Source organism: Medicago truncatula, chromosome 8 (assembly GCF_003473485.1).
Source record: "Medicago truncatula cultivar Jemalong A17 chromosome 8, MtrunA17r5.0-ANR, whole genome shotgun sequence".
Lineage (NCBI taxonomy): Eukaryota > Viridiplantae > Streptophyta > Magnoliopsida > Fabales > Fabaceae > Medicago > Medicago truncatula.
This window is the reverse complement of record NC_053049.1, coordinates 15738886-15797801: the sequence shown is the minus strand read 5'-3', so window position 1 is coordinate 15797801 and position 58916 is coordinate 15738886. Positions and strand designations below refer to the sequence as shown.

General features: G+C 33.2%; 3 protein-coding genes and 1 pseudogene across 3 annotated transcripts; 2 read left to right on the top strand and 2 right to left on the bottom strand.

The window, feature by feature from the left end:
• Nucleotides 1-13287: 13287 nt before the first annotated feature.
• LOC112417334 (uncharacterized) lies at nt 13288-15649 on the bottom strand (annotated as a pseudogene).
• Nucleotides 15650-22545: 6896 nt separating this feature from the next.
• Nucleotides 22546-25262, top strand: LOC11421318 (probable choline kinase 2). Its single transcript, XM_024772907.2, has 8 exons — nt 22546-22956; nt 23623-23744; nt 23861-24056; nt 24160-24277; nt 24363-24410; nt 24636-24736; nt 24864-24993; nt 25116-25262. Exons 1-8 carry the CDS (start codon nt 22546-22548, stop codon nt 25223-25225), a joined length of 1236 nt encoding a protein of 411 aa, XP_024628675.1. The 3' UTR covers nt 25226-25262.
• Nucleotides 25263-50511: 25249 nt separating this feature from the next.
• On the top strand, nt 50512-51735 carry LOC11423103 (putative F-box protein At3g16210). The gene has a single exon (XM_003627954.1). The coding sequence runs from the start codon at nt 50512-50514 to the stop codon at nt 51733-51735; it is 1224 nt and encodes a 407-aa protein (XP_003628002.1).
• A 3605-nt stretch (nt 51736-55340) lies between these two features.
• On the bottom strand, nt 55341-56779 carry LOC120577749 (uncharacterized). Its single transcript, XM_039829664.1, has 4 exons — nt 56640-56779; nt 56394-56495; nt 55871-56164; nt 55341-55562 (listed from the first exon to the last, which is right to left on the bottom strand). The coding sequence occupies exons 1-4, from the start codon at nt 56736-56738 to the stop codon at nt 55494-55496; spliced, it is 564 nt and encodes a 187-aa protein (XP_039685598.1). The 5' UTR covers nt 56739-56779; the 3' UTR covers nt 55341-55493.
• Between the last annotated feature and the right edge of the window lie 2137 nt (nt 56780-58916).

Below are 58916 nucleotides of genomic sequence, written 5' to 3'. Positions count from 1 at the left end.
AAACATACGTTTCATGGGAGTAGAAATGGATTCCTTCTCTTCTTTTTTTTCCCCTTTGTCATTCTACCAAAAAAAAATTAATGTACTATTATTTATTTGATCTTAACCCTTTAATATTTTTTTGGTCATAACCCTTCAATTGTAAGAGGATGAGAACCATGAAAATTCAATGTATGACGGAAAAATAAGTAAATTTTGATTAAGTATTGTTTTACTCATAATTCAAACTCGGATATATTAATATATTATTTGCACTAACACAAAGTAATATTTTCATAAATTATTAATTTTGCTTTACTTTACTTTTTCTGATAATATGTTAATGATAAAAACCTTTTTTGCATACATGTAGCGTATATACTATATATTTGGTAATCACATTAACCAATTATGGTGTGATAGTTATTACTTATTAGGATCATAGAAATTAACTAAATAATATTATAGACATATGTTTTTACAGGGTTGTTCAATTTGTAACGATAACAAATACAGCCAAGATAGTTTTCAGTGCTAATGATAATGGAAATTTAGTGGCGTCTACTACATAATTTGATTGACGTAAGGTTCTGATTTTGTGGCACTTTAAAGAATTTGTTGAACAAAGTGTCTCTTCTTACGTAGTAGGAGTTCGAACCCAAAATGACTAACAAAACCTAAACCTACTACGTAGTAGTAGTCACTATTGTTCATGGCATGTGAAATTACCATTTTTTCTTTAAATTTTAAAGGGACTTTTAAGGGATTCATATTTAGATCTCTTCATGGCATTACGTGTAAAAAGATCATTCTTCTTTTTTCAATTTGCTTTTACAGGTTTAGGAGTTTGATGCGTGAGTTAATTGTGTGCAAGCAAGCACTAGCCAATTAATGAGAAAGAATTATAGGATTTGACTTCCTTATACATATGTTTTAGCTTTGTTTTATTTTTATACAAATCAAGATATATTGATACTTGTATTCGCAGTGAGTACAATATTAAAAAAAGATAATAGTATTTTACCTCATGTAATATAGACAATTTTTGGTTTTCCACCTTATAATTTGTTTTTGTTTTCGTTCTTGTAATTTGAAGATTTTTGGTTTTAGACCTTCATGAAATTTAACAGTACAAAATCGATAATATGACAGAGTGTAAACCGAAATTTGGTCAAATTATCAGGGGGTAAACCAAATTTTTCTCAAATTATAGGGGGGAAAACTGAAATTTTTTCAAATTACAGGGGGCAAAATTTGCCATGAAGGTCCAAAACAAAAAAAAAAATTACAAGGACGAAAACCAATTTTTGTTTTACAGGGTGGAAAATCGGAAATAGCTTATATTACAGAGGTAAATCACTATTAACCCTATTAGAAACTATAGTTTAATATGTTTTCGTAATGCCCTGAGAGTGATCCCATGAGTGGTATTTATAGCCCTTGTGGGCTGGTTACGGCGTAACTTAAGTCTCAAGCAAGCTGAGATTTAGGTCTTTTTACCTGCTTCTAGAAACTTGCTAAGGCGGCGCTTAGTCCTCAGGAGCCCTTCTGGAGAGCGCCTTAGCCTTTCTAAAAGGCTTTCAGACCCTTAAAAATATATTGACGGTCCAATACGAATTTTCAAAAAAAAAATCAAGAAATTGATATAGGCAAGTCTATATAAAAAAAAAAATGAAAAACGTAATATAAAAACGGACAAATGTAGTTATTAAATAATGTTTGAGAGTTGAGTTTTGAAGGGAAAAAGACATAAAAGACTTATCTTTAATTTCTAGATTAAATAAGTTATAGAATCTTTTCTAAAATCTTTTTCTATTTTTGTTTGTAGCGGGGGTGGTGGTGTAACGCCTCAGGCTGACGAGGAAAGGGAGTGGTTGCTTATGCATAAGGCATGACAATGAGTAACTCCTGACAACTTCTTGACAAACCAAATCACATGAGATGAGAGAGATCCTGAGACCGTACAAATATGTGACTTCTTGGTTGAAGGAAGACTTATAACAATTGTTTGGTATGACCTATATCAACAAGATGCATCTTTTTTTTTTTTTTTTAATAAGAACTCCACAATTAAGCGTACTTGACTCAGAGCAATTTTGGGATGGGTGAATTTCTAGGAAGTTTCTCGGAAAATGTGAGAGTGAGGACAAAACACGTTAAAAAGACCCGTGTTAGTATGTGGGGCCAGTCGGCAATACTTAAAGTCGTCTGAGATATTACAAGTGGTCAGAGCATACCTCTCCCGGTACGATGTGGTTCGGGGACAAACCAAGAACAAGTTGGCGGCCATGTAACACCCGAGGTTGACGAGGGCGGGGAGTGATTGCGATGCACAAGACATGACAATGAGCGGCTCTTGACAACTTATAAGCAAACTGAATCACATCGGAATGAGAGAGATCTTGACATCGCGCAAGTATTAGACATCATGGTGGAAGGAAGGCTTATAAGAATTGTTTGACACTACATATACCAACAAGATACATCTTCTTTTTGGTAGTTCATTTCATAAGAACTCCGCAGTTAATCGTGTTTGACTTGGAGTAGTTTTGGAATGGATGACCTTCTGAATTTTTTTTCGAAAAACATACGAGTGAGGATAAAACACACTGAAAATACTCGTGTTGATTTGTAAAACCAATCAACAATACTTAAAGTTATCTGGGAAGTTACGGGGTCGGTAATTTGTTTTATTCCTTGTTGATGTGGGGGGTTTAGAGCTAGCTAAGAAAATTCATTATATGTATGTTGCAGATTCCTAGGATCTTCAACTAAACTTTCTTAAGATTATTGTTCTTCTAGTTCAATAACATCAAGTGCTATACCTTCGGCTACCAATGTCTATAGCTGATGGGTTGTTGCTGAAATGCGAAAGACACACAAGCACGGGTATAAATTAATTTTGAAACTATTTTTACCTTATTTTCTATCAGATTACATTTTTAAACACAAATAAAAAAATAGAGAATGTCACATTTTTTTTTATCATTAATATCACCCTTTTATAAATATTATTTTTAATGCATGTACATACAGAAAAAGCAACAACAGGTAATAAAAAATTACGTTGGACATTTCCATTTGTCAAGCAACAAAAGAAAAAAAGTTAAATGTTCAATGTTATTTTTATTTGTTCTTCTTTGACGTTTATTTCCTTATATATTAACAGTAATTTGTTGTAGATATTTTGTATGTCAAATAAACATTTATCAATTTTGAACCAATTATTGTAAGGTTTGTATTATTCTTTGTAACCTATCAATATTTGTTTTTCTCACTTTATACTTTGAGATTATAATTCTTTTTAATGAAAGTGTTACTTTATTATTATTAATTTTATTATAATAATAAATATTTTATTGTTGTTTATTTTGCTAAATCAAGAGCACAAATATAAAAGAAAATAAAAGGTGTCTAAACTAGACTCTAATAATTTGTACTCATATATTATTAAAAAAAAAAAAACACATAAAAAAAATGAGGGAACATAAACCTAATCCAATAAATTCACACAAAAGTATAGGTTGATTCAAACAGGCGACAAAAAAATTAAAACATCACATGTGCAGGTCGACCCTATTACAAACAAGCACTATGCAGTTTTTGTGAATGATCAATCATTTGCATTTGGATTTTCTATAGGATATAATTGCTTTGATTGATAAATCTGTCCTCTCATGCTTTTTTTTAATTAATTTGTTTCTTAATAAATTTTAGCTTATGGATAATATTTTAATCATTCATATTCCTTATGCATACTGTAACCAAAAAAAATATTCCTTATGCATATATTATCTATCTATCATTAATTAATTTGTAACAGTGTTTTTACAATATTAATTTACAACAATTGAATGAAGTGTAAATAATGGTTTTGCCATCCAAAAAAGTCTAGCGGCATAGTTTGTTGCCCGCTTGCATTCTATTCAAATGTAAATAATAATTTATATATTAAATGAAGTGATTTAAAACTATTGAAATTATATTATTTTTCTCTTTAAAATGAGATGCTAACTTTAGAGATGCATCATCCTTTTTCTATAATTGGAAATCCCACAATACAACAATATATCTGAAGCGGTTTGATTTTAATTAAACGACTCAATGATTTGTAGACTTTTCATTTTTTATTTTATGATATAGTAGTCTAGTGACTATAAATTTATCTTTAAGATAAATAAGTGGAGTATTCGAAATTCGAACTCCGACAATTTATATATTATTCAATATCCCTATCAACTTAAGATTTACGTTAGTAAAAGAGAAACTTTATTTTATCGTCTTTTTTTATGTTAACAATCCAGATTCCAATCATCTAATTTAACTATTTTTTCTCTCGATAGATCCAACAGGAATATATTTTAATGGAGTAAATAGTCAATTACCCCCTTGAAATTGTAAGTTTTGTCAATTACCCCCCTGAAATTAACAAAACTTCAATTACCCCCCTGAAATTGCACAACGTTGATCAATTTACCCCCTTCGTCAAATTTTTCTGTTAGTTAACATGACGTTTTGCAAATACCCCCCTGAAGTTTTGTACTTATGTGCAAAATGTCCCCTCAACTTAAAAATTTATATAGTTTTTTCTTATCCTTAAAAGTGACTGCATTATCACTGAATTGTAGAGCATATTAGCTAAGTTTTGACGGTATACAACCATATATGTTCCTTTAAACGATCAAACGTTAACCATGTATTAGAGTCTAACGATATGAAAGTCAGCATAGTAAAGTACAACCACACTTGTCAGATGGAAAACTAATACATGTCATACATAATGAAGCACATAAATAATACATGATTGGCATAACCAAGAATTACCAAGATGTCAAAGTATATGGCTTTGCTATTGCTAATTTTAACCACACCAAAAATTTACACGTCCTTTATATTGTGACCGGTGCACACTATCAACACACTTCTCTCACTTTCAAGAAAAAATATATAAATTTGTTACTTCTCTCACTTTATAAAGGATCTTGAAGGAATCATGATCTTCTTCCCCCATTAGAATTCAAAGGAATGGTAATAATATTATATTATGTATATTTCATTATGTTTTTTTAAGAGAATAAAAAAACATGATAACCACCATCCTTTTGATCTCTAATGGGGTTAAGGACAACTTGAAGAGAAAAAAAAACAACATCTGATGTTGGAACAAAGAAATACTTTTATGTTTGTTTTGTAAATATTCTTGAATTTTGAACATTATTGTTGGGTTTATCAAATACTGCCAATTTGTTCTACAATACTGTCAATATATGGTTGTATATCATCAAAACTTAGCTAATATGTTCCACAATTCAGTGATAATATAATCACTTTTAAGGATAAGAAAACAAAATATAAATTTTCAACTAGGAGGCATTTTGCTCATAAGTGCAAAACTTCGGGGGGTATTTGCAAAACGTTATGTTGACTAACAGAAATATTTGACGTAGGGGATAAATTGATTAACGTTGTGCAATTTCAGGGGGGTAATTGAAGTTTTGTTAATTTCAGGAGAATAATTGACGAAACTTATAATTTCAGGAGGATAATTGACTATTTACTCTATTTTAATGTGATGTAACCCACCAGATTCATTTCCACGGAACAAAATTAATATGAAATAGTTTCACAGTTTTTTTATATTTTTTTGGAATATAGTTGTTCACAATTATTACAGTTAAATATTTAGATTTAGAGATTGATAGAGAGCAGTGGATAACACGTGTCACTGTAGCAATGACTGTTGTGGAACCTGAGTCATCCAAGTGATAGCAAAGTGGTATAAAACCCAAAGCCCCCAAAATAATCCAACTTAAGCACGATAAAAAAGAATTGTCCTGGTAAATAGAATATACTCTACCACAAGTGATTATAAAATCATGCTATCCTTTTCTCTGATTTTGAAAAGTTATATTCCTTTTTTAAGAAATCTAATATTTTAGTAATAGGTTAAATTACATCACGATACTTTAAATTTGAAGTTTGTAATAGATTGATCTTCTAAGTTATTTTTGTTACACATAAGTCCTTTAAATTTGTAACGTTTTTAATTTAGTTATTCTGTTAACTAAACATTACAAAAACAAAGATGTGGCAAAAGACGTTTAGAAACTTAAAGGACTTATGTATGACCAAAATAACTTTAAGTATTAATATGTTACAACCCTCAAACTTAAAAGACTTATGTGTGACTAAAATAACTTAAAAATTAATCTGTTACAAACCTTAAATTTAAAAGACCCATGATATAATTTAGCATTAGTAATATAAATCTTTTGATTGTAATAAATTATGATCAATAAGTTATCATTGATCAAGACAATTCATTTGAACAAAACAAATCCAATCGAACAATCCCTTTCCGATTTGATACTCTGTTGTGTAAAAAAATTATCAAATAGAATGCTTTGTTTGACAATATTTCTATTAGGAATTTAATTAGTATATTTGTCATTATAAAATTATATTATTTTACACACGTATATAATATGTCATTATTTAATGTGACAACACATGATAAAATGCACTAACAAGTATATTAATTAAACTTTATCTATACTAACATAGTACATATTATGATCAAGTTGTCAAACTTGAGTTTTTATCTCAACTCATTTTACTTAGGTGAAATCGATTTGTAAACTCGACTTGCAAACTCATACTATTTTATCTCATAATAAAATAAAATTAAAAGTAATATATGATATATAACTTATATAAATATCAATAAAGATCAACTTGAAAATATTAAATGATTAAAATAAGAGTCTTGAAATATATTTATGTATGACATTTTTATAGGAATTACCAATTGGATTAATAATTTGAAAATAAAGAACCAAACAAAAGCTAACAACTTTATTATGATAATAGAGTTTTGGATGAGAACAGCCCCACGTCATTTGGCAGCACCCTTTAGTTTGATTTCTGGATAAAAAATGCACTTTTTAATTTAAGCTTCCACATTTAAGCAAATAGTTGAGTAGCTCAATTGATTTGGGTGCTGTCAAAATAAGGATCGATTTGATATTTATTGTGATAATTTAAGGATTGATTTGATGAATAGTGTTATAATTCAAGGTCTGATGTGATTGATTTTATTTCAGGGAATGAGTATAAGGAGATATGATATGAGAGGACCAGTGATTTCAAATGACAAGCATAAGCAAACACCAGTGATTTCTGAACACCAAAGCTTGAACAATTTTTGAGGATTTTTGGATTTCAAATTCAATCAAAAAAATTAGGTTTTTAAGTTTTTTGAATTGGGGAAGAACTGTGTCATCAATTAATGGAAGAAATTTTGGGGATTTTGAACTCTAGGAGATAAACTATAAAATTAGGGTTCCATATTTATATATTTGGGGAAGAAAAAGACGTTGGGGGAAAAAGAAATGTTGAGGAATTTGCAATTTTCTGTAAATCAATCAATTTGGTCGTTGGTAATTTCATCATTTTCGGCCAAATTAATCCCTTCTTGTGTGGCATCTAACGTGGGTAAGTTTAACAGTACATGTCACCTCCGTTAACAGACCAACTTAACGGAGGGACTGATTTGATTGACATTTTATAAATTCGGAACTAAATTGATATTTTACAAAATTTAAGGACGAATTTGACTGATTTTTAAAAATTCAAAGACGAAGTTAGGCAATTACTCTATATACTCAATTTAGATGGTTTTTGATCGGTTCCTGTTAGAAAGTCACCTGTGGTGTGTATAGGCCACCTAGGTTTAGATGGGAAGCAGTGGGATTGTGGGAAGCAGTGAAATAACCACAAATATGTGGATGTGTTGGAACCCATAGTGACATTTCCAAATGGAGTAATGCAAATTGCTTTTGTTCTTGAAGTATAATTTTATTTTGCTTTTGTTTTGGGAAAATAATTAATAAATAGATAATGCTGCTATGTGGATGCTTTTGGAACCCACAGAAACATTTCCAAATGGAATAAAACAAACGAGCAATGAGCAATTCTATATCTCAAGAAAAATAACATCAAAAAAATTTTAAGAATAAATAACAGTCAATCGTAATGCATTATTTGCCACAATTCAAGGAGGTGTGGCTGAAAAATAGGAAGTGAACAAATAAATCATACAATTAAAACTTGCCAACTGTATCTTGAAAAATTCTTGATGCTATTTTTCTAGATAAATAGCATTTTCCGAAACAAATATGCTGTTTTTTTTTTTAAAAAAAAACCGTAACTGTTAATACTGTAATTTTTCAAAACAAAAAAATGGGAAGTTTTTGTTGGTGATAATCGAACCATTTCCATCTTTATCAATTCAACCAACCACAAAAGTTTTTTTTATACCCCCTACGAATATGCTCATATGTAATAAATAAATAATAAATAAGTAAATAATAAAGCTTTTTAACTACATTATAAGTGATTTGTCAAAAAAAAAAAACTACATTATAAGTGATATATTATCCTTAAAAAAAGTGTGATATATTTATCATGATCAAAGTTTATTAGTGAATAATACATATCAGATAATCTAACTAGCTAATTTTATTACAAATAAGTATTTTAGCACAGATCACAAAAAAAAAGTATTTAACACATGTGGCAAGCCACCTTTTTAGTACTGATTTTTTTCATCTCAGTTGAGTCTAAAACTTTGAGATGAGCACACTATAATGACTAAGCCAACACCAGCAGCCCAACAAAGTGAGTTTAAAATTGAGGCCTTTTAAGCGTGTCGAGAGAGAATAAATTAAAATTTAAGAACGTTTTTCAATAGGTTTCTTCGATATATTGAAAGTAATTCTTTTTTTACTGAACTAAGAGTGTGGAGGACATCAAGGAGAAACTTAGACATCCTGACTAGGTCGACACCCCTTAAGAAACCTTCATCCTCTGCCACTCACTCATATAAATATTATTAAAAAAAAAAGGGAAAATATGTACAAGAGAGGGGGGCCAAACCAAAACCCTCTAAAAACAACAGAGAAAGAAAAGATAAAAATCAAACAAAATTATGAAAAACGATAATTTGGCATGCTAGACCTATCCTAAAGAAATCTTCCCTAATAAAATCAGGCAAAGTATCCCACCATAAAAGTGAAACAATATACCATCTATTTCCCCATACACCCAATTCAGGATTCTTAAACGCAAGAAGAGCGCTAGAAGAATCTCCCTCAATCCAAAGCTACCCCCCGTGTTTACTCGCAACAAATTCCCTATGCCACAAATGTTCCAAAGGAAATCTTCATTGGGAATTCGGAGTTGGAGGACCCTCAGACCAGGTTTTAATAGCTGTTCGGTTTGCCTTCTTCTTTTGCGCCTTGGATACATGATGAGTGAAATGCTCCTTTGAATTACTACTTGAGTCTGTTAAAGCTTTTTGAATGATATCTTAGTCTTTGTTAAAATTCGGACAACAATGCTTATTAAAAAATAAAAACAAGATGTTGACTATCATATGCATCACTGTCAGCCTCCTGCGACGTTAACTCTTGTTGGTCGCATGTAACCATCTCCAAAACTGGCATTTCCTTCCAAATTTTGGATTGAAAGTAATTCCATTCGAGGCATGTCCTACATTAAACATGGACATCTCTCTCAATTGTAATTCGAACCTAAGTTTGTCACATTATGAGAATTTAACCCTTTTGTTAGACTCAACTTCATTAGTGCAAGAACTATTTTTTATAATAAAAATTAATTTAATTACTAATACATGTTGAAATTTTAATATAAACATTATATACCAATTGTTAGACCTTAAAATAGAAAAATAATTATGATTTCTTACACAAATATAAATTGTTTTCATACTTTTGCAAAATTTGACTGCAAACTACATGTCTTAATATATTTTCAACAGAAAAGATCAAATTAATAGAAAAATATGAAGAAACTAAGAGTTTGTAGTACACATAACCAATTAAATAGCAAGTCTTAGTAAATAAATAATAAAGTTGCCTTCCTTAAGTATTGAGATGGATTTCTGTCTAAGGAAAAGTAAAAAAAATAAAAAGGGAAAGATGCATTAGCCAATTTTTATTTTTTTTGAAAGAAAGATGCATTAGCCAATCTTGTGTAGTTCTTTCCAAATATGGCCTAGCTATATACACACTCACTCTAAGGGAAATCATATTTTCTATCAATGATTCATCCATATGCATGATCATTAATTTGTTTGCTTCAATGGCTCCAAAACAAAATAAAGCCTCTTTATCTTCCAAATTACTTCATTTCCACCTAATTCCAACTTCTTTTAAGAGATTAAATTTATAAGGGAAGATCATCTTGTTGTTAAAAAGCCTATTCTCTTGACCCTAAAGTTCTTCCATTGATGAGATTCTCAAGGACAATAAGATATTTTAAAAGTTGTGGTCAAAGATTCATTTCTTCACGTATAGGACATAACCTGTTGGGTTGGGGCTCTATCAGCCGACAAATAGCATTGCATTCTTTCCCAAAAATCTTTTCTATAAATGTGCCTGCATTTTGCATTTAACATTGAACAAGTGTGCTAGTTGAATTTAAGATATGAACCAAAAATGCATGCTAGCAGACGAAAACAATCAAGGTCAATAAATTAAATAAAAAAAGGACGACACTTTATCATCGGTTGCTTGCCATAACATGAGACAACTTGATTAGTAGCGAGATAAATGCAAGAAACAAATTGTTTAACACACTTTTTTCAAATTGTTATTGTTTTCACTAAATTTATAGGGCCACCAAAAATGCATCAAGGTCAATAAATTAAATTACTCCCTCCGTCCCATAATAAGGGAACCTTTTGTAAAAAAATATATTGTCTTAAAATGACGAACACATTTCACTTTTCAACGCAATATTAATTACTTATTTTTCTGATTATAACTCTAATTAATACCACTTTCATCACTCCTAATTCAATATATTCTACTTTGCATTTATGATAATGGTAAATACACCAATACTTGACAAGAACACTTAAAATCATTTTTGTCTCTCCTTCACTAATACATTTTTCTTAATAAATGTGAATGAACAAAATGCTCACTTAAATTGGGACGGAATGAGTAAAAAGGAAGACACTTTATCATCGCTTGCTTGCCATAACATGAGACAACTTGATTAGTAGCAAGATAAATGCAAGAAACAATTTGTTTTTTTTGGGACGACTAGAAGTGTCCAATTCCCGATTTCCTTAACTATTTTTTTGTTCTTCTTGTCTTTTATTTCTTTTTCCTCGAGTACGACACCGAGTTTACATACCCTATACCGTGGTCCGCAGACAACTCCATTCAAGTAAACTTCTAAAATCGAAGAAAAAAAATACGGGTCAACATAAACTTATTTACGTAAGTCATGTATACTGAGTTTATGATAATGTATGTAAATCGAGTGTGCATAAGTTAATTTAGTTCACGGTAGTGTACGTAAACTCAAAATACATACGGTAGTGTATGTTTTGTTTAGTGTATGGGAATGGTGATATTTAGATCTTTTCTCGGGTTTATAGGTTAAAGAGAGCGAGCACTCAAGGAGGAGGCCGTATCAAGATTATTGAGCGAAGAAATGAAGAAATCAAGGCCGAGTCAAGTCGCTAAGTGAGCTATATGCTGGATTACTGAAGCAAGACATAGATTTATAGAGTAAAATTAGGAACCATTCACTAAGAGAGTTTACAATTCACTTAGCAAATTAAAGCGATTTAGTGACAATGATGAACATCAGGCTAATACTTTTTGTGGTGAAGAAAGGATAATTTGCTAAGCAAACTACAATTTCTCTTTGTAAAATGTTACTTTCCATACTCTTAAAATTTTGCATGTTCACGGTTGATAGAATAATAGGAATAGGCGATTCAAGTTAGAGAAGCATCCAAGCAAAGAGGAAACAATCTTTGATGCATTTTCATCTCATTTATTCTCAATTGTGTAAAGCTACCATCAAAATGAGTAGCTAATTATCTCTCTCTTCTGTTGTGAGTAGATGTAATTTACTATGCTCTTATGTATCTCTTTTGATCATAGGGTTATATATATATATTCTAGTTATTCATGAATATAATATCAATGTTTTTCCTTGCTCTTAATGCTTTTAATTTTTTTATTAGAACTACTTTTTAGATCAATCTAGGACAATCATTTGTCAAACTTGATAAATTATAGGAACAAATATAGGTTTAACAGTCACATACATCGCTGGTTGTTAATGCCTTTCGTCTTGTAATAACCGTTTGAGGAAATTACGTTTAAACAAGATGATTGATCTCTCATATTTTTTTAGGAATAAAAAACATTTGAAGAGCAACCTCTCATATTTTTTTAGGAATAAAAAACATTTGAAGAGCAACAAGTGAGAATATTTTCGTGAGTTAACAAATTCAATGGTCTTTCCAAAAATTATTCTTACCACTTTGCGAAATAGATATGGTCTGAGTTAAACTAATATCATGATCACAAATCCAACATCTAATGAAATGATTGGTTGAAGATAAGTATATGTATCACTAGCTATAATAAGTTTTCTGTTCTTGATACGGCAAAGGTATTTTTCGGGATCATCCGGATTCCATCAAGTTGTTTATCACTTTTCATATCCTATAAAACCAACAAATATCGTCTTCTGTTGCTCGTATATGTCGATGTCACTACTACCAAGTTGACATGTCATCTTACATTATTCTTAGTCTGTTTTTCAGTCATTTTCAGTAGGTTTTTCATCCAGAATAGAGATTTTCGGGACATTTGTAAGGTTTTCTATGTTTGAGTCATGTAATTCTATTCTTCCCGAACCATAGTAATTTTAGGGTGTTTTGATGTAATTCACGAAGAAACCAATCGACAAAGCAAGACATCCGAAGACTCGTGAAGACTTTGGGAAGATCATGAATGAAGGTTCAAGAGGATTTGAAAGACAGTACAGAGGGAGAAATTCTGTTCTCTGGACCCAAGATGTCTTATATGGAAGCAAACACAAAAAAGGACGAAGAAACATGCATTTATGCACCGGACTGCACTCACATGCACCCCGAGCATGGTTCATGCGCCCAAGGTAGACAAACTCGAGATCCTAAGTAAGATCGGGTAGAACCCATGAGATCGTGAATCGGGGGATCGTAACACGGATCGTAAGATCCTACCAAATTTAGAAATTCATATATATTGCATATGAATTCATACTTACTCATGAAGCAACATAATTTAATAGAAAAAAAAAACTTTAAATAAAACTCATATTCATTTCATTAAATAGAAAAAGAAAAAAAAACACTTAAAAACTTCAAAACAGTACTCATACATGATACAACTCCATAACAACAATAAAACTTAATCATAATTATCTTGATGGTTAATAATTTCCAAACAATTCATGTTGAAGGAGGTCATAATAATCACCCAATGGGTCATCATTTCCTCCTTCATTATCTTCTCCATTATCTTCATCTTCATTTTCATCTTCAAATTCATCTTCCCCTTCATATTCATATCTGCCACCAACATGTTCTTCCAAATTATGAACAATGGTAACATCTTCATCCTTTTCATTCTGATCTTCGTTCACTAAAACAAAATCTTCATCCAAATTATCCGTGCTACCATCTTCTACATTCATATCTAGAACCCAATCATCGTCGGAACTAATGTCATCAAATTCCATCTCGTGAGTTTTCCTTTCTTTCTTTTTCTTAGATAATCTAGAATTTGCCATGACAAAAACTACATCATTCATTGTTTTTTGTTTTAAACGATTCCTTCTTTTCGTATGAACCATTTCAAAGGCACTCCAATTTCTTTCGCACCCGGAAGAACTGCATGTTAAGCTGAGTATTCAGATTGCAAACCTTTGAAGTTCAAGGTACTCAAACACAACTGACTCCCACCAATCTGCTGGTGTGGATTTATCAAGTGTTAGTTTGGCTATTTTTGTGCCGAAATACCCTATTTGTTTCTTGAAGTCATGCATTTGAACTTCAATCTTAGCTTGTTCTTCAGGGTCTTCCACCATCCTAGTTATACAATCCATTAAGCCTTTTCTCACCTCAATATCAGCTTTAAATCCAGGACGGTAATGAAGTTGTGGGTTAAGATAATAGGCTGCAGCATGCAAAGGCCTATGTAACATTCTATCCCATCTATCATCAATGATGTTCCAAACAGGTTTGTAACTACAAAGTAAAAAGAATTAAGTAAGTTTAACTTCTGGAATTAGACCAGAACACACAGATAATAACTAAATAAAATTAAACCAAACAAAGATACCTCTTTTTGACACCATTAAAACTCTTTTGAATTTGCTCCTTTGCTTGATCCATTGCTTCATAGATGAATCCCATGGCTGGTTTTTTTATCTAAGTCAGCCAAACGAAGCACTTTCATGAGAGGAGTCGCACCCTTCAAACAAATTACAATATCCTTCCAAAACTTTTTATCCAAAATAATATCTTCAAGAGCTTTCCCATCTCTTAACTTGGCACATTTGCCGGACTTCCATTCCTTGGAAGTAAACATTCTTATCAAAGCTTCCTTATTCTCATACAAGCACCCTAAAGTAAGATATGATGTGGCAAAGCGAGTAGCACCTGGCCTAACCAAATCTCTGTTTTTTGTGTGACTATGCAGAATAGAAATTAGAGATGTTCTTGCATAAATAAAAGTTGTAATCTTTTTACCCTTCGGAATTGTCTCTCCATGAATCGGTATTTTCTTTTCCAAGTCTTCAAGCATCAAATCAAGGCAGTGTGCGGCACAAGGCGTCCAATATAATTTTTTCCTCTTTCGCATCAACATCTCACCAGCAGCCTTGTAGTTCGCTGCATTATCAGTTACAACCTGAACAACATTATCCTCCCCCACTTCTTCAACAACTGCGTCTATCATCTCAAATATTTTTTCGGATGTTTTGCATATATTGGATGCATCAACAGACTTCAAGAAAACAGTACCCCTTGGACTATTCACCAAAAAGTTTAAAATGGTTCTCCTCCTACGATCAGTCCATTCGTCGGTCATTATTGTGCAGCTGGTTTTCTTCCATTCCCTCTTATGTTCTTCCAAAGCATCATTTGTCGACTTCACTTCTTGGTTTAACAACTTAACTCTAATATCATAATAAGACGGTGGTTTGAATCCATTACCATGTCTTGAAATCATATCACACATGATATTGAACTCCTTGCTACGTTGAATGATATGGCATTGTTGTAAAAGAACCTTGCAATTGCTTGACAAGCATCATCTCTTAAACCCATTTTTTTGCACTGTATTGAAGGTAGGTTGTGAGCTGAAACACCTTTTCTTAAACATGTTACCAGAATTGCTGCTTTTCATTCTTTATTCACCAACCCCTGCCTTCTCCTCCTCCGCCATTGCCTCTGTTTTTTTTTTTTTTTTATCAAATTTTCTTGCAAAATAGCACAAATTTGCAACATTTCCTTCTGGATTTCATCTGGGACAGTCTTACATGGTTCTACATCTCTTTGAGTTCCAGCCAAGTGGTGTTTTAGTCTATAAACACCACCAGATACTGTTTTTTGACAGTATTTGCATGTTATTTTCCTTGGATTTTAAGGATCAGCAACACCATGTTTCCATGCTACATCACTTCTGTTACCAGCAGCATTTTTGGGTAATTTTTTCTGCCTTGGTGCAATTGCAGGGGGAGCAGAGAGAGCACCAAGAACTAGAGTTCCAATAGTAGAACTTGATGCCATTGATACTTGGTATGGTAGAACAGAACAAGGGGAAGAGAGGTAAAATAGAGGGGCTAAGAATGAAGGATTTTTTTTTTTTTTGAAAGTAAGAATGAAGGATTGTTGTGCAGAAGGAATACGTACAAGACTGATTAAATAAGCAACTTAAGAGAGGAAGTTGAGTGCTGGAAATTGCATTGGTAAGGGGTTCCATGATTGATGGGTTTATTGGAAAATTAGCCTAATTATTGATAGTGGTATATTGGGAAGATCTTCAATAATCAATGGGTTTAATGATAGGATTTGAAACAGTTTTAGAGATTAAGAAGGGTGAAAAACATGTTTTTTGACTTTCTGATTGAAAAAAGGCGATTTTTGCGAACCGGGTCACGAACCCAACTCGGTAAACCCGGATTTTTGGAAAACGAAACACCAATCGGGTCGCAAAACGACCCGCGAACCTGATTTCTGGGTTTTCAACCTAACGCGGCTGGATCTGCATTTCCGCCGCTTCCACGTTTTTGCGCGGCGATCCAAGCCGTTCTTACCAATTTCCGATTCCGGCCACCTGTGAGCACGAAGAGGCCAGGCAAGATCGTGGAACCGTACGATTTTACGGTCCAGATCGCGAGTTTGTCTACCACGCATGCGCCCCAAGCATGACATGGGCGCCGCCAAGGGTGGATTTTAGCACTCTCATGCGCCTCAAGGTAAATACAAATGGTGCACCAAAGAAGGTGGAACATTTTGTAAGGTCAACTAAGAGATAACCTTCTTTTTAGGAGCATGTCGGTGCTCATCATCCAGATACACATGTTTCGCAGTCGAAGTCAACATGCTCAAGTAGGAAAAGTGTGTGTGCGAGTAACCCTCATCTGGTTCAAGTTGACTTCTACACAAGATCAAAATGCCATCGTTCATGCATTAATTTTTTTAAAACATGGTGAATGTCGAAGGTGATGGTCATTGTGGATTATGTGTTGTTGAAAGCTTACATGGTATGTCTATTGATGATCATCACATTATCTAGCTTGATCTTTTATGAGAGCTAACCAATATTTGTGATCGTTATCTACAACTAATTGGGACACATAAACGATTCAACCAAGTAAAACACGTTTTGACTCCTGATGCAATTAGCCCCGCACCTCGGAATAAATGGATGACTATGTCAAACATGGACTTTCTCATTGAACATAAACATAAGTATGTGATATTTCTACTATCAATCAAAAAAGGGAAGCCGGAAACGTTATTTCCCTTATGTGGGTGCACCGTTATTTAGAGACTAATTAATATGTCTTTCTCATGGCAGTGACAACCATTTTATAATAGGGTTGTTTTTACCAGTGTTTCGGTATTAAAAAAAGAAAAATTAAATTACAAATGACACTTTTTTGACTTTAGAAGCATTGATTATACAATTTTCAATGCAAAAGTTACTATATTTGCTTCCTTAACCAGTGTCTCGGGAGCACCGGTTAATATTTTCCTTCGTAATAATAACTTTTTCTTTAGTTTTAGTTTGTATTTCATATTACCGTTCTTGTGTGTAGCCATTATAACTTATATTACAGGTATATCTTAAGGCTAGGTGTCTGATTCCACCCACATCTATAAAATGGGACCGCCACGGTAGAGATAATGCATGACTCTCTAAGAGTTTAGATGTATCCATAAGATGATTAGTTACAATAAACTAACTCGTGTTGTTGGTAATCAGATAATTTGAGATTATGATGTTGTTTTAGTTGAAAACCTCGAGAAGGATGAAGATGTTAAGAAAGTTATTGATGATAAAGATTGTAGATGGAGTTAAAGTTGAAGATGATAGACTTGGAATTCATGATTGGGGTAGCATAGACCTTGGAGAAAATTAGTTCAAATGTACTCCCTCCGGTCTCAAATGTAAGAAACAAAAAAAAATACACACATATTAAGAAAGTGGATTGACCACATTTAAGTCATTGTAAAAAGTGATATTTTTCTAATTTTACCCTTGTCTTGAAGTAGTAAAGACATTAATGAGGTGGGTTTAATGAGGGTAAACTTGGAATTGTTGCATTTAATAGGTTCATTTTACTATACTTTTTCTTATATTTGAGATCACCAATTTTATTTTTTGTTTCTTACATTAGAGACGGATGGAGTATATCATTAGAGAGGCAAACACATATTATGATTTTTTAATATAATTATATGTTTATGTTAGTCAAATCTTATAGTTTATGAAAGTTTGTTAAATATGCAAAGGTATAAATGATTTTTTTCGTCGTTGGTTGGACTCTGTGTGATTTTGGATATATAATCCGAAAATTCCTAAAACTAGCTTTGTACGGTATGGGTAAAAACAAAACTTTGGAGACAAGTAAGAAGAATGGAGTATGTGAAAATAAATTATCGAAAAACAATTGCATTGGGCCGATTCAAATATGGAATGTAGTAAAAAGAATGTTCCAATTAGTCAATGTGCATAGCTGAAATAATTACTGACAATTTCTTTTTCCACTATACTCTCTTCTCACGAGTGTTACTAAATTTTAAAGTAGCTCCATTTTGATTATATAATTCGAATTCGTTTTTGGTGATTTTTGGATTATATAATCCAAAATATGTTTATGTATTAGAAACAATTAGAACCCTTCACATTTCAGCAAATGAGAATTTTGTTTTTAAAAGCAACAAAAAAATAAAGTAAAAAAGTTCTAAAAATCAAATACACCTAATGCAAAAAAATTCTGAATTTTTCTGAGAATATGAAAAAAAAAAAAAAGGTCTAAACGATGTGATTTAATTGTTCAAGATATCAAAGATGTCATGGCTTCTCGCAATTTCACTATACAACACACACTTAGAAAGGGTAATCAATGTGCTGACTACATGACCAAGCTAGGAGGGTCATCAGATTTTGATTTTGTTCTCCATCCGACCGCACCTCAGGATCTCCTCGACATGCTTAGAACTGATGCCATGGGAACTTTCTTCCCTAGAGCCTAAGTTTTTTTTTTTTTTTTCCTGTTTTCTGTTTTCCTTTTCTGTTGTTTCTTAGCTTCCTTACCAAAAAAAAAAAAAAAAACAATGTGATTTTAATTTTGAGGGTCGAAGTCTTGTAAGACATCTCTTTCAAGGGAGTCTTGTATAACACCCTTGAACCCCCACAAGCAATATTTAATGCAAATAAATCATTTAATCAAAAGAGTTCAAGATGTTACGTCATCATTTTCTCAAAACATGCATAATCCTGTTTTCATAAAACTCGTAGCGGAATAAAAACAATATCTGAAATATCTCGGATACATCCAGAATCTCAAAGTGCATGAATCACAAAATCTCAACAACCTATCTCATATCTCATAATACATAAACAATATGGTCTCAACATAATCTCAAGGATAAATAAACATAGAATCTCGACAATCCTAATCAGAGCCTATACTAGACTCTATGCAAAAGAAAAACGAGAAATGCACCATGCAAACCTCGGGTACTCACGTCTCCACGAACGTTCTCAAGCATGCACGTCCAAACAATTTTTATAAATGGTGAGACAGTCAACCAAACGACCACTAAGAGGTTATATAATATTCACATAAAAATATATAATCACAAAAATAGCATTCTATAATTTCAAGAATCACATATATACATGCTCATCATTCATAGGATATTACTATCATATGAATATTATTTTCAATTCAATCATACCACAAATTATATCATCGTCAATGAATAGTCACATCATTTTCATATTAACAACACCGTCTCAATTATACAAGCATCATCGAGCAAACACATTCGAGTACAGAACTTCACAAAAGTCACATCATTCACCAAAAACTCACCAAGTCACATAATTCACAAAATGCACCAAGTCACACAATCACATATGACACCTTTCACATAACTCATATGCATTAATGCTTTAGACATGACTTGACATGCATGTGGTACTATTTGGATGTCAGAAGTAACTATTACCGATTGATCCACTAACATAATCCTCACCAATTACGTTCTTCACCAACTAACGTAATCCCCACCAATTACGTTCTTCACCAAAAGACTCAACATGACTATGAATGCATGGACTTTCAAGTAAAGACTCGAGAATGCATAATTCACAACTCTATGTTATACAATTTCCACCATCATATAATATCTTCACCAAAACCTACCATTTGCATCATCAAGTATTTACATCCATACATCAACACGTCAACATCACCAAAACTCATCATTATTTAGCAATTTATAGCATTTTAGACGAACAATCAATTTCTCTAAGTTAATCCACGTTTCCAGAATACATTTTATCATTAAAACAATCATCAACCATCATCTAAGCAGTAGCCAACAATCATTTACAATCAGTCAGAACATCATCATTTCATTTAAGAAAAATCATCGTCAGATTATTTCAAGTTCATGTTCATTTCTCATTCAAAGTTCGTCTCAAATTGATAAAACCATTTCAAATCCAAGTAAAATATGTTCCAAAACCTATATTAATCAAAACAGCACAAAAGGAACACTTGGGGATGTCCAAAAACAAACCCAAAGGCCCGAAATGCACAGAACAGCATGTGCTGTTCTGCACTCCTCACCACGACATAGAGATGCTCGCCCAACGAGTTCAACAAGAACAGAGAACCCATAAAATGTGTTTCCTCTCGGGAACTCACACCAAAACACCAAAAAATTCTCATTTTTGATCCCAATTGACCCAAAGTTGTTGTGTTCCTTCTCGGGCTTCAATCTCCTCTTCTATCTTGCTTCCTAGCTTTGTTCCTCTTTTTCCTCTTCTAAGTTCTTCTTTTATCTTCCTCTTCTCTCCATCTCTCTATTTTCTCTCTCTGGCCACCTTTGGTAAAATTTATGAAATGAATGCACAACCTTAATTCACCACTAGTGTTATCCTTATATAGTCTCACTAATGGGTTAGGTTTTCATCTCTCTTAATGAGCCTAGTAACTTTTCTCCACTCATTAAATTGTTACTACAAAATTACTTCATTAAAACCTCCCATTAAATACTCATACACCACCATCTTAATTAATTACCCACACTTACTACTAAATCTACTAAAATAAATCACCACACTAAAAATTACTAAAATATCATTCAATTCTAAGATTACTAAAATACCCTCACTCATCTAATGATCATAATACCCCTATTCCTAAAATTCCTAAAATACCCTGAGTTACATCTTGTTCTTTGATTTTTTTTCTTTTGATTTTCTGAACAAGTTTCAAAGCAATCAAATTAATTAACTTGAAAACAGGATTTTTGGTTGGGACATGGTGGCAAAAGCTAACAATGACCTAAAACACAAGGATGAAGGATTTGGATGGTTAATATGGTTCTTGAATTGGTTATCCCTATCACAAACAAGCTCAGTCTTTGTGTTGATACAATAAGATTATATAATCTAAACCTGTTTTTTCCCTGAATTCTTAGCACAAGACGATGCATAAGGGATGTTCAGATTTTATAATTCGTAAAAAAAAAAAAACAAAGAACACGCCACATACATGCTTCAAAGTATGGTCTATAGGGGTGTTCAGATTATAAAATTTGAAGGATTTGTTTTATTTTTCTTCATATTTTAAAATACGAGTTGGTGATGAATGTATTTTTCCACCAAAAATATAGGAGAAAAACTCACTTTAGATTATATAATCAAAAACCTTAAAAGGTTAATCCTTACGGGAGTATTTTCATAATTAAGTAGGGCGCTTGCGAATAGAGTATAATGGAAAAAAAAAATTGCCTTATGAAAAATGTAGTAGTTATGTGGTCAAGGTTGGCACATAGTTTGTACAAAATTATAGAAGCAAATTATACATTTGACAAATTTACAGTTTAGAATCTTTTTAATTTTTAAAACCAAAATACAATAAACAACTCATCCACCATTAAATAAATCCTTTTTAACAACCTCTATTTTTAACCATATATCTCTCTTTCTTGTGTCAAAAATTTAAAACCAAGCTAGCAGTTTGTTCCCTCCCTTCATCTCCACCCCACTTTTAGCATCATCTTGTTGGTAGTGGAAACAATCTTATATATATAAATTAAAAAAACAATTTTCTTAATTCTTTGGAAAGTACAAGATATTCTTGCTCACCTTTTCCCTCCTCCTGCCGGCAAATAATCTTGTCGCCGGCAACCGTTGCGCCACCCCAGACATTGTTCCTCTTGAGGTTCGTGCGTCTGTCATGAATTTGGAGTAGTCAATAAAGATCTGTAATTTGAAATTTTCATAATTTTAAGGTTTTAATTGCAAATTTATAGAATATAAAAACCCAATTGAATCTTGATGAAAAAAACAAAAGGAACTGCATGTTATTTGAAACTTTGTGGCATAATGAGTTGAATAGAAAATATTCGTTACGTTTCAATCCTTAGAAGAAAAGAAAACAACAAAATGGAGCTACGAGAGGGTGCATGTTATGTTTAATAAGAAATTACTAGGATTAAAATTACAATAGTTCAAAACAAAATGTCTTGATTTTAGTTTGTATATTGTTATAAAAATCCATGGGTTGGATTCATGTTAATGATTCTTCACTTTTAGACACGTTTTAATTGTTTTGCATGTTGTTGCTGTCAAAAAAGTTGTGTTGCACATTGTCTTGTGTTTTTATAAATCAATCTATCAAATTTAACAAAACAGACAATGAACAAGAATATGGTTGTTAAATAAAGACTATGGTTGTTATTGATTGCCAATTTCAATGTTGAAACATATCTTATTTATATATCATTTGTATTTTTTGAATGACATGTATGATTAATATTATTTGTTTGGTGTATTATCCTTGCGTTTTCAGGCTTAAAATTTTGAAGCCAAAGGAACTTGTGAGATTTTGAGTTAAACAAATTTTGGAGGAATTATTGTGGAGAGTTTCTCAATGAATAAAGCAGAAGATCTTGCAAACAATATAGAAAGTAGTGCTACACAAATTGTTGTAGAAAATGATGTAAATAATAAAGTAAATTATCTAGATTATCTTCCAGATGAAGCAAAAGAGATATTGAAATCATTAGCAAATAAATGGGAAAATGTATTGGATGCAAATGAGTTGGAAGTTATTCCTCTTAAAGGGGCAATGACCAATGAGGTATTCCAGATAAAATGGCAAACAACAGAAGGTGAAATGTCAAGAAAGGTTCTTGTTAGAATCTATGGTGAAGGTACTGACATTTTCTTTGATAGGGAAAACGAAATTCGAACATTCGCATTCATATCAAAGAATGGACAGGGACCTCGTTTGCTAGGAAGGTTTGCTCAAGGTCGCCTTGAAGAGTTCATCCGTGCAAGGGTAGTATTGCCATTTTTTCATTGTTTGTTCATCTTAAATTTTCACAACTTAAAGCCTTCGAGAATATTGTTATTGTTAGATTTGATTGCTTATTGTTATTGTCAGACTTGATTGGTAAATTGAAATTTAGGAATAAATGCCAAAATAAAACTTTGCATAGATGAACCTTTTCCAAACATGATTTAGAATGAAATTGATTTAATTAAAATTTTGTTTTAAGTGATTCATTAAATATTTTCTTCATTTTATAGTTTTATTAATGACTATTTTATAATTGCTCTGGGGAAAATTGGGAAATGTTAGCAAGTGCTCTTAGGGCACTTGTTAAGAAACTTAAAAGAGAAATTTTTTCTTGGAATTGATATATTCAACATCTTAAAACTTAAAAAATGAACTTTTTCTGCATCAAATTTATAATTTATTTCTATTTTTTAGTTCTTAACTAATGCGGTAAGGACACCTGTTAGCATAACCTATTAAAATTTTACTTTGAAAGGTGTGATTATGATATAAAACTTGATGTTATTTTTTCTATCTAAGGTAAAAGCTACTTTCTGCTTTATAGTTAGGTTATTCAATTTTGTAAATTATTTGTCTACAAATTAATTTCACACTAACTATCTATCAACGAGTTTAACGAGTTCATGCAATATGTGCTTTTATCAGACATTATCAGCACCCGATATGCGCGATCCATCTATTTCTGCTCTTATAGCCTCCAAAATGAAGGAGTTCCATGATCTTGACATGCCTGGTTCCAAGAATGTGTACCTTTGGGAAAGATTAAGGTATGTGATATTCGAAAACACCGCTTAACAAGAAATGTGAGAAAGAAGAATATGTTTGTGTGACAAATATGAACACAATTTGACCATTGCTATAAAATTTTATGTTATTGACTCAGAGATTGGCTTATTGAAGCGAGGCGCTTGTTGTCACCCGAAGAAGTTGAGATGTTTCATTTGAACACAATGGACAAAGAAATTTCTCTTTTGGAAAAGGAATTGTCGATAACTCCTCAACGCATAGGGTTTTGCCACAATGATTTACAATATGGTAACATCATGCTTGATGAAGTAACAAATTCTGTGACCATAATAGTGAGTTTCTCTTTATGCTAATTAGTGAATTTTATTTTATAGTGTTATTCTTGACACAATTGTGCTGAAAAGTGAAAATTTCAAAAATGCACTTTTGTAATAGGATTATGAGTATGCAAGTTATAATCCAGTTGCATATGATATAGCAAACCACTTCTCTGAAATGGCTGCAAATTATCATACCGAAACTCCACATATTCTCGACTATAGTAAATATCCCGGTATGCAGTAAAACTTCTCATCATCATTATCTTTCGTTATATCCCCATTCAAATATTACTTTTATGTATATGCTTCTCTTGATAGATTTGGAGGAACGTCAAAGATTTGTGCATACATATTTGAGTTCATCAGGTAACAATTTAGATTTTGTATGTTAAAAGATTATGTTACATGGTTCATTTTATTTAACATAGCAATTTTTATTTTTTTGTAATTTTCTATTTTTTTTCTTTATATAAATAGTACAATAAAATACTGATACATGGTTTAAATTAACAAATAGTGAGTATACATGTAACTTTGCAATTCATCATGCATATTGTTGTTCTTATCATGAGTTGTTGGTTTTGAACTCAGGAGAGCAACCTAGTGATAATGAAGTGCAGAAACTACTTGATGAAATTGAAAAGTATACACTTGCAAGTCATCTCTTATGGGGCCTTTGGGGAATCGTTTCGGTATGTTTACTTTTTCACTCTAACATTTATTCTTCAAGTCCTAACCTTCATATATTTTGAACATAGGAGAGTAAACATTTTAACCTCTATTGTCTTATCTAAACTATGTTCACAATACTTTGTTCAGGAGCATGTAAACAAAATTGATTTTGACTACAAGGAGTATGCAAAACAAAGGTTTCAAGAGTACTGGTCAAGGAAAAATCATCTTTTGAGCCCTAATGGATCTTCCCATGATAATGTTATTGATGGTAATGGTAAATAAGCGCATTCGAACAATGACATTAATTATAAATAGATTAGTTTATATTTGAAGCCAACAAAATATGACAACTATTGTCTATGAATATTGGGTCCTAAGTCTAAAATTGACTTGCAGGGGAGGAAGCATTGGAATCAATCGTCAATAAAAAATCAGCAAAGAGCACTCCTATCTCAAGGAAGTTGAAGAAATTTTTTGGTCTTGGTTTATTCAGATCAAAACACTAGAGTATTATATTACTCTATATTCACCTTTTTAAATGAAAGTGGGAAATGTTTTTATAATATTTCGAAGATTATAAGAATGAACCATGTACTTGTTATGTCATACAATGGACAAACTTTGCCAACTAATTTATTTGCTTACATGACCAGAAGGCATAGGAAGATTATATGCATCATGTGATTTTTCTTTTTTTATAAGTAAATATTATTTTTTAATTACTATGTAATTTCAGTAACTAGTTTTTGAACCATAGATATGCTACTCAAAACTTTCCCAACTAATCATGTCTTGATCAACTAGGATTATGAGCTGGCTGAAATAATTTTATTATTTGATAGGTTATGTTGTTTTATTTCAAATTCAATACAAAAAGTCTTTGCCTTGTAACTAATGCAATTATGCAAATTGATTCTAAAATGTTAAAGACGTTATATTCATATACAAATTTGTCAGCAAATTGTTGAGATAAAGAGATGAAAATTGTCTTATACTATCTATTGGAGTGCAAAAGAGGCGAAGAAGAAAGGGATATAAAAGGAAAAGAACAAATGAAATAAGCAAGTTGGAGATAAAAAAAACAGAGAAAATATATAAAAAGATAAAATGGAAAATGATGTTTGGATCAGAATTAAAGAGAGAAAAGACAATAATGAGGTAGAGACACTCAAGACTCGACCTTAGTCAACCCACCAAAGAAAATGTTAAGGCAAAGAGATAAAGATTGTCTTATAATGTTAACGCAAAGAAATCAAATTTTAACCGGAACATTAAGAGATATAAAATATGAATGGAAAATGTTACTGAGTCTCTCCATAACATTTTTTAAGGATCTTCACCATAACTTCTTTGCGTTTATTATATGGAAAATTCGTTTTATTCCGCTTTTATCCATCAACAAATTAAATATATAAGGACCAGATTGTTTTGGATAGTATAATGATCATTAATAAGGATAAAATTGTTCTGGATAGTATAATGATAAATATTAGGCAATTAAATACATAAGAACTAGATCATTATGGATAATATAAAGATAAATATTAGACAGTTAAATTGATAATGACCAGATCATTTTGGATAGTATAAAGACAATGTTATGAATGTGATTGTGTGTGATTTTGTACCGGTTATCTAACTTTCTCACAAGGAAAGGTTGGTACAATCTCCTCAAACTACTATTATAAATAGACTTAAGAGATGGGTACAATGATTACGATGAGAGTTTTTGGGATTAAATTTACACTTGACTCGCGTTTGAGGGTATAATGATATGAACACGCTTAGAACACGTGATCTACAAAAGTTATGAGCTGCAGTGTGATAAAGATGAAGAAATTGTGATATTTGCACTTAAAAGTGGATTAGAGTTGAAACCAATCTATTAGCTTCAAAGGCTTCTTAACTCATGTTTGAGATTATGATAAATAAAGTCATGATTGATTATGATCCAAATATATAATAAGAGAGAGTTGGAGTTTGTTTGTTTGTCTGTCTATTTGTGAAGAGTTTATGAATAGTGATGATTTCACTATGTAGGAATGTTTCTTGTTTTCAAACTCTTTCATTTATCACTCATGTCTTCCTCTATTTATATAAAATGAGAAGCTTTGATGATAAGCTCATAAAAAGAGTTATTGGACACGTTTTTCTATGTGCAAACATCAATACATCATCATTCATAAAACTTAGTCTTCATTTTATAAGATTTGTTATCATTAAAACATTCATTAATTTTTTTTTTGTTTCAACATATGTATTCGTGTTGGTAGTTGGACCATTCATGTTTCTGAAGAGCTGGATTCGGTGTTCCTAAAAGTTCACATACCCTTTTTTTTTTTTTTTAAATTTGGTTTCGAGACCGTATACAGTCTTGCTGAGTTGTGCATTTGTGTGCGGATATTCACTCTTAATTGTGATTTGTGGTTAATGTATCATTTATGTCATTCTTTTGTTTTTATTTTTAATCTATTTAAGGTGACAAAGATCTATCTGCGTTCCATTTACTTAAAAAAAAAAAGAGTTGAGTTTAATGGTGGTGGGTCGACAATCTAAAACAACGTTGCACATACAGTCAATCAAAACATTCAGAATTTCCATGTATACTTAGGGATGACAATTGGACCCAGGCTCGATGGGCACCCGCAAAAAATACCCGCAATAGATAGGTAAAACCCCGCTTTTATGGGTATGGCCTTGGGTCCGGGTAATTACCCGCAAATTTAGATGGGTATGGGTGCGGGTAAGGGCACTATGCTACCCAGGCTCACAACCCGCTTATACATATTTATATAATATAATAAATATTTTATTTATTATTGGTGTACAATTATTTAATTTATTTAGTTATTTAAGCATAAACCTAAATCTAAAAACTAATACGATATTCGTTTCATCCTTACCTTCATAAGCTCACAAGCTACAAATTTATGATTTAAATCAATTTGATGTTTATTTCAGCATGCACTTTTTTATATGTATTTTGAATGTTTTTATTTAAATTTTCGAAGAATATTTTGGATGTTTTTATACTTGGCTAAATACTACAATTTCTACTATTTTATGAGTTGCTTTTAAAAAAATTGGATCTTAGTTTTATTTTAATTGTGATGTTTTTTTATTGCCTTTTTATAATTAAAGTGCAGGTAATGGGTATGGGTATGGGCACTTAGGTGCCCATAAGATATGAGAAGGACACTAAAGTTGTTACCCATGAGGGTACAAACATTTTTTACAAACGCGAGAATGGGGAAGGGTACTATAGTAACCTACCTATTGGGTACCCATTGCCATCCACATGTATACTAAAAATTTTAATTGACGTGGCAATTCTAAATGTTTTAATTGATTGTATTTGCAGTTTTTAAACAATGGACAAATTAATAATGAATTCCGTTCCCCTTAATCATGAATTTTTTAAACAATTCATAATCGATTCGTCTCTTGTTTAGAAACTCCCAAATTTAATGGTGAAGGTTCTTACTATGTTCTAACCATGTATACAAAATTAGGGAACATAATTTGACTCCTGAGTATATGCTTAATGTGAACAAAATTAAAATTTTGCACATTTTTGTTGGAAAATTAAAATAAATAGAGGCTTCTTTAAAATGCTATGAAATATTGCAGATCCTTCCCATGTATTTTTTTTTATGCCTCTACAAACAATCATCTTGAAATTCAATTTCTAAGTCGAGACTTCCACTGTTTCTTTTTTTGTTTTGAGAATTTTATGTGCTTTAAAATTCATAATTAATCTGTCTTTGTCGAAAAATTCTAATGTAATATGGAAACCAATATTTTAATACCCTAACTCTCTAAGTATGCTGCCGACAAAAAATCAAGAAAAAAAAAATTCAACCTCTAAATCATTATTCTGGATCTTATAAAGGGAAAAGATAAGGGCAAAAATAACATAAATTTCAAACTATAGGGGTAGAATCTGTTTGTTTAGATGGTTGTCACCTTTCATACTTCGTGTATATTGGAGATCAATTTGAACAATTAATCTTATATAATTTGATTTGGTCTCCATTAATTATATGGCACTAAATGATAGGATAATACCAAATTTTATTGCACTAATTAAATTTTTATTGAAGAACTTTTTTGATAGGATTTTGATTGAAGAACTTTTTTTCAGTAAATTTCAATAAGGTTAAATATAATATTTGATATCATAAGAATTTCTATAGTTCTGTCGTCTTGTGTTTAGCTTTTTGTTAAAAAAACTCTTAAACCGTTGTTTTTTCAATTTTTTTAATGAAAATTAAAATTAACTAAAATAAAACTAGATGTCTTTTTGTGGTTGTTGATTCATGTTTAATTTTATTTCATTTTATGAATATTCCTTTAAAGTTTATTTTTTAATGAATATTTAAAAAACTCAAAAGAACTATTTAATGTTTTAAATGTTTTAAATGTTTTTTTAACAAAAATTTAACCAAACTGAACCATTAACCATAATACCATCTTCAATGGAGAATTAACCTCATAAACATTTTTTTTAAGAATAAAAAATGGAATATATATTAACAACGGCGGTGTATCCCCTTAGCACAAGATGTATTCAAGAGGTCACCCTAAAATTACAAACTGTCTGTGTACAAATAACAGTAACAGCAATTAGTCGATACCCAAACAACGTAAACATTGATAGCTAATAGATACCCCATTCAGTCACTGAAATTATTTTTAGTTACACTATAAATATAAAAAGGGGCTGCTAACATACACCCACTTGTAATTTACTAAAACACCATTTTATTTACATTCTAATTAATTTTTTTTTTTTTGGGAAACAAAGGGGCCTAAGCCCAATATTCTAATTAATTTTAAATAGAAGGTGGTCGATGAGGCTCGAAAGGTTAATAAGGAATTGATGCTTTTAAAGTAGACTTCGAAAAAGCTTACGATTCAGTGGATTGGGGGTATCTGGATGCGGTTATGGAAAAGATGGCTTTTTTCGGTTTTATGGAGAAAATGGATAAAGGAATGTGTGACAACTGCTACAGCTTCTATTCTAGTTAATGGTAGCCCCACTGATCAGTTTTCTATGCACCGGGGTTTGCGTCAAGGGGATCCTCTCTCCCCTTTCCTATTTCTCATAGCAGTCGAGGGGTCGAATGTAATGATGCAGTCGGCGGTCACAAATAATTTGTTCATAGGGTATTCGGTTGGTACATCATCTTCGGTGGTGGTGTCTCATTTGCAATTTGCAGATGACATTCTGTTACTTGGTACAAAGAGCTGGGCTAACGTGCGGGCCTTGCGTGCGGTGTTGACTCTGTTCGCGGAGATGGCAGGTTTGAGGGTTAATTTTTAATAAAAGCATGTTAGTGGGTATTAATATTCAAGAGTTTTGGTGGTTTGAGGCGGCTTCTATCAAAAATTTTCATGTTCTTCTAAAGTCTGTCTTGACCTCTCTGCCTGTTTATGCTCTTTCCTTCTTCAAAGCTCCGTCAGGTATCATTTCTATCATTGAATCTATTTTTAATAAAAAATTTTGGGGAGGGAGTGAGGAGAACATGAAAATTTCCTGGGTTGCTTGGAGCTCTATCTGTTTATGTAAGGAGTATGGAGATCTGGTGTAACGCCCACTTTCGTTTAATTATTTATTTAATCGAGTTTAGGCGATTATATTATATTTATATAATATATGTGTGAGTTTTATTGATTTAATATGATTTAAGTTGATTTGGAAGATTTGATGTGTTTTGGTGATTTGATAAGATTATGAGACTTATTTTATTGTTAAATAAAATAAGATTTGATAAGAAAATAAAAATATGAAAAATATTTAGTTGAGGGCTGTTTTGAGATTTTAGATAGTTTTGGGGGAGAAAGTGAGATAAAATAAGATAAGATATTAGGAAGAGCTATAAAAGAGATAGACCTAGTTTTAGAAAAATTATTGCACGTACGTTTGTCTTTGGAAAAAGGGAGAAAAAGCCAAGAGAAGGGAGAACCACCTTAGAGTGCTGCGACTTTCTTCAAACAAGGTAAGGGTGAGACTATTAATTCAGTATTGTTAATTGATATAGTTCTGATGAATAATTGACAAAGTTAGGATTGATTTAGAAAAGTTTCGGAATTAGGTCAAATCCCTAAAATTGATGATCAAACGGTAAAACTGAGTTAGATTGATGTAGAAACCGTCCTATAACCTTAGAATATGTTTAGGATGAATTCTGGATGTGAAATTAGGCTTAGAACCTTGTTAGATGATGAAATTCGTGCAGAACTGCATTCTGCCCGAGCCAAAGTTCATCGCTCGCCATAGCGAGCTATGATCCTCGCCTCGCGAGGGATGAAGTTCATCGCTTGCCACGCGAGCCCTTTCCCTTCGCCTTGCGAGTTACCAGACGTCGCTCGCCACAGCGAGCAACCCTACTCACCATAGCGAGCTTGACTAGAGAGCATGTCATTTTCTGAGTTTTTGACTTTTGAGTTGAACCTTAGATGCCTTTGAGTACCTTTAGGTACCTACTATTGATTAGTGAATGATTTAGAACAAGATTGAACCTGGAACAACCTTAGTTGGGATTCTGGCTTGTACTCGCCATGGCGAGCAGATGCTCTCGCCTCGCGAGCACTTCCAGAACTGAGTGCTTTTGAGGATTGTGAGACCTGAGCTGTTTGGATTGGTTAGAAAAGGAACTTTAGGTGCTAATGAGACCTATTAGAGATAATGACTGTGAACAGTGAAGATTTTATGAACTGTTAAGGGATAATGAAATGAAATATGGATTGATTGCCTTTACTTGAGTTATTGTTGAATGATCAAGAAATTGTTGAGAATGAATTGTTATTAAACCTGTTGTGATTTGATTATGCTGCAAATGTTATTTAACTAAGTTGCATGTCTATGTATAAGCTGATGATGAACTCCAAATTATTGGATGTATATGTGATAAGTTGATTAAGATATTTTGTTGTTAGAGTCCATGCATTAGCATTCATTGAGCTTTGTCCTCACCACAATTAGGAGCTTTGTCCTCCGCACGTTTAGGAGCTTTGTCCTCCGCACGATGAAAGTATATTAATACTTATGATGACGATTGGTACCACATGCATATAAGTGTCTAAGTTGCATTGTCGCATTTGTCGAGTTTCAGAGATGTTTATGTTGTTGATGATGAATAAGCTGTGATTATATGATACATGTTTATTAAAGATGCAATGTTGATTAAGACTGATTATGATGTTAATTATGATTTGTATTATATTGATTAATAATATTGTGTTAAGAAATCTCACCCCTTCTGCTTGAAAATGTTGCTCTTCGTATGAGTAACTTGCAGGTGATCGTGCTTAAGTGTGCAGTTTGCTGTTGTGAGTGGCCTTGCCTCACTGAGTCGTCTAGGTCGCTCTGATACGTAACGAGATGGGGTTTTGATATGCATGCTTCATTTTATTACGTGAAACATTTATGTTATCTTTATAATGTTGATTAACTTTTGAAATACTTTGATGGGGCCTACGTGCCAAAAGATTTATGGATTATGAAATAATTTCCGCTGCATTGTTTAAGTAATTTGTTGAAAGTTAAATTGTTATTTAACTGATTTTGGACTAAGTTTGTATGTGATATCCCGTTTATGTTGTTTACTCTGATAAATGTTTAAGAAATTTTTATATTGGGAAAACGGGGTGTTACAATTGGTATCAGAGCAGGTCGGTCCGTCCGGTCAATTAGAAGAGTCTTGTTGAGTCTTAGTAATATTTGTATTACTATCTTATGTTGTTGTTGCTGATTGTTGTAGAATATCAAAAATGGCTGGAAGGAACTTTGCTGCGTTAGCTGCTGCTCTACAAGCTGTTGCCCAAGCTGTGGGACAACAACCTAATGCAAATGTTGGAGTGAATGCTGAGACTAGGATGTTGGAGACCTTCATGAGAAATCATCCTCCAACCTTCAAAGGAAGATATGACCCTGATGGAGCCCAGACGTGGCTTAAGGAGATCGAGAGGATTTTCCTTGTGATGCAGTGCACTGAGGTTCAGAAAGTGCGATTCGGTACGCATCAGCTAGCTGAGGAGGCTAATGATTGGTGGGTTAGTCTGCTACCTAACCTTGAGCAAGATGGAGCTGCTGTGACTTGGGCTGTGTTCAGGAGAGAGTTCCTGAGAAGATACTTTCCGGAAGATGTTCGCGGGAAGAAGGAGATCGAATTCCTTGAGCTGAAGCAAGGAAACATGTCTGTGACAGAGTATGCTGCCAAGTTTGTGGAGTTGGCAAAGTTCTATCCGTATTATGCTGCTGAGACTGTTGAGTTCTCGAAATGCATCAAGTTCGAGAATGGTTTGAGGCCCGACATCAAGAGGGCGATCGGATACCAACAACTTCGAGTTTTCCCTGATTTAGTGAATAGCTGCAGGATCTACGAGGAAGATAGTAAGGCTCATTACAAGGTTGTGAATGAGCGGAAGACCAAGGGCCAGCAGAGTCGCCCTAAGCCTTATAGTGCCCCTGCCGATAAGGGCAAGCAGAGAATGGTCGATGATAGGCGGCCTAAGAAGAAGGATGCTCCTTCGGAGATTATTTGTTTTAATTGTGGCGAAGAAGGCCACAAGAGTAATGTTTGTCCTAAAGAGATCAAGAAATGTGTCCGGTGTGGCAAAAAGGGTCATATTGTAGCTGATTGCAAGCGAAATGATACTGTGTGCTTCAATTGTAATGAAGAGGGTCATATTGGTTCCCAATGCAAGCAGCCGAAGAGGGCGCCTACTACGGGTCGAGTTTTTGCTCTTGCTGGTACTCAGACAGAGAATGAGGATCGTTTGATCAGAGGTACTTGCTATATTAATGATACTCCGTTAGTTGCTATTATTGATACTGGTGCTACGCATTGCTTTATTGCTTTCGATTATGTTTCTGCCTTGGGTCTTGATTTGTCTGATATGAATGGAGAGATGGTTGTCGAAACTCCAGCTAAGGGTTCGGTGACTACTTCTCTCGTATGTTTACGTTGTCCTTTGTCTATATTTGGTCGTGATTTTGAAATGGATTTAGTTTGTCTACCTTTGAGCGGTATGAATGTGATTTTGGGTACGAATTGGTTAGAGTACAACCATGTTCATATTAATTGTTTTAGCAAGTCAGTGTATTTCTCTTCCGCTGAAGAGGAAAGTGGTGCAGAGTTCTTATCTACTAAGCAGCTGAAGCAAATGGAACGCGATGGTATTTTGATGTTTTCGTTGATGGCTTCTTTATCTATTGAGAATCAAGCAGCGATTGATAATCTTCAAGTGGTGTGCGACTTTCCTGAAGTTTTTCCAGATGAAATTCCTGATGTGCCTCCAGAAAGGGAAGTCGAGTTTTCTATTGATCTTGTTCCTGGAACGAAGCCGGTGTCGATGGCACCATATCGTATGTCTGCTTCCGAGTTAGCTGAGTTGAAGAAACAGTTAGAAGATTTGCTCGAAAATAAATTTGTTAGACCAAGTGTTTCACCTTGGGGAGCGCCAGTTTTGCTAGTGAAGAAGAAAGATGGTAGCATGAGATTGTGTATTGACTATCGTCAGTTGAACAAAGTAACTATCAAGAATAGGTATCCACTTCCGAGAATTGATGATTTGATGGATCAGTTAGTGGGTGCAAAAGTTTTCAGCAAGATTGATTTGAGATCAGGGTATCACCAGATTAAAGTGAAAGATGAAGATATGCAGAAAACAGTTATCAGAACGCGTTATGGTCACTATGAATATAAAGTTATGCCTTTCGGTGTGACCAATGCACCTGGAGTGTTTATGGAGTATATGAATCACATCTTCCATGCATTTTTGGATCGGTTCGTAGTTGTGTTTATCGACGACATTTTGATTTACTCCAAGACTGAAGAAGAACATGCTGAGCATCTGAAGATTGTCTTGCAAGTGTTGAAAGAGAAGAAACTTTATGCTAAATTGTCTAAGTGTGAATTCTGGTTGAAAGAAGTAAGTTTTCTTGGCCATGTTATTTCTGGTGATGGTATTGCAGTGGATCCGTCTAAAGTTGAAGCGGTGTCACAATGGGAGACTCCTAAGTCAGTCACAGAGATTAGAAGTTTCTTGGGTTTAGCTGGTTACTACAGAAGGTTTATTGAAGGATTTTTCAAGTTAGCACTTCTGTTAACGCAGTTGACTTGTAAAGGTAAAACTTTTGTGTGGGATGTTCATTGTGAGAACAGTTTCAGTGAATTGAAGAAACGTTTGACGACTGCTCCAGTTTTGATTTTGCCGAAGTCCGATGAGCTTTTTGTGGTGTATTGTGATGCGTCCAAGTTGGGTTTAGGCGGTGTACTTATGCAAGATGGTAAAGTGGTAGCTTATGCCTCAAGATAGTTGAGAATTCATGAGAAGAATTACCCGACGCACGATTTAGAATTGGCGGCTGTGGTCTTTGTATTGAAGATATGGAGACATTACTTGTATGGTTCAAGGTTTGAGGTGTTTAGCGATCACAAGAGTTTGAGGTATTTGTTCGATCAGAAAGAATTGAATATGAGACAGCGTAGATGGCTAGAGTTGCTGAAAGATTATGACTTTGGTTTGAATTATGATCCAGGTAAAGCTAATGTTGTTGCAGATGCTTTGAGCAGGAAGACATTGCACATGTCCGCTTTGATGGTTAGAGAGTTCGAGTTACTTGAACAATTTAGAGATTTGAGTTTGGTTTGCGAATGGTCACCTCAGAAAGTGAAACTGGGAATGCTGAAGATTGATAGTGAATTTCTGAAGAGTATTATAGAGGCACAGAAAGTAGATGTCAAGTTTGTAGACTTGTTGGTTGCTAGTAATCAGACTGAAGACGGTGACTTTAAAGTCGATGATCACGGTGTGTTGAGATTCCGAGGTCGGATTTGCATTCATGATGATGCAGAAATAAAGAAGATGATTCTTGAAGAGAGTCATAGAAGTAGCTTGAGTATTCATCCGGGAGCTACGAAGATGTATCACGATTTAGAAAAAAAGATTTTCTGGTGGTCTGGTTTGAAACGAGATGTGGCATAATTCGTGTATTCCTGTTTAGTTTGTCAGAAGTCAAAGATTGAGCATCAGAAACCTGCTGGTATGATGGTATCTCTAGATGTGCCAGAATGGAAATGCGATAGTATATCCATGGATTTTGTGACGAGTTTGCCGAATACTCCTAGAGGGAATGATGCAATTTTGGTAATCGTTGGTAGATTGACGAAGTCGGCTCATTTTCTACCGATTAATATTAGTTTTTTTGTTGCCCAGTTGGCAGAGATTTATATCAAAGAGATCGTGAGGTTACATGGTGTTCCTTCGAGTATTGTATCAGATAGAGATCCAAGATTTACTTCTAGATTTTGGAAAAGTTTGCAAGAGGCTTTGGGTTCGAAGTTGAGATTGAGTTCGGCTTATCATCCACAGAAAGATGGTCAGTTGGAGAGGACAATTCAGTCGCTAGAGGATTTGTTGAGAGTTTGTGTTCTTGAGCAAGGAGGAACTTGGGATAGTCATCTTCCGTTGATCGAGTTCACATACAATAATAGTTATCATTCTAGTATTGGAATGGCACCTTTTGAGGCTTTGTATGGTCGGAGATGCAGAACTCCGTTGTGTTGGTTTGAGTCAGGTGAAAGAGTGGTCTTAGGACCAGAGATTGTTCAGCAGACTACTGAGAAAGTTAAAATGATACAAGAGAAGATGAAAGCGTCGCAGAGTCGACAGAAGAGTTATCATGATAAGCGTAGGAAAGATCTTGAGTTTCAAGAAGGTGACCACATGTTTTTGAGAGTCACTCCTGTGGCTGGTGTTGGACGTGCCTTGAAGTCAAAGAAGTTGACTCCGAGATTTATTGGTCCGTATCAGATATCGGAAAGAGTTGGAACGGTGGCGTATCGAGTGGGATTACCACCGCATCTTTCGAATTTGCACGATGTGTTCCATGTGTCGCAACTTCGGAAGTATGTTTCGGATCCATCTCATGTGATCCAAAGTGATGATGTGCAAGTCAGAGACAACCTTACGGTAGAAACTCTACCGGTGAGGATGGACGATCGAAAAGTGAAGACGTTGAGGGGCAAGGAGATATCCCTTGTTAGAGTCGTTTGGGCTGGAGCGACTGGTGAAAGCTTGACGTGGGAGCTTGAAAGTAAGATGCTGGAGTCTTATCCAGAGTTGTTTGCTTGAGGTAAATTTTCGAGGACGAAAATATTTTAAGTGGGGGAGAGTTGTAATGCCCACTTTCGTTTAATTATTTATTTAATCGAGTTTAGGCGATAATATTATATTTATATAATATATGTGTGAGTTTTGTTGATTTAATATGATTTAAGTTGATTTGGAAGATTTGATGTGTTTTGGTGATAATAAAATAAGATTTGATAAGAAAATAAAAGTATGAAAAATATTTAGTTGAGGGCTGTTTTGAGATTTTAGATAGTTTTTGGGGAGAAAGTGAGGTAAGATAAGATATTAGGAAGAGCTATAAAAGAGATAGACCTAGTTTTAGAAAAATTATTGCACGTACGTTTGTCTTTGGAAAAAGGGAGAAAAAGCCAAGAGAAGGGAGAACCACCTTAGAGTGCTGCAATTTTCTTCAAACAAGGTAAGGGTGAGACTATTAATTCAGTATTGTTAATTGATATAGTTCTGATGAATAATTGACAAAGTTAGGATTGATTTAGAAAAGTTTCGGAATTAGGTCAAATCCCTAAAATTGATGATCAAATGGTAAAACTGAGTTAGATTGATGTAGAAACCGTCCTATAACCTTAGAATATGTTTAGGATGAATTCTGGATGTGAAATTAGGCTTAGAACCTTGTTAGATGATGAAATTCGTGCAGAACTGCATTCTGCCCGAGCCAAAGTTCATCGCTCGCCATAGCGAGCTATGATCCTCGCCTCACGAGGGATGAAGTTCATCGCTCGCCACGCGAGCCCTTTCCCTTCGCCTCGCGAGTTACCAGACGTAGCTCGCCACAACGAGCAACCCTACTCGCCATAGCGAGCTTAACCAGAGAGCATGTCATTTTCTGAGTTTTTGACTTTTGAGTTGAACCTTAGATGCCTTTGAGTACCTTTAGGTACCTACTATTGATTAGTGAATGATTTAGAACGAGATTGAACCTAGAACAACCTTAGTTGGGATTCTGGCTTGTACTCGCCATGCCGAGCAGATGCTCTCGCCTCGCGAGCACTTCCAGAACTGAGTGCTTTTGAGGATTGTGAGACCTGAGCTGTTTGGATTGGTTAGAAAAGGAACTTTAGGTGCTAATGAGACCTATTAGAGATAATGACTGTGAACTATGAAGATTTTATAACTGTTAAGGGATAATGAAATGAAATATGGATTGATTGCCTTTACTTGAATTATTGTTGAATGATCAAGAAATTGTTGAGAATGAATTGTTATTAAACCTGTTGTGATTTGATTATGCTGCAAATGTTATTTAACTAAGTTGCATGTCTATGTATAAGCTGATGATGAACTCCAAATTATTGGATGTATATGTGATAAGTTGATTAAGATGTTTTGTTGTTAGAGTCCATGCATTAGCATTCATTGAGCTTTGTCCTCACCACGATTAGGAGCTTTGTCCTCCGCACGTTTAGGAGCTTTGTCCTCCGCACGATGAAAGTATATTAATACTTATGATGACGATTGGTACCACATGCATATAAGTGTCTAAGTTGCATTGTCGCATTTGTCGAGTTTCAAAGATGTTTATGTTGTTGATGATGAATAAGCTGTGATTATATGATACATGTTTATTAAAGATACAATGTTGATTAAGACTGATTATGATGTTAATTATGATTTGTATTATATTGATTAATAATATTGTGTTAAGAAATCTCACCCCTTCTGCTTGAAAATGTTGCTCTTCGTATGAGTAACTTGCAGGTGATCGTGCTTAAGTGTGCAGTTTGCTGTTGTGAGTGGCCTTGCCTCACTGAGTCGTCTAGGTCGCTCTGATACGTAACGAGATGGGGTTTTGATATGCATGCTTCATTCTATTACGTGAAACATTTATGTTATCTTTATAATGTTGATTAACTTTTGAAATACTTTGATGGGGCCTACGTGCCAAAAGATTTATGGATTATGAAATAATTTCCGCTGCATTGTTTAAGTAATTTGTTGAAAGTTAAATTGTTATTTAACTGATTTTGGACTAAGTTTGTATGTGATATCCCGTTTATGCTGTTTACTCTGATAAATGTTTAAGAAATTTTTATATTGGGAAAACGGGGTGTTACATCTGGGGGTTAGGCAGTTGAGGGAGTTTAATAGTGCCTTACTAGGTAAATGGTGTTGGCAGATGTTGGTGAATAGAGATGGTTTATGGTATAGGGTGTTGGGGGCGCAGTATGGTGAGGAGGCAGGGAGGTTGGGGGCCGGAGCGGTTCTTTTTGGTGGAAGGAAGTAGTGAAGATTAGGGACAGGTTAGGAGAAGGTGCGGGGGGCCGGTTTGCGGAAAGGGTGTCGAAGAGCGTGGGGGATGGTTCTAGTACTTTCTTTTGGCACGATAGGTGGCTAGGCGATGTTCCTTTACGACACGGTGGCTGATATGTTTGCTTTAGGTTGGGAGGTTGGAGGTGGGGCGTGGAGGTGGCGGAGGAGATTGTGGGCGTGGGAGGAGGAGTTGGTTGTGGAGTGTAGTCACATTCTTAATAATGTTGTTTTGCAGACTGACGTTCTTGACAGGTGGCTATGGGACCCTGGCATTGTTGGGGGTTATACTGTGCGCGATGCTTATCACATTCTGACTGTTCAAAGCGATCCTCCAGATGTCGGGTTGAATGCTCTTATGTGGCATAAACAGGTACCCATGAAGGTCTCCATTTTTGCTTGGCGATTGTTGCGGGACAGGCTGCCAACTAAGCTGAATCTTGTTAGGCGTGGCTTGATCACTGCCGCGGCAGCTAGTTGTGTACCTGGGTGCGGTCATGATGAATCAAAAACACATTTATTCTTTCATTGTGATACTTTTGGTTCGTTATCGTAGCACATACGGTCTTGGATTGGTGTTGAAGGTGTAGACCCTATGAGATTAATGATCATTTCTTGCAGTTCACGCATTATACAGGTTCCTCGAAGAAACGCACATCCTTTCTTCAGCTCATTTGGTTACTTGGTGTCTAGGTGATCTGAAATGCTCGTAACAATAGAATATTTAATAATACCCAAACAACCGTAGATCAACTTTTAGAGAAAGTTAAATTTCATTCGCTTTGGTGGCTTAAGGCTAATAACACCAATTTTGTGTACGATACTAAGAGATGGTGGTCGGACCCTATGCTTTGTTTGGGTATCGACTGACCTTTGTTGGTTTTGTAAATATTGTATGACTGGACTTTTATAGGGGTGACCCTTTGGTACACCTTGTACTGATGTGGATCACTGTCGATGTTAATATATTATATATTTATGTCTTTAAAAAAAAAATTAAATTGAAGGGCAATTTTGTAACTAGGTTAAAAAATATCCTTAAAAAAAGAAACAAAAAAAGACAATGACATGCTTAAGGTACAAAACATGTTATTTTGGTGGTGGCTGAGATTCAAACCCCGGACCTTGCATATATTATGCATTGTCCTTACCAAGTGAGCTAAGCTCAAATGGACAAAGGTACACAAACATGTAATAAAGATAAACTTTTAAGGAAACAATATTTGGAATGAAAATGATTGTATTTTTAATATTAGTGGATGTATTTAATGTTTCGCAACATTCTAAAAGGTTATATTTGTAAAAATGTATAAAAAATTACAACAATTAATGATAACATTGATTTTGATGTTTTTTGATTTTTCCTCTTATAATATGGACAAAGAAGTAATACTTATAAAAATGAGTATAAATAATCAAGTGGGTGTAAGTTGCTAACTTGCACCTTAATAATTAGATGGATGTAGCTGGCTAACTTGCACGTGTTTTTATGTGGGTGTAAGTTAACAACCCCGTATAAAAACGCATGATTTACGGTTCTAATCAATTGATGGCCTAAATGTTTGCTTAAATATCGTAATTGAATCTGTTTCTTTAATATTGTGCAAATTCTCAAATTACATGGAATCACGGATTTATCTTCTAATTTCTCTTGGAATTTATTAAACTAAGATGCAACACATCAACATTTGCATGTCTTATGGAAACAAGCTCAAATGAGAAACAAACGATGATAGTCCATTTAATACTTAGCCTTAATGAGATTTAATTAAGCACGTAAGGTAAGAGTATGATGGAACTGACACATTTTGATTATGCTAATACTTAGCCTTTTATGTGTTAATTGGCACACCTATACTCTGATTTGTGAACTTTTCCATCAATTTTGGTTTGGGATGCCATGTTTGTGTATTTTGGTTTGGTCTAAAATGGTCTGACCGGGCATCTGGTCTGATGGAGCTTTCAGCCCAGTGGCATTTCTGTAGCATTTGATTGATATAGGACAGTGGCTGCATTTCTGTTAAATGGATTAAAATAGCACATACTTTGAAATCTTTCAGTAGCATTTGATTTTAGTGTTGACTCTGTTTGATTTTAGTGTTGACTATGTAGAGAAATGTGAATTTAGAACAAAACTTGTTATAGGTAATTGTCTTTCATATCTTTGCTTCAAACACTTGGAACATTTAGATGCCAGTATAGTCATTTGTGAACTTAGCTAAGGATCCATGAACCATCAGTTTGAGAGGAACTTTGGTGTAGTTAGTAACAGAGTCACGAAAATTCAAGTATCATCATATTGTTAGAAGAACTGCAAAGTTGTAATTCTTAAATTTTCAAACTCTAGTTTTGAGATTTAGAGTTCCTTTGCTCTTGAACCTTTTAGAAACAATGTTTTAAGTTAAGCTATAATTCAATTTTTAGGACATAATGTTTTTAAATGGAGTGGAGAATGCAACACCCCCAATATTTATAACTTTTATTTGTTATTCATATAAATTGACTCATTTGTTTGTCTTTGATTTAGGTATCTTCGCATTTTTAACTTCTCAAGCTTGGACTGATACAGACATCTACTACTCAAGAGTTGAAGCCCTAGATTTGGTACACATCCAAAGGCAATGATTTTGAGTTAATATTTTCTTTCTTTTTATGTAGCTATTTCAATTAATAAATCAACTTTGTTATTTACCAATGGAGTTCTATAGTCCCCATACATTTGTGTTGTTGCAATCATATATAAAAAAATTGACTATGTTTGATGTCTTCGTTGTCCATAATTTGGTTTTATTCATAAATGATGTTATACTATTATTTATATCTTGTAATTTTGTAATATGTATTTAGGTTTGTGTTTTTGTTTTGTTGAAGTTAATGTGTATAATTTGTTGAAGTTAATTTTAAAATGTTTTTTTTTAAATTATTTTAATTATTAAATTTTAATATTTTGATTTTTTAAACATTTAAAATACATTTTTTTTAAATATTTGTACACATTTTGCCAGCGGTTAATCCTTGGCAATTTCCCTGGCATGGTTTGAAAAGGACTGATGTGACCAGAATGCGTCAGAAAAGCCTGCAATCATGCAAACACAATTTGCCAGGGGTTGAGCCAGGGCCTGTGCCAGAAGCTCATTTGCCAGGAGCTAAATCCCTGGCAGGGTCATTTGCGATGAGCAGATTTGCTGGTGATTCTGCTCCTGACAAAACTCCTGGCAAACGTCCATTTGCCAAGGCTTTCTGCATTTTGCCAAGGCTTCTGCCCCTGGCAAATTACCAGATTTCTTGTAGCGAGCAAAATGTAAAATTTTTGTTATTTTTAAGACTAAAGGGTCCGAAATTTATAAGTTAAAGAAGCAAAATGATTAAAAAAAACTTGTGAGATCAAAAAGTATAACGTTCATAACTTAAATGACAAAATTGAACAAAGAAAATAAGGAGACCAAAGTAAAATCTAAAAATAATTTATAGAATCACATCGATCCGATGGACGTATTCTCAAAGAGAACATCCAACAAAACTGAGATCTTAAAACAAAATATTTAGCCTTTTGTTTAGTAAAGTTATTATTTAAAAAAACAATAAGTGCAAAGAAAAGTGAAAATCAATATAAACCAAACAAATTAGTGGATTAAAAAACAGCGCTCGTCCAATTCGACGAAAGGGAAAGTCGCACCACTTAGACTTAGCAGTGTTGTAAAAAATAACGCTCATCCAATTCGACGAAATGGCAAGGTAGCAGTGTTGCATTTTGATAATTTAGTGTTACAAAATTGACACATTTAGATTATAGTGTTTTTATTTTCCATTATTTGTTTTCATCTAATTAAGGTTTTAATTACTGCTATTAATTTTTTTAAAAACTTGTTAACTCGAGTTAATTGTTGTTTATTTCTTTAACCAAAATGACTATGACTATACTAGCTACCTATAAAATGACTTGCTAGGAAGTTTAGCAAAATCACAAACTCCCAACCTTCAAAATACCTAAGTATACTAGCTATTCCTATGATTATGTCCAACACCATTTCAACTATATTAGTCATTCTTGCTCTTTCATGTAATGTTGGGTTGGCTGCTGACCCTCTTCCATCTGATCCGCGTCTTTTATGCGGAAACACTTGGAAGAAGTAGGTTAAGGTCTCCACCACCTCCTCAATTACCACCACCTCCTCCAGTTTTACCTTCATTTGATCATTTTATGTTGGTTGAAACATGGCCACCGACATTTTGCAAGGATGCACCTTATAAGGGTAAAAAATGTATCGCATCACTGCCAATAAACTTCACCCTTCATGGTTTTTGGCCAAGCAAGAAACACTCCGAGTTACGAAAATGTGTTCTCCTCGGACAAAACTTGTTTAATTGGATCAAAATAACTTGTCTAACTATTATTAGTATTTTTTTTTTTTGTATATTGTATAGATTATACCATGATCTAAAAAATGTAAATTATATATATTTTTTTATTTGATCAGGTATATAAAGTGGGAGAGGATCAACTTAACAAAGATTGGCCATCATTAGAAGTGAGGGATAACTTAAATCCACCGGTACCACGCATAACAAAAAAAAAATCCTATAAACTATATATATTTTTCAAATAATTCTATACTTAGTTGATTATCAAAGTAATAAATAAAAGTGAAAATTCAATGAATTAACACAAATATACATGTAATATAAAATTATATTTACTCGTTTCATTATTTATAAATTTAAAGATCGAATATATAAATATATATAACCATAACGTATCTAATTTATTTAAAATTGCTTTCCTCGCCGTTTAGTTTACGACGTTTATACTAAAATGTTTACAATTTATTTTTGTTCTAAGCATTATTTAAACATATTAAAAATATTATTTATAAAAAAAAATTTATAGGAGTATTTATAGTACTTTTTTTATAAAAAAAATATATATATAATTTTTAATACGGGCCGGCCCGTTAAGCCCGCGGCCCGTGTAGGGCCGAGCTCGGGTAGTATACTTCAAACCCGTTTTATCAACCGGGCTTTTGAGCCCGACCCGATAAAACCCGAAGCCCGTTAGGACCGGGCCGCCCGTTTTGACAGATCTACATGTGAGAATTATTTCAAATGTTCAAAGTTCTAAAGCATCTGTTTCTTTTAAGGTTGTCCAAGTAAGCAAAATCCTATTTGACAGGTTTTCCGATGATAGGAAATTGGGCCCGAACAACTAAAACTAACTAGTGTTTATTCTGAGTTTTCTACCAAAAAGCCTTTCTCTCTCTATAGTCCTCATATTTTCTCTCTCCCTTTACAAACCTAGCCCTAGCCGCCACCACCACTTTTATGGCCGTCAGCTGCTCCATCCCTCCACCTTTAGTAAAAAAATTACATAATTTTCATGTTCTCTACCTTTCTATAAAATTAGATTTACAATGCAAAGTTAGGCATTGATATACCATGGCACTGATAACAAATATAAAACTACAATCCTTAATAATAATTATTTTGTTTCAATAATTTTTTATATTTCCCTAGCTTTGTAAACCAATTTTAAACATCAACTAAACAAATTGATCTTTTAGTAACAAAATAAATATGTGAATGAAGACAAAATATGAACAAAGGGAAAATAGATGAAGAAACACTACAGTGAGAATGGATGTGAATTATTTTTTTATTTTTTTTATTTTATGTGAGCTCTATTGTGATGCTATTAATAAATTATGTTATAGCATTGATATACCATGTATGATTCATTTAAGTATAAAAAAATATGATGATGTGAAAATAATCTTTTGGTTTCACCCTCACACACTTTCTTTTGGTTTTCCCTTTGTAGTTCATATAAAAATTATTCTGAAAAAGAAAGAAGTGAGAGAAAATTAGATCATGAGATGAACAAATAGTTAAATAATGCAGAAAATAAAATGAAGGAAGAAAGAAAGTTGGAAGGTTGATTTATTTATTTTTTGACAAAAATAAAATGATATTTATTCATTCAAATTGATAGAATACATCAGAATCAAAAGATCGCTAAAAACGTAAAGGATGAATCTGCGAACAAACTCACAGCACCCAAGTTAATAGCATACAACGACAAAATGCCTACAAATAATATGATATAATCTAAATCACCAGAATACTCTTGCTTCTGGATCTGCAACGTTGACGTCCAAATCATTGATTGAATCTGTGATTGACTGAACTTGATCTTTCAATATGAACCAACGAACACCGCAACAAGATGTCAAATCAAACTACGCCGCACAAGACGACGAACAACACAAGGTTGCACTTAGACGACAAAATTACAAAAAATCACAAAAGAAAACGCTTGATATTTGTGAAAATCACTTATTTAGATCCATATAAAGGGGAAAAAAGATGCAGAGGGGTAATTTTAGGTCAAAGAATGACCTAAAACCACCCCTCCTCGATGAGTGAAAGAGAAGAAAAACTTAGAGAGAAGTTGGAGTTTCTCTCACTAAAAACAACTAGAACATAGTGTTGGAAGGTTGATTTATATTGTGAAAAATGGAAGAAAAAAAATTAAAGTGAGAAATCAATGTCATTTAAGAGAAAATCAATGACAAAAGACTACCTTTTTTTTAAAGAAACTAAAGTGGAATATATTGACTCAAAATCATGAAAATTTCAGCTGAAAAAACAGGAAAGAAAGTATCAAGTTACATCAAGTGACCAAAAGAAAAGCGAAATGAAAATAGGCTTAAGCATCCTAATTAGAAAATGATTCTCAAACAAGTTAAATGATTAAGCCACCACATGTGATAAGTAAGATCATAATTAGTCCGATTCGCTTTCAGTCATCAATAAGATTGAAGTTTACTGTCGATTTTTTTTTTTGTAAAGAGGTCTCTTTTCACGAAAGACCTGAGCATTTCTTTCCCTCCAAACAATCCACTCAACATACGATTACCTTAATATTCATAACCATGTTAATTTTATTTTATTTGAATTGTTTTGAAAATTGTAGGATTGTTAATAGAGTGCCATTTAGGCAAGCTTTGCTTAGAATGAAGTTGAGAGATTTTTCATTTAATTTTATGTATGTAGGAAAGCTCTCAATTGTTTATAATTTTTTTTTACCAATTTCTTAACACAACCGAATTTTACATTATGTGGATTTTGTTATTCTCTTCTATATTTTTACTACTATGGATACCCGTGTCAAGTAATGGTTATAATTTCTTCAATATTGGATGAAAATATGCTATCATTCTGATTTGTGTGGTGTTCTCTGTCCAATGGGTCTATTCTTCAATACCCTATAAGGTTCAATAGTGGTATCACAATCCGGTTACTTTCTGTGCAAGCAGAAGTGGTTCCTGGTGGTAGATCTCAGATATAGAAAATTTCATAATTTAGGGAGAAACGTTATTGTGTCAAATATGAGTTAAAGTATCATATTATTGAATGCAAGAGTGGATGTTGAGCAACATACAAGTTTCACATTGGATGCAAGAGTGAATGTTGAGCAACATAAAAGTTCCACACTGGTATCATAACTTTATGCATGGTTTAGGTGAAGATGTGGTGTCAAACTTACTTGTGTGGATTCTTTTAATGTAATGTGATAATCAAATTCAATGTATGATCTTCCGAAAGTCACAACATTATGATGAATTTTTTTTTTTAGTTTTTCGATGTCATTTGTTTAATTGTTTTATCTTTAAATTTAGTTTTTAGATGTCATTATCTTTAATGTGAATTACTTAACCTCTATTATTTCAAATTTATTATCTTTTGGTTTTTGGTGGCAAGTGATAATAAAAAATTGTATATGTGTTATGCTGAGTTGACAAAATACACGATTATTAGAGATTTACAATTATGTGACGTTGTTTTTAATTGAATCTTATTTTTTTGGTAAAATATTTACTCAAAAATCTCAACTCCTTCAACAAACTCATCAAATTACCGACAACTCGCACTGTTTCATATACTCTCACGAATAAAACACATAATACTTATTTTTCCCTTATCTTCTCTCATGTTCAAATTTCTTTTTAACATACATTGTTTCCTTCTAATTGCCTTTCTGTCTTCTCATGAAAGAAAGGAAAATAAACCCCCCTCCACAAAACCACCACCAACCAACTTTTTGAATATGTTATGCGTTGTTTGACTATATTTGACTATATGTAATTACGGACGCAAAGAGTTTCACACTTGATTAAGAGATATTAATGTATTAAGTGTGAGTTAAAGTTATATATTGGATGGAAGATTACATTTTGAACAACATATAAGTGAGATGACCCGTATACCTAATGTTTTAAGTTTTTTTTTTATTAAGATGTGATATCAATCTCACTTGTGTGGTTTCTCTTAACCTAATGTGGTGATCAAACTAAGTACGATCCTTAGGAAGTCCCAAAATTATGATGAATTGCTTTAATTTGTTAGTTTTTGAATGTCATTTGTTTAATTTTTTATCTTAAATTTTAGTTATTGGATGTCATTCGCTTTCATTTTTTTCATTCAACCTCCATTATTTCAAATATCTTGACTTTGGTCTTTGGTAGAATCTGACTATGGAAATATCCAGACGTGTTCTACTAAGATGAAAAAATATACGCTTAAATTGATGTACCATTTTTTTTAACGGCTCTAGTTTTTTGGTAATATCTTACTCCAAAATCTTCAAATCTTTCAACAAATCAATCCCGTAAAATTACCATCAACTCGCTCCATTCTCTATACTCTCACAATTAAAATATACAAGTGAGATTGACACCACTTTAAGGAATAAAAAAAAAAAAAACTTACAGTGTGTATTTGAGAATCTTTTCTTTTCTTTCATGATTTCAATAAGGTTTAAATGTCCACAAGTCATAACTTAACTAGCAAAAATACCAAAATTTTTAAGCCGAATATCATGATCGGGGTTTGAACCCGGCTCCTCCATTTTGTGTGTGTGACTTTATAACGACTTTGTCATTTTGTTTATCTAAAAAAATGCAATCTATTTTTTTAAAGAGGCCAAAGAGAGGTCTATTCATTTATCTCAAGGAAGAGATTATTAGATAAATTTTTGTTGATATAAGTATTCAGGGTGATCTAATAACATTTATGACAAGGAAGAGATTATTAGACAAATTTGTGTTGATATGAATATCCAGGGCACTCTAATAAATGTTGCCACATCATAAAAAATGATCGAAAAATGAGATGATTAACTAAAAATCATGCCATCAATATATTCCTGAATCTCTCATGTGGCCATTTCTGGCAACAAATCTAAGGCTGCATTTTATCAACATGTCTGAATTCTCCATCTTGAAATTTTTCAGAGTTGACATACACCTCTTTACCGATGTTTTTGGTAAACAACTGAGCTAGTTTTGATAATTACAAGTAGGATCAAACCAAAAATCCTATGACATATTGTGCAATCATTTTCCAGAAAATACATGAGTGTTCATCATATTCATAGGTTGCTTTATGAATACAACGATATTTTGTATGAAAGTAAATGTCTTTTGACAGAAAGAAATAAAGAAAAATGCAAGTAAGAAAACTTAAAAGTTCAAAAACAGAAACTTATAGAAATGTAAATTGCATTGCATTTCAACGTAAAGGTGGTTTGACAAATCAGTTTACATACATTCTGTATGACTCTTTTCTCTAGACGCTAGTACTTTGAGTGCTAGAATTCTATAAATGATTTGCGACCAATTTTTCATATGAAAAACTATTATTTATACCTAGAAGAAATAACTAAAAAATACTAAACTGACACGAGCTGCACTTCCTCGACCGAAAACTGCATGTCTCCCACGTCTCCACAAGAAACTACTGCTTTTGAATTTGAATTCTTTTCCTTTCGACAACAGCTGCTTGGCTTCGACCATTCTTCTCTCTGAACTACCTCTTGTCGAACGTAACTTCAAAGATCTTGAATTCTTCCAGATGCTAAGTCTCAGACCATGTCGAAAGTTTTATGCTAAAAAACCTCATTGACTGCATTAATTGAGCCTGTTGAAATTACAGGCAAACAACACCCTCCTAGAAGATCAATTATTAAGGAATTTATTTGGTCTCCTCCAATCTTACACTGGATCAAAGGTAACGTTGACAGTACCTCAATCAGCAATTCATTTGCTGCTTCTGTTGGGGGAAGATTTCATAATTCTTAAGGTACTTGCCTATATTGCTTGCTCAACATTTGGGTCCAGGTTTAACTCTTTATGCAGAACTCTTTGTAGTTATGTTTACAATTGAGCTTGCTAGAAAAAAAGTTTGGAATGACTTTTGGTTAGAAACTGATTCACAATTAGTAATGTTACCTTTCACTAACCCATCTCTGGTTCCTTGATCACTAAGAAACATATAGCTTAACTACTTGTTTCTCACTCAAACAATGAACTTCATGGTCACTCATATCTTTTTAGGGAAATTTTGAGCAGATAAATTAGCTTTTCTAGTCATCTCTTTGGCCCCCATACTGTGGATATTTGGAATATGATGTTCCTTTACTCATCAGATCTAAGTACATTAGGAATAGATTGGGACTGCCTAATTTTAGGTTTGTCACTTTTTAAAGAGGTTTTGGCCTAATCTCCCTATTTTGTACTCTCGCTTTTTGTTTATAATATATTGGTGATGTTTTCCACTACTTTTGTTTTAAAAAAAAAAAAAACCAAATTCAAGAAAAAAGGGAAACAAAAATAAAAATTAAAAACTAAGAACCAAAACTTCATTTTCTTTGATACACTTTTCGTCTCTAATTATAATACCATTTATTTATTTTTCTACATATAAGACCATCTAGATGCATTTATTATTCTTTTTTCAATTATACCTTTTTTTATGGTGTTTCCAACTATACCCCTTATAATACTACTAATTGTCTTGAAAGATGAAATATCAATATTAAATCCATTTATACATAAAGGGAAATTGAAAAATGGTTACACCCTTTTTGACAATTTCTTACCCCAACAACTTTTCTTAATACCTTTAATTTTTGTAAAATAATTTTATTTAAGAGACACAGGGAGTATATATTTACCCGTGCATGGCGCGTGTAAAATAGGAAATGCAAAATCCAACTTATTAATGTTTTTTTAAAAGGACCAACTTATTAATTTTTTTTGAATAAAAAGGACCAACTTATTAATGTTACTTCTTCTTTTTTGGTTACAATGTTAATTCTTATTAAAGTTTTAAAGTGATTAAACGTGTCTATAAATAAAATATAAAAATTTAATGTTTTTTGGTGTAAAAAAGTTAAAAATCACAATACATTTACTTCGCAATTAAGTATCTTTTAGTATTTTAAAGACAATCTCATTAGTTTAAAAACACTGCTAACTACAAAGCCAGTTTCGCTTACAACGAAATTCTAATTCATCATCTTTTTGCTCCCACATTTTCGGAGATGGCGGCCAAATCTCAAGGTGAAAAAAAGGTTAGAAATCACATACCCGATGATCTTGTATTCTCTATTTTGTCAAAACTTTCTTTAAAACCTTTGAAGCGATTTGGATGCGTAAGAAAAACATGGGCTCTCTTGTTAGAAAACCCTTGCTTCCAAACTAATTTCATATCTATTCCTCACTCTTATTACGATGGTACTTCGCTCCTCTTATATGAGGCTGTGGAATGTCTGGATTATTCTCTTCATTGTTCTTTCTATTTACTTTCTGATGAGAGGTATGAGAATCAAGTCAAATTAGACTTTCCAAATCCATTTCAAGAGGACAACCCTTTTAGTGATTTTTATAATTGTGATTTTTATGGGTGTGATACTTTTACTGGAACTCTTTGTCTAAAACAACGAAACACACTTTCATTGTGGAACCTAACTACCCATGAATTCAAGGTCATTCCACTCAGTCCCATTGAGTTTGTCCCACCTTATCGTGAGGCTTCAGTTGATGTTCATGGATTTGGTTATGACTATATTAAAGATGACTTTAAGATTATTAGGTATATACAATTTACTCCAATAAGTAGTGGGCGTCTTAAACGTCTCAATGTGCAACATGAAGATGTGTCATGGAATGAAATATCCTATGAACCTGAGTGGGAGATTTACAGCCTAAGGTGCAACTCTTGGAAGAAACATGATGTTAATATGCCTAAGCGTTGGTGTAGTGGTTCATATGAACCATTGTACATTGATGGATTGTCTCATTGGTGGTCTGTAAGTGAAAATTGTGATGAACATCTTTTAGTTTCATTTGATTTGAGCAACGAGATGTTTTTTACGACAACCATACCTATAGACATACCGTTAGACATAGATACAAATTTTCATCTTGGTTTTGTGTATAGACGATTGGTGGTGCTTAATAGATCCATTGCTTCGATCTCATGGTATTTATTAGATAAAACTATTTTTTACATATCAATTTTGGGTGAACTCGGCGTGAAAGAATCATGGACTAAACTATTTGTTGTTGGACCACTTCCTTACATTGATCGTCTTATTGGAGCGGGAAAGAATGGTGATATATTCTTCCAAAAAAAAGATGGTAAGCTAGTCTGTTTCAGTTTAAGTACTCAGAAGACTGAAGAACTTGGTGTTAAAGGAGCGCATTTTTATGATCTTGCAATTTACAAGAAAAGTTTTCTCTCAATTGGTGGAATAAATCATTAATTGGTTTTTCATGTTTACCCCTTAGAGATTTATGATTGTGTTTATCAGTATTTTACCTTGTATGATAGAAAGAGGTTTGTCCATCACCGATACTAATGAGTAATCAAGAAAGTATTTGATTGTTATGAATTTTGTTGCTTTCAAGTGATTTTTTTGCTGTTTTTGTGTTTTGACTTGGTTTCCAAAACTTACATTTTATACTTCATTATTTATTTATATAGGCGGGTGTTTACACTGATTTTTGGTAAACAACCGCTGGTTTAAAAATATTTACTTGCAAGATCAACTAGGAAATCTTAAGGACATATTGTGTTTGTTATTTTCTAGAAATTTAATGTTATTCTTGAAGAACCTGATAAGTAAAAGAAAGTAAAAAGGTAATCGAATTCAACCCAGTTGAACCCAATCGAAATCGGTGTAAATAACGATAAATGATTGCTCAAAAGAAACAAGTAAATTGTAAATTGCAAAGACTTTTAAGGAAATGAACTTAAATTGTATTGATTGAATGTAAATTGGTACACATGTTCATACATTGCAACTTGTGACTCGTTGCTCTCTTCCATGCGGATAATTTGAGTGTAAGTTTTTTGTATGATAGAATTGTGATCTTTTTTCCCTAGGGAAAACTACTATTTATACAAATAGAAATTACTGCCTAGATTTGAATTTAAAACTATAACTGCAGTAAACTAACGATACTTATCCATTCGATTTGAATTTCGAATGTGTCTTGAAAATATCTGTTGCTTGACCTTATCTGAACCACAACAAAAAACTGTCCTTCGATAACTTTCCGCCTGTCGAACTAAAACACACGCTTTCGAGTATTTTTATCAAGTCCAACTTCGATAGGAATGAGAAAACAATTTCTTCGATGATAAGATCAACCTATTTTGACTGCATTAAATGATAAAAACTGATCAGGAGGGAGTTGAATTGTGTTTGCTTTTTCTTCTTTTTCTCCTAACTGAAATCACTGATCAGGAGCAGATAGAGTTCTGCTTCTGAAGTGATGTTCAGAACTATTTGCAGCGGATAAAAACAGAGAGAGAAGGAAGAAAGACACAAAGCAATTTATACATGTTCCTTCCACAAACCGGAAGTCAGTCATGTCCCCCTTGCACTTCCAAGGAGAGTTCACTAAAAAGTAATATCTGATTGCAATTTCTCACTACTAAACTTAGTAAGAGACTTCAAATGCTCAAGCACAACTGCAAGAGACTTCCTATGCTCCTGAACATAATCAAGAGACTTCTATTTCTCAAGCACAACTGCAAGAGACTTCTCAATTCAAACAGAATTACAAGAAAAATGTTTGAGGTTGAACACTTGATATACAATCAGTGGTGTTCAAAATACAAATCAGATACTGACTCTAAAGACTATAGAATTTCTAAGATATAAGCTTTGATAAGAAATTCTAAGTGAACTTTGAATGCAGAACAATTTCAGCAGAGTTTTGACACTGTTAATTCTTGGTATTGTTCTATTTAACTCTGAGTCTTCACTCCTTTATATAAAGGTGTGAAAAGAGACGTTGAATTGCCAGCACATTCAAAATAGAGTCGTTTGAAGCTTTTGATCAGTCACCAATGATCCTTTGCCTGATATGGTTATTGTCCTATGAAGGATCAATTTCAAATGCATTCCCATTGTGAAGGAACATTGTTGCAGGCATAGCTGTTTTTCTTGTCTTGTAGCAAAGACAAAAACAGAGTAGTGGAGGTAGTGGTTGTACACTTCGTACAAACGTACTTTGTCAACGCTCTTTGACGAATAAGCATCCAATGCCTTCAAATCCTTTCAAAATAGTCGTTGCTTCACTTTCTCAGTCTTCTGCAATCTTTAGACGAGTTTGATTCCATTAAACAACTTTTGAAGCTTTAAGTTGCATCTCCTGATGAACTACAGCTTCTGGTGATTCTCAGCTTCTGATAAACTTGCTTCTGATGACTTTGCTTCTGATGACCTTGCTTCTGATCACCTTGCTTCTGATGACGTCATCATTTCAGAAGCACTGTGTCTTCAGGAGCGCTTTAACTTCAGGAGCAGTTTTCTTCAGACACTTTAAGCTTCCCTTTTTGTTGATTCCTTTGCTCTTTATTGTTCTTCCAAGACCTTTTTAAGATATCAAATTTTGTCTATAGTCCTGTACACTTGAACAATTATTAGCATATCCAATTGACAATTTTTAATACTTTGTTATCATCAAAACTCTTAAGGGTTAATGTTAAACACATTTTGTTCCAACAATCTCCCCCTTTTTGATGATGAAAAACCATAGTATTTAAAATGTTCAATTGTTGTTAATCTAATTAACATGTTGACTATTAGGGTATGAGGTTTGTAAGCTCCCCCTGAGTCCAATAATACTTTAAGGTGAGGTTTGTAAGCTCCCCTTGAGTTCTATCCATGTTAATTAAATTCATCATTAAAAGCGTAATAACACTCAGAATAATCTCACATTAAAAGACTAAGAGATTAGAATAAGGTCCTATTAATTTAACTTGATTAGAATTAAATTAATCGGGCTCAGAGCCTATAAATACTATACATCTACTCCCCCTTTTGTCAGCAACAGAAAGTATAAAAATTAAAGACAAAAAGAAAGAGATGAGAAAAATAGTGAGAAATTCCGCAATTAACTACATTCAGAAGAAATATAAAACATGCATATATATATATATATATATATATATATATATATATATCAGAGCAAATAAGAAGTTTAGAAGCAATATAACTCTGAAGAGTAAATTCACAAGCAAAATGAAAAAGTGCAGAAGGCAACTAAGAGATAAAACTAAACAAGCTAAATATGTGTGCCACTAGGGTTGGGCTTGTCTTTGAATCATCTCCATCATCTGTTGCATCATCTTTTGAGTTTCATCTGCCTTCTTGTTCATTTCTTGCTTGAACTCTTCATTGCTCTTGATTAACCATTCTTCTCTGGTCCTAGCTTCTTCCAGTTGTGCTTCAGATGTAGACTTGTATTTCAATAGCAATAGCTTTTGTTCTAGCACTTCCTTTCTAAGCTTCTTGATTTCAGCCTCAAGTTCTGCGTTCCTTTGCAGCAGGGCTAGCTCAGAGGATGTAGAATGAAAATTAATCCTCTGCAGGAAGGTCAGATTGAGTTCCTTAGGGTGCACTCCTGTAGGAATGAAGTATGTGGCATTCCTTTCTCTTATGCTTCACTACAAGAAAAACTGCATTTTGCGACATTTAAAATTGCTGATTGCGACGGTTACAAGGGTCGCAAATGCACAATTGCGGCTGTTCCCCAACCGTCGCGGATGTTGGGGTCGCAAGTGACTTTTGCGACCCTTCATAGAACAGCCGCACCAACTGCCACAAAAGGCACTGCGACACTTGCCAACCGTCGCAAACGAAGAGATTCACATGGATTTTTCAATGGACTTGCAACGGTTGCTAACTGCCGCAAATGTATATAATTTTTTTTTATTTTTTTTAGAAGTCACAATCTCAATATAATTTAATTTGCCCTGATTTAAAAAAATTTCTGTAGAATTTGAAGACAATCTCAAAATATATTACTAAAGACTTAAAATGCAAAATATACATAATTAAGTTTGATCCATACATCAACTTAACTAAAACAAAATATATGCAGTGCCAAGTTTAAACATTCAAAAAACGAAACACTAGTGACTGAACATTCAAAACAGCTGTAGCAAAATTAGAAGTCCATAACAAAACAGCTGTAGCAAAATTAGAAGTTCCCTAGTGATGTTGCTTCAATGATCCTCAAGGCGGTGGCTAGACTCAGATGAATGTCTACCATCTCTTGTTTCTAAATTTGTTGGCTGAAAAGAAGAAAAAAAAAAAGATAATGAGTAGTAAATTGAAACGCAAAATATTGAAACTGAAAAGAAAAAAAAACACCAGAGATATCAAATATATCGATAAATGGCACAATATTCGAGTACTTGTATTGCTCAAAAAAAGCATCAGAGTTGTCAAGATACAAGTAAAAACACAACATTCAGTAGTGACAAAAATGAGCCGGTCATAGCAGTTATACAAAGACAAGTCTAAGGACTCTTGCAGATATCAAATTATAATTTTATTTTTAAAAGAGAAGATGTTTTTGCAATAGTTTGGTAAAAGTTACCTCTTTGTCTCTAGAATTTTGCACTTGCATTTGCATTAAAAAAGCAACTTGCGCCTTCAAGAAATCAACTTGTGAAGCCTTCTCCTTAAGAGAATCAATCTCAGCTTGCATTTTCAACATTTTCTCATTAGCCTCGATGGAAGATGAGGCTGATCTAGTAGAGTGACTAGAGATTCGAGATGGTGTTATCCCAAGCCCCATAGAACGGACATATCCAGCATGTTCCTTTCCAAACACTTTGAAAAATGCTTCATTCTCACATTGAGTGTTTTGCATTTCAACTTGCAATAGTTCCTGCATATACAACATACAACAGTTCATGAAACAATTAAATAAAACAGAACATCAACAAATTTTGACAGTGATAATGTCAAACATTTCATAAATTAAATAAAATATAAACTTTCAATGTTATGACCTCTTTAGGCAATAATACAGTGATAATGTAAACATTTCATTTTAGGCAAGCTATGAGGTATTATGACCTCTTTTTCAATTGTGCAGAAAAGAAATTGTCACTTACAGCTTTTTGCCTTGCATATTCATTGACAAATTTTCCCTTGGCATCTTTATGCGAAACAGCATACATATCTCCCCTGCTATATTCTCGACCATATCTCAATTCCTACAAGTAAGCACATATAATAATTACTCGTTCATTTCCAAACAATCTTATAATGTACGTCCAGATGAGATCACCAATTACAGAGTATTGCATACACAAAAAAGCAACATATCAAAGATAAACTCATCTGTGAGTGAACCATACCAACTCATCTTTTCTGATCGCAAGCGAGTCAGTTCCTAGGGTATGAGGAGTTTTTTGCTTTTCCCGATTTCTTGCATTTTTTTGTGCAATCGCCTGCATTAATTGAAACAATAATTTTTATACACGCATCAGTTAAAAGCTTAAAAAAAAAAAATGAAACCATAATTACCACTTGTTCAGCTTTCCTCCTAAAATTGACAAAAACAGCCCAATGATCTGGGTGAATAAAACTTGGACTATTTTTGAGATTCTCCTCTAATGTGAGTTCCCATTTGTAATGTTTATTAAACAATCGAGACTTTCCATCCCTCCATTTCTTTCCAAGGCTAGAGATAACATATTTTTTATGGTCTCCATCATCATCAACAACAAACTTTGACTTACAACATAAACATAAAAAAGCAAATTGTTAGTTAACACAAAAAACAAAAAAAATCATATATATTCAAATGTGTATCAATTATACCTTTACTTTGCTATTATAAAACTCAGTTTTCTTTTTCTTTAAAATTGCAGCATCCCATCTTTCAACCATTATCGGGAAATCTTTAAATTGCCTTGCCAATTGGCCCAAATAATTTGCTAACAATTTAGCAGATTTCCCCACCGGTTGAGGAACATCATTCCATCGAGTCATTATCCTGGTTCCATTTTGAAGTGTTACAAATTTTACAGGTCTCCCTCTCTTCATCTTCACCCCAATAAAGCATACAATCGTTGGGACATGCAGGTATCTTCACATAATTCATACCAAGTTTTGTAATTGTTTTCTTTGCTTCATAGAACGAACTTGGAATACTTGCAAATTCAAATGCATCCTTTAATAGCTCTAAAATCATTGTCAACGACTTATCACTCAACCCACACAAACACTTGATGTGATACAACTTTAACAAAAAAGACAATCTTGAATATCTTGTACACCCTTCATACAAAGGTTGTTCTGCATCTCTAGTTAATTCATAGAATTCTTTGGCTTCATTCCTTTCTTCACTTAGACTTGGTATCACATCTTCATCTCGATTAATCTCTACATTTGATGCAATGGGTTCCTCATTTGTCTGATCCCTATCAACTCCAAACGTATCATTGATCATGTTTTGAATAGGATCTTCAACAACCACCGTGTCTTGACCTATATTTGGAATAGTACTAGTTGAGACACTACTAGTTTCTCCCAAGGACTCCCCATGATGCAGCCAAACAGTGTAGCCCTTTGGAAATGGTGACCACTTTAGGTGGTCCAACATTACGCTCCTACTTTGCGGTTTTTTGAAACGGCAAACTCTACAGGGGCATATTACTTCACCATTTTCCACTTCGTCTTTAAAGGCAAAATTAATAAATTCCGCTATCCCTTGCTCGTATGCAGCCGACATTTGTGGCTTCATAATCCATGACTTATCCATTGCTTTAACATGAACATAAACAAGTCAAAACAATACAAATATTCATGAAAAATGATTCACACAACCAACTAAAAAAGTAAAGTGTACTTAGAAGTAGTGTGATTACAGTATGTAGTTTGGAAAATCACAGCTAGGTGTAATTATATTTTAGAACAAGTTTATACAACCATCACAAAAAACACCAAACAGAAGAAAATTGATAAGACATAATCTATATCCCCATTTTACAACACAATGAATAACAATTCAAGTAATAGCACATATCGGAAAAATGTGCAAACTGAACAGTCAAAGATAAAAAAAGAGAAGGGAAAAAAGACTTACATAAATAGCAGCAGACTTAAAAAACCAATAGCGTGCAGAACAGAGAGCTACACAAAAGTAGGCACAAGTTAGACTACTCAGACATAAGTAAATCAAACACTAAATTTACTTCTACTGAGTTCATACTAAATAGAAACCTAATAAATAACGAAAGAACTGAACCTGTTATCAGATAGCAACTTAAAAAATAAATAAAAGAGCAGCTGCGACAATGACCATTACAGCGTGAAGTAGTACAGCGTACCAAAGCAATTCAATCAAAGTTGATTGAATTGATAGCAGCAGAACCTAACAGAAGCAACAACATGAACTTTAATTAAAACAAATTAAAAGAAAGTAGTACAGCGTACCAAAGCAATTCAATCAAAGTTGATTGAATTGGTAGCAGCAGCACCTAACAGAATGTGACATGCCTCCTAACCTAGTGCTCAGGAATAAATTAACTTGTTATTCAAATTAGTTCTTGACTTTATTTTTTACTAGAACAATAACTCTATGAGTTGCTAAACATTAAAAGACTAATAGAATTCAAAGATAATTGAGC

Coding starts and splice junctions, on each gene's coding strand:
- LOC120577749 (XM_039829664.1), bottom strand. CDS start 56,738: ATGCAGGCGATTGCACAAAAAAATGCAAGAAATCGGGAAAAGCAAAAA. Junction 56,496..56,639: donor CGATCAGAAAAGATGAGTTG/GTATGGTTCACT, acceptor GCTTACTTGTAG/GAATTGAGATATGGTCGAGA. Junction 56,165..56,393: donor AATATGCAAGGCAAAAAGCT/GTAAGTGACAAT, acceptor TTGTATATGCAG/GAACTATTGCAAGTTGAAAT.
- LOC11423103 (XM_003627954.1), top strand. CDS start 50,512: ATGGCGGCCAAATCTCAAGGTGAAAAAAAGGTTAGAAATCACATACCC.
- LOC11421318 (XM_024772907.2), top strand. CDS start 22,546: ATGAATAAAGCAGAAGATCTTGCAAACAATATAGAAAGTAGTGCTACA. Junction 22,957..23,622: donor AAGAGTTCATCCGTGCAAGG/GTAGTATTGCCA, acceptor TGCTTTTATCAG/ACATTATCAGCACCCGATAT. Junction 24,278..24,362: donor CGACTATAGTAAATATCCCG/GTATGCAGTAAA, acceptor TTCTCTTGATAG/ATTTGGAGGAACGTCAAAGA.